The 68,479-nt window shown below is 39.5% G+C and overlaps 11 protein-coding genes and 1 pseudogene across 11 annotated transcripts in view; all 12 read right to left on the bottom strand.

Annotated features, from left to right (window-relative positions):
* Positions 1-4,352: 4,352 nt before the first annotated feature.
* Positions 4,353-6,029, bottom strand: LOC133114938 (interferon alpha-4-like). The gene is made up of 5 exons (XM_061224632.1): positions 5,904-6,029; positions 5,722-5,808; positions 5,455-5,604; positions 4,962-5,072; positions 4,353-4,457 (listed from the first exon to the last, which is right to left on the bottom strand). The coding sequence occupies exons 1-5, from the start codon at positions 6,027-6,029 to the stop codon at positions 4,353-4,355; spliced, it is 579 nt and encodes a 192-aa protein (XP_061080616.1).
* Positions 6,030-8,010: 1,981 nt separating this feature from the next.
* On the bottom strand, positions 8,011-9,300 carry LOC133115216 (interferon a3-like). Its single transcript, XM_061225012.1, has 5 exons — positions 9,166-9,300; positions 8,997-9,083; positions 8,492-8,641; positions 8,306-8,410; positions 8,011-8,106 (listed from the first exon to the last, which is right to left on the bottom strand). Exons 1-5 carry the CDS (start codon positions 9,298-9,300, stop codon positions 8,011-8,013), a joined length of 573 nt encoding a protein of 190 aa, XP_061080996.1.
* Positions 9,301-13,365: 4,065 nt separating this feature from the next.
* LOC133114939 (interferon alpha-4-like) lies at positions 13,366-15,306 on the bottom strand. Its single transcript, XM_061224633.1, has 5 exons — positions 15,181-15,306; positions 14,999-15,085; positions 14,732-14,881; positions 14,240-14,350; positions 13,366-13,470 (listed from the first exon to the last, which is right to left on the bottom strand). Exons 1-5 carry the CDS (start codon positions 15,304-15,306, stop codon positions 13,366-13,368), a joined length of 579 nt encoding a protein of 192 aa, XP_061080617.1.
* A 2,187-nt stretch (positions 15,307-17,493) lies between these two features.
* On the bottom strand, positions 17,494-18,881 carry LOC133115269 (interferon a3-like). Its single transcript, XM_061225095.1, has 5 exons — positions 18,747-18,881; positions 18,578-18,664; positions 18,066-18,215; positions 17,880-17,984; positions 17,494-17,589 (listed from the first exon to the last, which is right to left on the bottom strand). Exons 1-5 carry the CDS (start codon positions 18,879-18,881, stop codon positions 17,494-17,496), a joined length of 573 nt encoding a protein of 190 aa, XP_061081079.1.
* Positions 18,882-22,943: 4,062 nt separating this feature from the next.
* Positions 22,944-24,627, bottom strand: LOC133114940 (interferon alpha-4-like). The gene is made up of 5 exons (XM_061224634.1): positions 24,502-24,627; positions 24,320-24,406; positions 24,053-24,202; positions 23,559-23,669; positions 22,944-23,048 (listed from the first exon to the last, which is right to left on the bottom strand). The coding sequence occupies exons 1-5, from the start codon at positions 24,625-24,627 to the stop codon at positions 22,944-22,946; spliced, it is 579 nt and encodes a 192-aa protein (XP_061080618.1).
* An 8,903-nt stretch (positions 24,628-33,530) lies between these two features.
* LOC133114942 (interferon alpha-4-like) lies at positions 33,531-35,263 on the bottom strand. Its single transcript, XM_061224636.1, has 5 exons — positions 35,138-35,263; positions 34,953-35,042; positions 34,686-34,835; positions 34,191-34,301; positions 33,531-33,635 (listed from the first exon to the last, which is right to left on the bottom strand). Exons 1-5 carry the CDS (start codon positions 35,261-35,263, stop codon positions 33,531-33,533), a joined length of 582 nt encoding a protein of 193 aa, XP_061080620.1.
* A 1,686-nt stretch (positions 35,264-36,949) lies between these two features.
* Positions 36,950-38,266, bottom strand: LOC133114943 (interferon a3-like). The gene is made up of 5 exons (XM_061224637.1): positions 38,132-38,266; positions 37,963-38,049; positions 37,542-37,691; positions 37,356-37,460; positions 36,950-37,045 (listed from the first exon to the last, which is right to left on the bottom strand). Exons 1-5 carry the CDS (start codon positions 38,264-38,266, stop codon positions 36,950-36,952), a joined length of 573 nt encoding a protein of 190 aa, XP_061080621.1.
* Positions 38,267-45,547: 7,281 nt separating this feature from the next.
* LOC133114944 (interferon a3-like) lies at positions 45,548-46,800 on the bottom strand. Its single transcript, XM_061224638.1, has 5 exons — positions 46,666-46,800; positions 46,497-46,583; positions 46,029-46,178; positions 45,843-45,947; positions 45,548-45,643 (listed from the first exon to the last, which is right to left on the bottom strand). Exons 1-5 carry the CDS (start codon positions 46,798-46,800, stop codon positions 45,548-45,550), a joined length of 573 nt encoding a protein of 190 aa, XP_061080622.1.
* A 4,551-nt stretch (positions 46,801-51,351) lies between these two features.
* Positions 51,352-53,019, bottom strand: LOC133113935 (interferon alpha-4-like; annotated as a pseudogene).
* A 2,162-nt stretch (positions 53,020-55,181) lies between these two features.
* Positions 55,182-56,480, bottom strand: LOC133114945 (interferon a3-like). The gene is made up of 5 exons (XM_061224640.1): positions 56,346-56,480; positions 56,177-56,263; positions 55,667-55,816; positions 55,481-55,585; positions 55,182-55,277 (listed from the first exon to the last, which is right to left on the bottom strand). The coding sequence occupies exons 1-5, from the start codon at positions 56,478-56,480 to the stop codon at positions 55,182-55,184; spliced, it is 573 nt and encodes a 190-aa protein (XP_061080624.1).
* A 6,212-nt stretch (positions 56,481-62,692) lies between these two features.
* Positions 62,693-63,993, bottom strand: LOC133114946 (interferon a3-like). The gene is made up of 5 exons (XM_061224641.1): positions 63,859-63,993; positions 63,690-63,776; positions 63,178-63,327; positions 62,992-63,096; positions 62,693-62,788 (listed from the first exon to the last, which is right to left on the bottom strand). Exons 1-5 carry the CDS (start codon positions 63,991-63,993, stop codon positions 62,693-62,695), a joined length of 573 nt encoding a protein of 190 aa, XP_061080625.1.
* Positions 63,994-68,450: 4,457 nt separating this feature from the next.
* LOC133114947 (interferon alpha-4-like) overlaps positions 68,451-68,479 on the bottom strand; it is a 1,733-nt gene continuing 1,704 nt past the window's right edge. The window contains exon 5 of the mRNA XM_061224642.1: positions 68,451-68,479. This exon is cut by the window's right edge and continues 76 nt beyond it. Within this exon, the coding sequence (XP_061080626.1) occupies positions 68,451-68,479 (29 nt within the window).

The raw sequence follows: 68,479 nt of genomic DNA on the forward strand, positions 1-68,479 counted from the left end.
AGCTGTTTACTTCCTGTTTACACCATGATAAGAGGATGGCAGCATCAAACCTCTCAGAATCAAGATAGGGATAAGATTTTTGGTAGACATCATGATTGAGGTGTCTAGTATTGATATGTGTATTTTAATTTGCTCAATTTTGTTCAGTGTGGTCACAGAATGAGTACAAATGTCAACGGCAACAATAGTGACCGGTGGGATAACACAGTGTCTCTTGGTATACACATAATTATACATATACATACAGTAGTTATTGAGTTATTGTACTACCCAACTTTCTACTGTGTTCTTTCTCTTAGTTTAACTATGTCTGAAATCCTGGATTTGTTGGATTGAGAAAGATGCAGTCCTCAGTGATTGCGATAGTGATGGGTCAGATGGGGACTATGGGGGGGATGCAGGCCATTTGCCAGCCAGGCTGTTGAATGCGCATGCTGAAGTTATGCACACAGATCATGAGTGGAATAACATTGCCAATGAAGATGACCTCCCCTTCACCACACCCCCTACCCCTCACCCTCCCCCCTCCCCCACCCACCACCATTGCTCCCCTACCCTCCTCCATAACAATGAAGAACTACAAGTTTCTAGCCACCAGCGGGGCCAGCCAGAAGACCCAAGAGCCTCTAGCCGCCAGAAGGGCCAGCCAGAAGACCCAAGGGAAAAGCTAAAGGTGGGCAAAAATAAAGATAGAGTGTTCAAACGTTCAAAGAGGCCAACCACTGCTGTTATTCCAGAACACATAGTATACAGCCCGAATGCTGCAGAATGTGTAAAACAAAGCTGCCTCAACCCAATGGATGTTTTCCTACTAATGTACCCACCCACCCTAAGAGAAATGACCATTGAAATGTCCAATCTCTACTCAACCCAGACCAAGGGCAAGCAACTGAATCTGAGTATGGATGAGCTCCTTACCTTTTATGGGATCCTTATCACAAGTGGGTACAGCTGTGTTCCAAGAAGACACATGTACTGGTCAAGTGACAATGATGTGCACAATGAAAGCATTTCAGGTGCAATGCGGAGAAATCGCGTTGACGAAATAATGACCTCAATTCATGTGGTTGACAACACAAAGATCACTGATGACCCATTTTTCAAGGTTAGACCCATCTTCTCTGAACTGAATCAGTCATACAAAATCATGCCATTTCAGGAATGGCTGTCAGTGGATGAGAGCATGGTCCCATACTATGGCCGACATGGATGTAAGCAATTTATAAGAGGTAAACCAATCCGGTTTGGTTCCAAGCTATGGAGCCTCGCTTCATCTAGTGGTTACATGTATCACATGGAACCATATGGTGGATCCCACACTCTCCTCCCTGAAACAGAGCTGGATCAGGGACCCAGCGTTGTTCTTGGTCTTTCAGAGCAAGCTCAGGTGACAACCTCTTCACATCACTTGCACTCCTTGATGAGATGACAAAAATATGATATGGGAGCTCTGGCACAATGAGGCAGAATCGCCTGTTTGATGTCCCTTTCATGCCACAGAAGGACTTCATGAAGTTACCTTGGGGAACCGCTGAGGTTCTGACCCAAGGAGAGAAGCTGCTGGTCCGGTGGAAAGACAATAACATTGTCACAGTGGCAACAAACGTGGAGGAGAAATTCAGTGAGGTCACTGTCAAGAGATGGAACAAGGAGCGGCATGCCTTTGATAAAGTCCAACAACCAAAATCCATCCATCCATCCATCCATTATCTTAACCCGCTTATCCTGAACAGGGTCGCAGGGGGGCTGGAGCCTATCCCAGCATACATTGGGCGAATGGCAGGAATACACCCTGGACAGGTCGCCAGTCCATCGCAGGGCACACACACACTATTCACTCACACACTCATACCCACAGGCAATTTAGACTCTTCAATCAGCCTAACCTGCATGTCTTTGGACTGTGGGAGGAAACCCACGTGAACACCGGGAGAAAATGCAAACTCCACACAGAGAGGCCCCGGCCGACGGGGATTCGAACCCAGGACCTCCTTGTTGTGAGGCGGCAGTGCTACCCATTGCGCAAATTTTCAACCAATGAGTTTTAATTATTGTACTTATTTTTAAACCGGAATTTAAGCACAATAAACACAAGCAGAGGGTCAACATTTGTTGAGGAAATATTTTTTGTCTCTTTTCCTCCTCGTCCCTTTTACGTGGGTGAATTTGTATTGGCAACAATGATGTTGAAGAAATATTCAGAGTCAATATTTGCTCATTAAAAAATCTTTAGTTTAAAATAAAACAGATTAATCTGGGGAGTCTGTGTTCTCGGTGCAAGAACACCTGATTATGTGTCCTCTGCACTTTCATAAAACAAACTGTACTTTGCAGCTCAATGTTTTTTAACAGACACACAGTGAGGACTGACTTAATAATTTTAACATCATTAAAAATGATTCTTCAAACATTACGGTGTATCATTGTAGTACTAAACAGCATTTGAAATATAGTATATAGATATATTGTAACATTTAGGGAAAGGTATTTTTGCACATGATTCTATATTCTAACCATTTCACAGTTTTAATGAAAGTATTTAAATCAAACTTCATCATTCCTGCTTTTCAATAAGGGCATTTTGATCAAACTTCAACACATGCCAGTGAGCCTCTTTTTAAGTGATAGGAAGGGATTGGTCTTGTATCAATGTTTAACACAAATCATGCCTAAGGTGATATACTATTTCAATCTCATATATATCCTGCTTTTTCTTGATTGTTAAATGTTGTTTGATTCTTTCTAACTACTACTAATCTAGGTTTTGTACAGTACTAGTCCGATTAATACACTTACTGTCTGTCTAACTAACTAACTAACAATCACTTTTATTGGGTAGTTTAGAAATATTCACGAAACTAACTCACTAACGCTATCTCTTAGTATTTCTGCTCTGTTCTATAACTCCGCCTCCCTATGCTATCCCTGATGACTCGTTTAGTTTCAGCGAAGTGTTCGCACCTGTCTCTAACTATCACTACGTCTTCTAACTAAGCAAATGTCTACTCCCTAATCCGGAGCCGTATGTTTTGCATGTTTTGTTTCCTGCGTCCAGTCCGCGTTTTCGTCTACCTCCCGTTATTATGTCATTACTCTATTGTGTTTCCCCACCTGTTGTCCATTTGTTTAGCCCACCTTTTCCTCTGCCCCGCCTAGATTGTCACCTTCCCTCTTGTATTTAAACCTCAGTCTCAGTATGCTTCGTTGTCAGAACGTTGATCTTGATAAGTGCCGATTGTTTGTAAGCCTTGTTATAGAGATTCTTGGAAGACACCGCCTTGCCTTGCCTTGCCTTGCCTTGCCTTGCCTTGCCTTGCCTTGCCTTGCCTTGCCTTGCCTTGCCTTGCCTTGCCTTGCCTTGCCTTGCCTTGCCTCCGACTCCGACTCCGACTCCGCGTTTGCCCTGCTGTACCTTCGCCCTGTGATTTTCTGGATTTTGACCTCTCGCTTGTTTTTTCGACTATTCTTTTGCTTTTCGTTTTTGGCTGTGTTTTGGATCTCTTGGCTTGTGACTACTGGACATTAAAACTACTCTTTTGGATTATCCTGTGGTCTGCGTCTGGGTTCCCTGGACCGTACATAACAAATATTTGTGCATTGCTCTTGCGTTTCCCCCACGTGCTTTTTTAAAAGATATGGACAGAAGGTTTGCCCAAATTCAAGGAATCGGAGCGAGTTGACTCCCTCTTCGCAACTTCATGGAGAGTTGTGCGCGACAGCATCAATTTTCCCTATGGTTTTCATTCATATTTCCCCAAAAAGTATCTGCATTTGAAGTGACCCATCCTTTTCTGCAGAATCGAGGGTTCTCCGGCATAGAAGAGCAGATGGCAACTAAAATATGACGTGTGTAGCTTTGTTCCTGTAAGCTGTTCATCGTGCTGAAACTTAGCTCCCGTATGAAGAGACTTATGTTATTTCATTGATCTTTTTTTTTCTTTTTTCTATTATGAGTATCTGAAATGAATTATATGATGGAAAAATGAGTGACAATTTGAGAATGTCCTTCCGCTCTCAAAATGGCATCTCTAGGCTGTCATACAGGCATGAGCTCATGTTTCCGCTCTGCAGGCAACCGCACACCGTGAGAACAATGACAAAGCAGGCTCTTCACAATGAAATTCATGCACTTTATTAACTTTTGTAAATATAAAAGATTTTCCAAATAAATAAGAAATAAATTAATACAGTAGAAAACACGTTTTACATTAATGGAAATAAATATATGAATTCAGAAGAAAATATGTTTCGCGTGTTTGTACGAATAAATAAAATAATACATAAATCAATAAATAAATTCATGAATATTCAAATTAATACTGAAGGCACTGTCGATGTCAGATCCATGGAGCTCATGTTCTTTTCGGCCAAAGCAAGCTGTCTGACTTTTGTTCGAGGATGAAAAGCAGGGTGCGGACAAGCTCCTTCCGCACGACTTCCCACGCGCAGAAAGAGTTCTGAGGAGAGAGGAGAGACCGTTAATATTTTCTGTATCACTGAAAACTCGAATTGGACTCAACTTAGTTAAATTGAATCAAAATGAACGAGTATACGTACTTAAATGGAAGCTAGTTGTCTCGGATGAAAGATTTTAAATGTGGCCATTGAACACTCTCAAAATGCATTTTCCACACACTTGTTGTGTTACTATACTCTTCTGCTCCTTGAAACACATTTTGTGTTGAAGTTACTACTTGTATGATACAAATATACAATTCACGTGTTACAAATTGAATTTTTAACAGACTGTGTTGAAAGCAACAGAAAATGTGTTGTCCTTATGTCTAGACACGGACGTGTGTTCAAAAATCCCACGTTGATCTATTGAGTGAATTCGGTTTTTTCAAGTTGATCTAACGTCTCACTTTTTTCACTGTAACAAGAATGGTTTAATTGGAAATGAAGTCAAATGTTTGGTGAATGTATGATTTTGTGGTGTTCTCTTATTCTTTCGACCATACCTTCTCTTGTAAAACCGCTGCCAGTCTCTCAAAATAATTTCTGAGTGTCGCACTTCTGGCAGAGACGTCGGTGTCGTCAGAACCGGCACTCTCTGGCTTGCTTCGTCCCACCTGAAATAATCATCCATGACCCACCGAACACAATCATTATTATTTTTATCCTTATTTCATACAGATTACAGCAGACTTAAGTGCCTATTGTATTTTCACTATCAACCTTCAAATATAATCGTGGATCTGGACCCAGATAAATTATTAAAGATGGCAAATTTCCTATTGAACCTCAAACGAGGACTAAAAGTAAAATATATAGTATGATTGCATCCAAGAAACTTGTATTATGTATTTTTTTTCTCCTCCTGCATTGGTCTCAGGAGGTTAATGGCAATTTCACGAATGATCAAAATATGTGACGCCTACAGCTAAAAATGTAGCCTCAATATATACGGAATAGCTATAGTTAATACATTTCAGTATTTTAGTGGTCACTTACACATTTGTTTTTTTCAACCAGGCCGTTGATGATATTTTGGAAGTTGTTTAATTTAGATTCATCCCACTCCGTCGGTAAATCGTGGTTTTCAAACAGGGAGTTGATGCTGTGCAGAGTTTGATAAACGGCAGTCCGGACGCTGTCGTTCTGCTGTGGTGGGGAAAGGGATCAGCATGATGGAAGTGCGCGGTGCAGGCGGACTTAAATGCGACATGTTCGTTCCCTCAGCCTCAGGTGAAGGCCGCAGTTTTGAGAGCGCGCTCTTACCTCAGCGGTTCCATTGGACGCAAAAGCGGACCCTGGAAAAGTTATGAGGACATTCTCATTGATGCATTCTCCTGGGAAAGTGCCCCCCTAAAATAGAAAGATGGGGAAAGGATGACCAATAAGTCTTTCTTCATGTCAGCAAACTTCAGAGAGGATATGAAAATACATGTTTTAAAATGTACCATGTCTTTTAGAAGATTGTGGCAGGTCTGAATTCGGGTTCCATCCAGACGACAATTTATCGGCGCACTCAAAACCTGTGACACACAGAGCAGGGCGCACAGGCAGGCGATGTTCTCGGGTGTCATGTTCATGATGTGATGGATGACCTGTATCAAAAGAATATCGACACATTCAAATATTGGGCCCTGGAAAATGAAGCGCAATGACTATGAAGCATATTTAACAATAATTCGTTACCTTTGTGGTAGACGTCCTTGATCTTCCCGCAATGTGGTCTGACTCCCGAACTCATGTCCTCCTGCGGTTTTTATACTTTAAAGACACATGTGTATGAAAAGTGAAAATTACTAGCCAAAGATGTAACCAAAGTGAACGAATCAGGGAAAGTTAAGCAAAGAAGAAACCGCAGGGATTCCGTTTTCGAGTTTTTCAATTCCCCTTCTTGACTGTAAAACAGATAGAAGGTGCATCTGGTGCAGTTTACGTTTTATTTTTGGTAATTATTTTCGATTAAATATTTAATTCATAAAACGTTCTTGTGCTTCACTTAGCTGAGGGAAACCAGGCCGTCAACAACAGGAACCGTGGAAGCCCAGAAAAATCTCTCGAGTCGGAAATGAAGGGCCAAGGATACCACTAAAGAACTGGGAGAGGTGGAGATGCATCGGAGATGAAGTGCTACTGTTGGAGAGATGGGTGCCTATATCTAATGCCATGGCATGAAAATATAGGCCACAAACACCCATCTCTCCAACAGTAGCACTGATAAAGCCAGTATGCTGATAAAGCCAGTATGCTGATAAAGCTAGTTTTCTAATATCCGGTGAATATCATGAACCTTAAGAGAAGAAACGATATTCTCGATTCAGGAAAGATAAATTATCATTAGGCTGGACCTTTCGGCAATATGTCTGGTAACCGCATCATATATTCGTGTTTTCCAATGTCCACCTCTGTTTGCAGACTTGAACCTGATGAATGGTCGGGAGAGACTTGAATTGGAGAGCAGTGTGCAAGTGTACACCGAAAGATATAAATGGTCTTGGATGATGATGTTTAATGAAATGGTTCCTCTACGTAACCAGGCCGTCACCAACAGGAACCGTGGAAGCCCAGAAAAATCTATTGAGTCGGAAATGAAGGGCCAATGATACCAGTAAAGAACTGGGAGAGGTGGAGATGCATCGGAGATGAAGTGCTACTGTTGGAGAGATGGGTGATTGTGGCCTATATCTAATGCCATGGCATGTAAATATGAACTTGGTGGTATTGTCCCTTTGTCCTTTGTGGGACATTGCGATAGAATATGTATGCTGATGAAGCCAGTTTTCTCATAGCAGGTGAACATCATGAACCTTTAGAGAAGAAAAAATATTCTCGATTAAGGAAAGATAAATTATCATTAGGCTGGACCTTTCGGCAATATGTCTGGTAACCGCATCATTTATTCGTGTTTTCCAATGTCCACCTCTGTTTGCAGACTTGAACCTGATGAATGGTCGGGAGAGACTTGAATTGGAGAGCAGTGTGCAAGTGTACACCGAAGGATATAAATGGTCTTGGATGATTTGTGGAGGATTGATCAGTGCCTCCGATATGTTTTCCAGTCCCATTAAACACAACATAAGATGACCCCGTCGTGTTGTCGTTGCAAAGGGAGGATGCCCCAAGTACCATAACCAGGGTTGTGCATATCTGTGACATGTCTGGTAATATATTCATGACAAAGGTTCAATTTCTGTTCATTCTAGATAATCATTCACGTAGAATATTTCACATTCCACAGAGCGGAAATACAGCTCCGGACTTTCGTTGTTTTTTCTTACTTTTTGTCGAGGATGTGAATCATTTTGGAGGATACTATATACGCAGGAAATATGCGTTCGTGTATAATATGCAGCAAAATCCCACAGTTTGAAAAAGTATTCATAATTTATTTGCAAAACAGATTATATAAAATAATTTTCAAATAAATAACAAAATTAATTAATATAAATACATAAATAAATCAGTGATCAAATAATGTTTTCCCAAAACGAATTTTGTTCAGATGCAGTCCCATGTGTTCTGTGGATCAGTCCGTGGTTCTCCGGTGAGTAGCTTCGCTCACTGTTTCTTTCTTCTTTCCAAAAACTGTTGGAGCTTCTCCAAGCTGTGACGAACTTCCTTCCTCACAACCTCCCATGCGCATGCGCTCTGGCTCTAAGAAAAGTTTGATGAAAACAAGTCCAGCTTCAATATTAAAGCCTAATTGAATTTATTTTTCATGAAAATAAGATGGTATTGCGCATTGACAGTTATTAGTATATATGCGTAAATTTCCACAGGAACAGTTAAACAGGCCACATTTCTAGGATAATGCAGTTGACATTTGTATGTTAGGATGAACGTGTTTGGATACCTTTTCTTTTAAAAGCGTATTCAGTCTTTCAAAGTATGGCTTCAGCCTCCCGTTGTCGTCTGAGGGACGCGTTCCATCCCCGGTGGATGTCATCTTGCTTCCAACCTTAATGAGACAAAGAAGATAATGAAAGCAGGAAGGCGTGTAGGATGTGTATACAATACACCGTGAGGACCGCGTACTTACGCATTGCTCCAAGTTTTCAGTTTGACGGGACAGCAGATTTTTCAAGAGCTCAAGCTTTTCAGGATCCCAAGTTGTGGAAGACAGGTCATTGTGGAAGATCTTTTCCACGTCTCTCAGAGCATCATATGCTACTGATGCAGCATCAGAATTCTGGAAAACAAATGATGGATATGCGTAAAACAAATTACAGCTAACAGTTTCGACAGCGGTATAATTCTTCACACACTTTCAAAATAAAATAGCCTTTGTTGAAATAATAATTTTTCCTAACTGAAATTCAAATATACGTACTTAGAGTCTGTGCTCCTAAGTAGCTTCGCGAATTGTGTCATCGGAACGTTTTACGCGTTAAATATCATCAATATAAATGGTTGCCTTCTTGAATTTGTTTTTTGGCCTATTCGTCAAAGTTAAGGATGAGTGTTGATTGAATCCTGGCTTGCATCGGATCATATTCACATAATCATATATTGCATTTATTTAATTACTGAGATTGCCAAACTACCTGAGGCTCGCTCGTGGTGTCGTAGGCACCCTCTGGAAACATGAGTTTGACGTTTTCTTTCAGGCATTCGGGTGGAAAACTTCCGCCCTGTAAGGGAATTGTTTTCATTATAGGCACAGAAAAGCTCAGAGTTGACCATGAATACACAACAATATTAAATTGTCCTCACCATGTCGGTCAGAAGCTGAATGCATTCTGCATTTAGTTTCCCCAGTTTATACTGCGTCCATTTGCATTGCAGTGAGACGGAGTGGTCCAAGAAGAGCAGAACCGCGCAGATGCTCCAGAACTTCAGCAAACACATTTTCAGTGATTAAATGAGCGCCTTTGTGCAGTAGAGCAGATCAATGAAATGCGATCGTTTCTGTTGCAACTGATGCCTAGTGCTGATTGGCACCATATTTATCGAGCTCTTTTGGACTTTTTTAACCACTTTCTTTAATGTGGTTTAGTAGCTTACTGCGTAGGATCTTTGGGGTTAAAAGTGGAAAATTCTTAATTTTTAAAAAATGAATAGAGTAGTATTAATTATTTATTAAAACATTCCCGTGAGGAAATTACTTTCTCTTTTGTCTGCTATAATGGGATTCGAAGTAACGTTTGGTAACATTTGCTTAAGTGTCAGTTGATTAAAGTGGTTAGTTTCATTACGCGAGGATTCTGATGAAGTCCTGCCCAAAATATTGTGTTAAAATGCAGACCACGCGTTAGTGCTTTAGATGTCTGTTAAATCATGATATATTTTCGATGTTAAATTTGATGTTGGAAAACTGAACAGGCCCCATCTGCTATGAACTGCCATATGTAACTAATATGAATTTATGTTATCGACTTACCAATGGGAACACAATTTCTCATAACTTGTCAAATTAAGAGGTATATATTTTTTATGAGAATTTCTTTTGAATTTGTATTTAATGCAGGTATAGGACAACTCAGAAAGCTGTCTCTCCAGCAAAAACTGTGCAGTTCATCATTAATTATGTGAATAATATTTCTACTATATATGAATAGACACACGACGTTGAATTAATTTTTAAGAATCCCTTTGAATTCCTTCAATAAGGTCATTTAAATAATCATTTCTTTTCGACGTTAAATTAGATGTTGGAAAACTGAACAGGCCGGATCTTCTATGAATTCACAAATGTAACTCATATGTATGTACGTTATCGTCTTACGAATGAGAACACAATTTCTCATAACTTGTGTATGTCTGAGGTATATTTTTCTGAGATTTGTATTTAAAACAAGTATTGGACAACAATTCATACTATTTATACAGTTATTAAAATAAGAAAGGTTATTTATTCTGGTGGTGTAAATTAGAATGCAGAATATTTCTACTATTATTATTATATTTCTTTTTGCACAAATGGTTGCATTTGATATGCGGAATCAAAAAGTAAAAGTAAAGTAGTTTATTCTGGTGGTCTAAATTGGAATGCAGGTGTGCGAGGAAAATGTATTTTTCTATTGAAGAAGGAAAGTGCCCAACATGAGTAAATTCCCCCCAGGACATTTCTTTCTCTTTTGACTGCTATAATGGGATTCGAATTAACGTTAGGTTAAGTGTCAGTTGATTAAAGTGGTTAGTTTCATTACGCGAGGATTCTGATGAAGTCCTGCCCAAAATATTGTGCTAAAATGCGGACCACGCGTAAATGTTTAAACTTCTCTTGAGATTTCGTATTTTGCGATCATATCCTGTAATTTGAGTAATACTCTACCCGGATGACAACGGGCTTCCTTGACTGTCATTGGCACAACTCTGGCCCTCATTCTGACAATCTCCAATCACAGACTTCAATAACAATCAGAAGCCGAGAATCAAGGCTAGATACAGAAAGCGTTCTTATAACTGCACCAAGGAAGCTATTGAATTAACCGGACTAATCAGAAACGGCTGAGAAGCCAACTGTTCAACAATTACTTTTCGGCCTTTCAATGTATGAAAAAGGCATGTAATTCCCACACTTATCACCCGATATGGCTGTAAATACGCAGAAATTAAAGGTACAATTGGTAATTTCGGACATCCAATGGTAAAGAGAGGAATTGCAGTAGCAACAGCGCCCTCAGAAAACAACACTGATTATCCCTGCCCCTTCTCTATGAACGCGCTGACGTGCCACCCCATTGGCTGTGGCAATTAGAACCAATTTTCAACCATTCAGCCATTCATTCATTCATTCATTCATTCATTATCCTAACCGGCTTATCCTGAACAGGGTCGCAGGGGGGCTGGAGCCTATCCCAGCATACATTGGGCGAATGGCAGGAATACACCCTGGACAGGTCGCCTGTCCATCGCAGGGCACACACACACTATTCACTCACACACTCATACCCACAGGCAATTTAGACTCTTCAATCAGCCTAACCTGCATGTCTTTGGACTGTGGGAGGAAACCCACGTGAACACCGGGAGAAAATGCAAACTCCACTCAGAGAGGCCCCGGCCGACGGGGATTCGAACCCAGGACCTCCTTGCTGTGAGGCGGCAGTGCTACCCATTGCGCAAATTTTCAACCAATGAGTTTTAATTATTGTACTTATTTTTAAACCGGAATTTAAGCACAATAAACACAAGCAGAGGGTGAGTCAACATATGTTGAGGAAATATTTCTTGTCTCTTTTCCTCCTCGTCCCTTTCACGTGGGTGAATTTGTATTGGCAACAATGATGTTGAAGAAATATTCAGAGTCAATAGTTGCTCATTAAAAAATGTTTAGTTTAAAATAAAACAGATTAATCTGGGGAGTCTGTGTTCTCTGTGCAAGAACACCTGATTATGTGTCCTCTGCACTTTCATAAAACAAACTGTACTTTGCAGCTCAGTGTGTTTTAACAGACACACAGTGAGGACTGACTTAATCATTTTAACATCATTAAAAATGATTCTTCAAACATTATGGTGTATCATTGTAGTACTAAACAGCATTTGAAATATAGTATATAGATATATAGTAACATTTAGGAAAAGGTATTTTTGCACATGATTCTATATTCTAACCATTTCACAGTTTTAATGAAAGTATTTAAATCAAACTTCATCATTCCTGGTTTTCAATAAGGGCCTTTTGATCAAACTTCAACACATGCCAGTGAGCCTCTTTTTAAGTGATAGGAAGGGATTGGTCTTGGATCAATGTTTAACGCAAATCATGCCTATGGTGCGTTTAAAGGTGATAGACTATTTCAATCTCATATATTTTGTTTCATTTAAAATCAAATATGCTGGAGTACAGAGGCAAAACAGTAATTGTACCACTGTACAAATGCTGTCGGACTGGACAGTAGGTTGGTATGTTGTCGTAATATTGAACACCGCCATTATTAATCTCCTTGCAGTTTTTTTCTTGATTAAACGGAAGGGTTTAGCGCAGTCAGCTTTTTCCATTCAGAATTCGGCCACTCCGTGTTCGGAGGATAGAATTTGGAAACGGGAAACCAGAAGAGAAATAGAAACCGAAAGCGGAAATGTCACATACATTACGTTGTATGTGGCTTATTTGACTTCAAAATTAACATTTTTGATGACAACTCGATTCGTTGGCTACTTGTTCTCTAATTGCCATTTCATGTTTTGTAATTTGTTGCCGTGAAAAAATATTTGTGCATTGCTCTTTCGTTTCCCCCACGTGCTTTTTTAAAAGATATGGACAGAAGATTTACCCAAATTCAAGGAATCGGAGCGAGTTGACTCCCTCTTCGCAACTTCATGGAGAGTTGTGCGCGACAGCATCAATTTTTAGTCCTGATGGTTTTCATTCATATTTCCCCCAAAAATATTTGCATTTGAAGTGACCCATCCTTTTCTGCATATTCGAAGAATAGACGGCATCTAAAATGTATAGGTTTGTTCCTGTAAACTGTTCATCGTTCATCGTTCATCTGAAACTTAGCTCCCGTATGAAGAGACTTATGTTGTTTCATTGATCTTTTTTATCGACCGCTGATTATGAGTATCTGAAATGAATTATATGATGGAAAAATGAGTGATAATTTGAGAATGTCCTTCCGCTCTCAAAATGGCATCTCTAGGCTGTCATACAGGCATGAGCTCATGTTTCCGCTCTGCAGGCAACCGCACTCCGTGAGAACAATGACAAAGCAGGCTCTTCACAATGAAATTCATGCACTTTATTAACTTTTGTAAATATAAAAGATTTAGCAAATAAATAAGAAATAAATAAATACAGTAGAAAACTCGTTTTTCATTTATGTAAATACATATATGAATACAGAAGAAAATATATGTTTCGCCTGTTTGTACGAATAAATAAAATAATACATAAATCAATAAATAAATTCATAAATATTCAGATTAATACTGAAGGCACTGTCGATATCAGATCCATGGAGCTCATGTTCTTTTCGGCCAAAGCAAGCTGTCTGACTTGTGTTCGAGGATGAAAAGCAGGGTGCGGACAAGCTCCTTCCGCACGACTTCCCACGCGCAGAAAGAGTTCTGAGGAGAGAGGAGAGACCGTTAATATTTTCTGTATCACTGAAAAACCTGAAACGTTGGATTGACGTTATTTTTCGTGTGCTCACATCTAAAAACTCGAATTGGACTCAACTTAGTTAAACTGAATTTAAAAAATGAACGAGTATACGTACTTAAATGGAAGCTAGTTGTCTCGGATGAAAGATTTTAAATGTGGCCATTGAACACTCTCAAAATGCATTTTCTACACATTTGTTGTGTTACTATACTCTTCTGCTCCTTGAAACACATTTTGTGTTAAAGTTACTACTTGAATGATACGAATATACAATTCACGTGTTACAAATGGAATTTTTAACAGACTGTGTTGAAAGCAACAGAAAATGTGTTGTCCTTATGAATAGACACGGAGGTGTGTTACAAAATCCCACGTTGATCTGTTTTCAGAGTGAATTCGGTTTTTTCAAGTTGATCTAACGCAGGGGTCTCCAACCCTGGTCCTGGAGGGCTACTGGGTCTGCTGGTTTTTGTTTTCACCTTAAAATCAGCACCCTTTGACACCCAGGTAACCAGATGAGGTGAGTTAATTAATCCATTAGAGCAGTTGATCAGTTAAGTGCAGGGTAACAAGAAAAACCAGCAGACCCAGTAGCCCTCCAGGACCAGGGTTGGAGACCCCTGATCTAACGTCTCACTTTTTTCAGTGTAACAGACTGGTTTAATTGGAAATGAAGTCAAATCTTTGGTGAATGTATGATTTTGTGGTGTTCTCTTATTCTTTCGACCATACCTTCTCTTGTAAAACCGCTGCCAGTCTCTCAAAATAATTTCTGAGTGTCGCACTTCTGGCAGAGACGTCGGTGTCGTCAGAACCGTCACTCTCTGGCTTGCTTCGTCCCACCTGAAATAATCATCCATGACCCACCGAACACAATCATTATTATTTTTATCCTTATTTCATACAGCTTACAGCAGACTTAAGTGCCTATTGTATTTTCACTATCAACCTTCAAATACAATCGTGGATCTGACCCAGATAAATTATTAAAGATGGCAAATTTCCTATTGAACCTCAAACGAGGACTAAAAGTAAAATATATATTGTCATTGCATCCAAGAAACTCGTATTATGTATTTTTTTTTCCTCCTGCATTGGTCTCAGGATGTTAATGGCAATTTCACGAATGATGAAAATATGTGACGGCTACAGCTGACAAATGCAGCCTAAATATATACGGAATATCTATAGTTAAAACATTTCATTATTTTAGTGGTCACTTACACATTTGTTTTTTTCAACCAGGCCGTTGATGATATTTTGGAAGTTGTTTAACTTAGATTCATCCCACTCCGTCGGTAAGTCGTGGTTTTCAAACAGGGAGTTGATGCTGTGCAGAGTTTGATAAACGGCAGTCCGGACGCTGTCGTTCTGCTGTGGTGGGGAAAGGGATCATCATGATGGAAGAGCGCGGTGCAGGTGGACTTAAATGCGACAAGTTCGTTCCCTCAGCCTCAGGTGAAGGCCGCAGGTTTGAGAGCGCGCTCTTACCTCAGCGGTTCCATTGGACGCAAAAGCGGACCCTGGAAAAGTTATGAGGACATTCTCATTGATGCATTCTCCTGGGAAAGTGCCCCCCTAAAATAGAAAGATGGGGAAAGGATGACCAATAAGTCTTTCTTCATGTCAGCAAACTTCAGAGAGGATATGAAAATACATGTTTTAAAATGTACCATGTCTTTTAGAAGATTGTAGCAGGTCTGAATTCGGGTTCCATCCAGACGACAATTTATCGGCGCACTCAAAACCTGTGACACACAGAGCAGGGCGCACAGCCAGGCGCTGTTCTCGGGTGTCATGTTCATGGTGTGATGGATGACCTGTATCAAAAGAATATCGACACATTCAAATATTGGGCCCTGGAAAATGAAGCGCAATGACTATGAAGCATATTAAACAATAATTCGTTACCTTTGTGGTAGACTGTCCTTGATCTTCCCGCAATGTGGTCTGACTCCCGAATTCATGTCCTCCTGCGGTTTTTATACTTTAAAGATACATGTGTATGAAAAGTGAAAGAATTGAACACATATTTCATGAAAGTGAACGTAACTGGGAAGGTTCACCAAAGAAACCGCAGGGCATCCCTTTTCGAGTTGTTCAGTTCCCCTTCTTAACCTTAAAATAGATAGACGGTGCATCTGGTGCAGTTTGCTTTATTTTTGGTCATTATTTCCATGAAATATTTGATTGATAAAATGTTCTTGTGCTTCAGGTAGCGGAGGGAAACTTTGTTTCATTAACTGGTTCCTCTACGTAACCAGGCCGTCACTAACAGGAACCGTGTAAGCCCATGAACCGTTGGAGAAGATTTCTCGAGTCGAATTTGAAGGGCCAAGGATCCCATTAAAGAACTGGGAGAGGTGAAGATGCATCGGAGATGATATGCTACAGTTGGAGAGATGGGTGTTTGCGGCCTATATCTAATGTCATGGCATGTAAATATGAACTATAAATGTGGTATTCTCCTTGTTTGTGCGACATTGCGATTGAAGATGTATGCTGATAAAGTCCGTTCTCCAATATCCGATAAATACCATGAACCTTAAGAGAAGAAAAAACATTCTCGATTAAGGAAAGATAATTTATCATTAGACTGGACCTTTCAGCAATATGTCTGGTAGCGAATCTTACTCAACGAAAACCCGCATAATTAATTAGTGTTTTCCAATGTCTACCTCCGTTTGCGGACTTGCGGAAAATTACTAGCCAAAGATGTAACCAAAGTGAACGAATCAGGGAACGTTTACCAAAGAAGAAACCGCAGGGATTCCGTTTTCGAGTTTTTCAATTCCCCTTCTTAACCGTAAAACAGATAGAAGATGCATCTGGTGCAGTTTGTTTTATTTTTGGTAATTATTTACAAGAAATATTTAATTCATAAAACGTTCTTGTGCTTCACTTAGCGGAGGGAAAGTTTAATGAAATGGTTCCTCTACGTAACCAGGCCGTCACCAACAGAAACCGTGGAAGTCCAGAAAAATCTCTCGAGTCGGAAATGAAGGGCCAAGGATACGACTAAAGAACTGGGGGAGGTGGAGATGCATCGGAGATGAAGTGCTACTGTTGGAGAGATAGGTGTTTGTGGCCTATATCTAATGCCATGGCGTGAAAATATGAACTATACATGTGGTATTGTCCTTGTTTGTGGGACGTTGCGATTGAAAATGTTTGCTGATTAAGCCAGTTTTCTAATATCCGGTGAATATCATGAACCTTAAGAGAAAAATAATATTCTCGATTAAGGAAAGATAAATTATCATTAGACTGGACCTTTCAGCAATATGTCTGGTAGCGTATCTTACTCAACGAAAACCCGCATAATGAATTAGTGCTTTCCAATGTCTACCTCCGTTTGCGGACTTGAACCTGATGAATGGTCGGGAGAGACTTGAATTGGAGAGCAGTGTGCAAGTGTACACCCAAGGATATAAATGATCTTGGATGATGATGTGTGGAGGATTGATCAGTGCCTCCGATATGTTTTCCAGTCCCATTAAACACAACATAAGATGACCCCGTCGTGTTGTCGTTGCAAAGGGAGGAAGCCCCAAGTACCATAACCAGGGTTGTGCATATGTGTGACATGTCTGGTAATATATTCATGACAAAGGTTCAATTTCTGTTCATTCTAGATAATCATTCACGTAGAATATTTCACATTCCACAGAGCTGAAATACAGCTCCGTACTTTCGTGGTTTTTTCTTAGTTTTGTCGAGGATGTGAATCATTTTGGAGGATACTATATACGCAGGAAATATGCATTCCTGTATAACATGCAGCAAAATCCCACAGTTTGAAAAAGTATTGATAATTTATTTGCAAAACAGATATCAGAGAATTTTCACATAAATAAAAAAATAAATTAATATAAATACATAAATAAATCAGTGAGAAAATAATGTTTTCCCAAAACGAATTTTGTTCAGATGCAGTCCCATGTGTTCTGTGGATCAGTCCGTGGTTCTCCGGTGAGTAGCTTCGCTCACTGTTTCTTTCTTCTTTCCAAAAACTGTTGGAGCTTCTCCAAGCTGTGACGAACTTCCTTCCTCATAACCTCCCATGCGCATGCGCTCTGGCCCTAGGAAACGTTGGATGAAAACAAGTCCAGCTTCAATATTAATGCGTAATTGAATTCAGTCATTCAGTATCCTAACCCGCTTATCCTGAACAGGGTCGCAGGGGTTTAGACCACCATCCGTGCCGCCCGTAATTTAATTTTTTTCTCATTAAAATAATATGGTCTTGCGCATTGACAGTTATTGGTATAGTTACATACAAATTTGCACAAGAAGAGTTAAACATGCCTCATTTCAAGGATTTTGCAGTTGACATTTCGATTTGTGTGTCAGGCTGAACATGGTTGGATACCTTTTCTTTTAAAAGTGTATTCAGCCTTTCAAAGTATGACTTCAGCCTCCCGTTGTCGTCTGAGGGACGCGTTCCATCCCCGGAGGATGTAATCTTGCTTCCAACCTTAATGAGACAAAGAAGATAATGAAAGCAGGAAGGCGTGTAGGATGTGTATACAATACACCGTGAGGACCGCGTACTTACGCATTGCTCCAAGTTTTCAGTTTGACGGGACAGCAGATTTTTCAAGAGCTCAAGCTTTTCAGGATCCCAAGTTGTGGAAGACAGGTCATTGTGGAAGATCTTTTCCACGTCTCTCAGAGCATCATATGCTACTGATGCAACATCAGAATTCTAGAAAACAAATGATGGATATGCGTAAAACAAATGACAGTTAATAAACAGTTTCGACAGCGGTATAATTCTTCACGCACTTTCTAAATAAAATAGCCTAAGGCTTTGTTAAAATAATTTGTCCTAACTGACATACAAATATACGTACTTAGAGTCTGTGCTCCTAAGTAGCTTCGCGAATTGTGTCATCGGAACGTTTTACGCGTTAAATATCATCAATATAAATGGTTGCCTTCTTGAATTTGTTTTTTGGCCTATTCGTCAAAGTTAAGGATGAGTGTTGATTGAATCCTGGCTTGCATCGGATCATATTCACATAATCATATATTCCATTTATATAATTCCTGAGATTGCCAAACTACCTGAGGCTCGCTCGTGGTGTCGTAGGCACCCTCTGGAAACATGAGTTTGACGTTTTCTTTCAGGCATTCGGGTGGAAAACTTCCGCCCTGTAAGGGAATTGTTTTCATTATAGGCACAGAAAAGCTCAGAGTTGACCATGAATACACAACAATATTAAATTGTCCTCACCATGTCGGTCAGAAGCTGAATGCATTCTGCATTTAGTTTCCCCAGTTTATACTGCGTCCATTTGCATTGCAGTGAGACGGAGTGGTCCAAGAAGAGCAGAACCGCGCAGATGCTCCAGAACTTCAGCAAACACATTTTCAGTGATTAAATGAGCGCCTTTGTGCAGTAGAGCAGATCAATGAAATGCGATCGTTTCTGTTGCAACTGATGCCTAGTGCTGATTGGCACCATATTTATCGAGCTCTTTTGGACTTTTTTAACCACTTTCTTTAATGTGGTTTAGTAGCTTACTGCGTAGGATCTTTGGGGTTAAAAGTGGAAAATTCTTAATTTTTAAAAAATGAATAGAGTAGTATTAATTATTTATTAAAACATTCCCGTGAGGAAATTACTTTCTCTTTTGTCTGCTATAATGGGATTCGAAGTAACGTTTGGTAACATTTGCTTAAGTGTCAGTTGATTAAAGTGGTTAGTTTCATTACGCGAGGATTCTGATGAAGTCCTGCCCAAAATATTGTGTTAAAATGCAGACCACGCGTTAGTGCTTTAGATGTCTGTTAAATCATGATATATTTTCGATGTTAAATTTGATGTTGGAAAACTGAACAGGCCCCATCTGCTATGAACTGCCATATGTAACTAATATGAATTTATGTTATCGACTTACCAATGGGAACACAATTTCTCATAACTTGTCAAATTAAGAGGTATATATTTTTTATGAGAATTTCTTTTGAATTTGTATTTAATGCAGGTATAGGACAACTCAGAAAGCTGTCTCTCCAGCAAAAACTGTGCAGTTCATCATTAATTATGTGAATAATATTTCTACTATATATGAATAGACACACGACGTTGAATTAATTTTTAAGAATCCCTTTGAATTCCTTCAATAAGGTCATTTAAATAATCATTTCTTTTCGACGTTAAATTAGATGTTGGAAAACTGAACAGGCCGGATCTTCTATGAATTCACAAATGTAACTCATATGTATGTACGTTATCGTCTTACGAATGAGAACACAATTTCTCATAACTTGTGTATGTCTGAGGTATATTTTTCTGAGATTTGTATTTAAAACAAGTATTGGACAACAATTCATACTATTTATACAGTTATTAAAATAAGAAAGGTTATTTATTCTGGTGGTGTAAATTAGAATGCAGAATATTTCTACTATTATTATTATATTTCTTTTTGCACAAATGGTTGCATTTGATATGCGGAATCAAAAAGTAAAAGTAAAGTAGTTTATTCTGGTGGTCTAAATTGGAATGCAGGTGTGCGAGGAAAATGTATTTTTCTATTGAAGAAGGAAAGTGCCCAACATGAGTAAATTCCCCCCAGGACATTTCTTTCTCTTTTGACTGCTATAATGGGATTCGAATTAACGTTAGGTTAAGTGTCAGTTGATTAAAGTGGTTAGTTTCATTACGCGAGGATTCTGATGAAGTCCTGCCCAAAATATTGTGCTAAAATGCGGACCACGCGTAAATGTTTAAACTTCTCTTGAGATTTCGTATTTTGCGATCATATCCTGTAATTTGAGTAATACTCTACCCGGATGACAACGGGCTTCCTTGACTGTCATTGGCACAACTCTGGCCCTCATTCTGACAATCTCCAATCACAGACTTCAATAACAATCAGAAGCCGAGAATCAAGGCTAGATACAGAAAGCGTTCTTATAACTGCACCAAGGAAGCTATTGAATTAACCGGACTAATCAGAAACGGCTGAGAAGCCAACTGTTCAACAATTACTTTTCGGCCTTTCAATGTATGAAAAAGGCATGTAATTCCCACACTTATCACCCGATATGGCTGTAAATACGCAGAAATTAAAGGTACAATTGGTAATTTCGGACATCCAATGGTAAAGAGAGGAATTGCAGTAGCAACAGCGCCCTCAGAAAACAACACTGATTATCCCTGCCCCTTCTCTATGAACGCGCTGACGTGCCACCCCATTGGCTGTGGCAATTAGAACCAATTTTCAACCATTCAGCCATTCATTCATTCATTCATTCATTCATTATCCTAACCGGCTTATCCTGAACAGGGTCGCAGGGGGGCTGGAGCCTATCCCAGCATACATTGGGCGAATGGCAGGAATACACCCTGGACAGGTCGCCTGTCCATCGCAGGGCACACACACACTATTCACTCACACACTCATACCCACAGGCAATTTAGACTCTTCAATCAGCCTAACCTGCATGTCTTTGGACTGTGGGAGGAAACCCACGTGAACACCGGGAGAAAATGCAAACTCCACTCAGAGAGGCCCCGGCCGACGGGGATTCGAACCCAGGACCTCCTTGCTGTGAGGCGGCAGTGCTACCCATTGCGCAAATTTTCAACCAATGAGTTTTAATTATTGTACTTATTTTTAAACCGGAATTTAAGCACAATAAACACAAGCAGAGGGTGAGTCAACATATGTTGAGGAAATATTTCTTGTCTCTTTTCCTCCTCGTCCCTTTCACGTGGGTGAATTTGTATTGGCAACAATGATGTTGAAGAAATATTCAGAGTCAATAGTTGCTCATTAAAAAATGTTTAGTTTAAAATAAAACAGATTAATCTGGGGAGTCTGTGTTCTCTGTGCAAGAACACCTGATTATGTGTCCTCTGCACTTTCATAAAACAAACTGTACTTTGCAGCTCAGTGTGTTTTAACAGACACACAGTGAGGACTGACTTAATCATTTTAACATCATTAAAAATGATTCTTCAAACATTATGGTGTATCATTGTAGTACTAAACAGCATTTGAAATATAGTATATAGATATATAGTAACATTTAGGAAAAGGTATTTTTGCACATGATTCTATATTCTAACCATTTCACAGTTTTAATGAAAGTATTTAAATCAAACTTCATCATTCCTGGTTTTCAATAAGGGCCTTTTGATCAAACTTCAACACATGCCAGTGAGCCTCTTTTTAAGTGATAGGAAGGGATTGGTCTTGGATCAATGTTTAACGCAAATCATGCCTATGGTGCGTTTAAAGGTGATAGACTATTTCAATCTCATATATTTTGTTTCATTTAAAATCAAATATGCTGGAGTACAGAGGCAAAACAGTAATTGTACCACTGTACAAATGCTGTCGGACTGGACAGTAGGTTGGTATGTTGTCGTAATATTGAACACCGCCATTATTAATCTCCTTGCAGTTTTTTTCTTGATTAAACGGAAGGGTTTAGCGCAGTCAGCTTTTTCCATTCAGAATTCGGCCACTCCGTGTTCGGAGGATAGAATTTGGAAACGGGAAACCAGAAGAGAAATAGAAACCGAAAGCGGAAATGTCACATACATTACGTTGTATGTGGCTTATTTGACTTCAAAATTAACATTTTTGATGACAACTCGATTCGTTGGCTACTTGTTCTCTAATTGCCATTTCATGTTTTGTAATTTGTTGCCGTGAAAAAATATTTGTGCATTGCTCTTTCGTTTCCCCCACGTGCTTTTTTAAAAGATATGGACAGAAGATTTACCCAAATTCAAGGAATCGGAGCGAGTTGACTCCCTCTTCGCAACTTCATGGAGAGTTGTGCGCGACAGCATCAATTTTTAGTCCTGATGGTTTTCATTCATATTTCCCCCAAAAATATTTGCATTTGAAGTGACCCATCCTTTTCTGCATATTCGAAGAATAGACGGCATCTAAAATGTATAGGTTTGTTCCTGTAAACTGTTCATCGTTCATCGTTCATCTGAAACTTAGCTCCCGTACGAAGAGACTAATGTTATTTCATTGATCTTTTTTTTTTTTTTCTATTATGAGTATCTGAAATGAATTATATGATGGAAAAATGAGTGACAATTTGAGAATGTCCTTCCGCTCTCAAAATGGCATCTCTAGGCTGTCATACAGGCATGAGCTCATGTTTCCGCTCTGCAGGCAACCGCACACCGTGAGAACAATGACAAAGCAGGCTCTTCACAATGAAATTCATGCACTTTATTAACTTTTGTAAATATAAAAGATTTTCCAAATAAATAAGAAATAAATTAATACAGTAGAAAACACGTTTTACATTAATGGAAATAAATATATGAATTCAGAAGAAAATATGTTTCGCGTGTTTGTACGAATAAATAAAATAATACATAAATCAATAAATAAATTCATGAATATTCAAATTAATACTGAAGGCACTGTCGATGTCAGATCCATGGAGCTCATGTTCTTTTCGGCCAAAGCAAGCTGTCTGACTTTTTTTCGAGGATGAAAAGCAGGGTGCGGACAAGCTCCTTCCGCACGACTTCCCACGCGCAGAAAGAGTTCTGAGGAGAGAGGAGAGACCGTTAATATTTTCTGTATCACTGAAAACTCGAATTGGACTCAACTTAGTTAAATTGAATCAAAAAAATGAACGAGTATACGTACTTAAAGGGAACCTAGTTGTCTCGGATGAAAGATTTTAAATGTGGCCATTGAACACTCTCAAAATGCATTTTCTACACACTTGTTGTGTTACTATACTCTTCTGCTCCTTGAAACACATTTTGTGTTAAAGTTACTACTTATTTGTTACTACAAATATACAATTCACGTGTTACAAATTGAATTTTTAACAGACTGTGTTGAAAGCAACAGAAAATGTGTTGTCCTCATGTCTAGACACGGACGTGTGCTAAAAAATCCCACGTTAATCTGTTGAGTGAATTCGGTTTTTTCAAGTTGATCTAACGTCTCACTTTTTTCACTGTAACAAGAATGGTTTAATTGGAAATGAAGTCAAATGTTTGGTGAATGTATGATTTTGTGGTGTTCTCTTATTCTTTCGACCATACCTTCTCTTGTAAAACCGCTGCCAGTCTCTCAAAATAATCTCTGAGTGTCGCAGTTCTGGCAGAGACGTCGGTGTGGTCAGAACCGTCACTCTCTGGCTTGCTTCGTCCCACCTGAAATAATCATCCATGACCCACCGAACACAATCATTATTATTTTTATCCTTATTTCATACAGATTACAGCAGACTTAAGTGCCTATTGTATTTTCACTATCAACCTTCAAATACAATCGTGGATCTGGACCCAGATAAATTATTAAAGATGGCAAATTTCCTATTGAACCTCAAACGAGGATAAAAAGTAAAATATATATTATGATTGCATCCAAGAAACTTGTATTATGTATTTTTTTCCTCCTCCTGCATTGGTCTCAGGAGGTTAATGGCAATTTCAAGAATGATCAAAATATGTGACGCCTACAGCTAACAAATGTAGCCTCAATATATACGGAATAGCTATAGTTAATACATTTCAGTATTTTAGTGGTCACTTACACATTTGTTTTTTTCAACCAGGCCGTTGATGATATTTTGGAAGTTGTTTAACTTAGATTCATCCCACTCCGTCGGTAAGTCGTGGTTTTCAAACAGGGAGTTGATGCTGTGCAGAGTTTGATAAACGGCAGTCCGGACGCTGTCGTTCTGCTGTGGTGGGGAAAGGGATCATCATGATGGAAGAGCGCGGTGCAGGTGGACTTAAATGCGACATGTTCGTTCCCTCAGCCTCAGGTGAAGGCCGCAGGTTTGAGAGCGCGCTCTTACCTCAGCGGTTCCATTGGACGCAAAAGCGGACCCTGGAAAAGTTATGAGGACATTCTCATTGATGCATTCTCCTGGGAAAGTGCCCCCCTAAAATAGAAAGATGGGGAAAGGATGACCAATAAGTCTTTCTTCATGTCAGCAAACTTCAGAGAGGATATGAAAATACATGTTTTAAAATGTACCATGTCTTTTAGAAGATTGTGGCAGGTCTGAATTCGGGTTCCATCCAGACGACAATTTATCGGCGCACTCAAAACCTGTGACACACAGAGCAGGGCGCACAGCCAGGCGCTGTTCTCGGGTGTCATGTTCATGATGTGATGGATGACCTGTATCAAAAGAATATCGACACATTCAAATATTGGGCCCTGGAAAATGAAGCGTAATGACTATGAAGCATATTAAACAATAATTCGTTACCTTTGTGGTAGACGTCCTTGATCTTCCCGCAATGTGGTCTGACTCCCGAACTCATGTCCTCCTGCGGTTTTTATACTTTAAAGACACATGTGTATGAAAAGTGAAAATTACTAGCCAAAGATGTAACCAAAGTGAACGAATCAGGGAAAGTTAAGCAAAGAAGAAACCGCAGGGATTCCGTTTTCGAGTTTTTCAATTCCCCTTCTTAACTGTAAAACAGATAGAAGGTGCATCTGGTGCAGTTTACGTTTTATTTTTGGTAATTATTTTCGATTAAATATTTAATTCATAAAACGTTCTTGTGCTTCACTTAGCTGAGGGAAACCAGGCCGTCAACAACAGGAACCGTGGAAGCCCAGAAAAATCTCTCGAGTCGGAAATGAAGGGCCAAGGATACCACTAAAGAACTGGGAGAGGTGGAGATGCATCGGAGATGAAGTGCTACTGTTGGAGAGATGGGTGTTTGTGGCCTATATCTAATGCCATGGCATGACAATATAGGCCACAAACACCCATCTCTCCAACAGTAGCACTGATAAAGCCAGTATGCTGATAAAGCCAGTTTTCTAATATCCGGTGAATATCATGAACCTTAAGAGAAGAAACGATATTCTCGATTCAGGAAAGATAAATTATCATTAGGCTGGACCTTTCGGCAATATGTCTGGTAAGGGATTTTACTCAACGACAACCGCATCATTTATTCGTGTTTTCCAATGTCCTCCTCTGTTTGCAGACTTGAACCTGATGAATGGTCGGGAGAGACTTGAATTGGAGAGCAGTGTGCAAATGTACACCCAAGGATATAAATGGTCTTGGATGATGATGTGTGGAGGATTGATCAGTGCCTCCGATATGTTTTCCAGTCCCATTAAACACAACATAAGATGACCCCGTCGTGTTGTCGTTGCAAAGGGAGGATGCCCCAAGTACCATAACCAGGGTTGTGCATATGTGTGACATGTCTGGTAATATATTCATGACAAAAGTTTCATTTCTGTTCATTCTAGATAATCATTCACGTAGAATATTTCACATTCCACAGAGCTGAAATACAGCTCTGTACTTTCGTTGTTTTTTCTTACTTTTTGTCGAGGATGTGAATCATTTTGGAGGATACTATATACGCAGGAAATATGCGTTCGTGTATAATATGCAGCAAAATCCCACAGTTTGAAAAGTTATTCATAATTTATTTGCAAAACAGATTCTATTAGATAATTTTCACATAAATAACAAAATAAATTAATATAAATACATAAATAAATCAGTGATCAAATAATGTTTTCCCAAAACGAATTTTGTTCAGATGCAGTCCCATGTGTTCTGTGGATCAGTCCGTGGTTCTCCGGTGAGTAGCTTCGCTCACTGTTTCTTTCTTCTTTCCAAAAACTGTTGGAGCTTCTCCAAGCTGTGACGAACTTCCTTCCTCACAACCTCCCATGCGCATGCGCTCTGGCCCTAGGAAACGTTGGATGAAAACAGGTCCAGCTTCAATATTAATGCGTAATTGAATTCAGTCATTCAGTCATTCAGTATCCTAACCCGCTTATCCTGAACAGGGTCGCAGGGGGTTGGACCACCATCCGTGCCGCCCGTAAATGAATTTTTTTACATTACATTACATTACATTATTGGCATTTGGCAGACGCTCTTATCCAGAGCGACGTACAACAAAGTGCATACCCATAACCAGGGATAAGTTCGCTGAAAGACCCTAGAGGTAAGTACAATTTCAACTGCTACCTGTACAACAAAGGACAAGGGGCTTTTTTTTTTTTTTTTTTTTTTTTTTTAAACACACAAACAAACAAACAGAACAAAAGTCACCAAAGTTAACTATCCAAACACTGCTTACCTAGCCAACTAAAAATACCGATACACAAAGCAAGTCACAGAGACAACAATTAAGGTTCACAGGGAGGTAGGGAGGGATGGGGAGAGGTGCTGCTTGAAGAGGTGCATCTTCAGCTTGCGCTTGAAGGTGGGGAGAGATTCTATAGTTCTGACCTCAACGGGGAGTTCGTTCCACCACCGTGGAGCCAGAACAGACAGTAGTCGTGAGCATGAGGTGGAGGTTCTGAGAGGGGGAGGTGCCAAGCGGCCTGTGGAGGCTGAACGAAGAGGTCTGGCAGGGGTGTCGGGTCTGATGATTTTTTGCAGATAAGCTGGGGAAGACCCTTTAACTGCTTGGAAGGCTAGCACCAATGTTTTGAATTTGATGCGAGCCATGACAGGCAGCCAGTGGAGGGAAGTAAGCAGGGGGGTGACGTGTGAGTATTTGGGAAGGTTGAAGACCAGACGAGCTGCTGCATTCTGGATGAGTTGGAGGGGTCTGATGGCGGATGCTGGGAGGCCAGCCAAGAGGGAATTGCAGTAGTCCAGGCGGGACAGAACCATCGCTTGGACCAGGAGCTGGGTCGAGTAGGGGGTGAGAAAGGGGCGGATTCTCCGTATGTTGTATAGGAAGAACCTGCAAGACCGGGTCACCGCCGCAATGTTCTCGGAAAGGGACAGTCTGCTCTCTATCAGCACGCCGAGGTTCCTTGCACTGGGTGACGGCGTGAGTGTGGTATCCCCGAGGGAAATGGAGAGATCCAGGTGGGGAGAGGTATTAGCAGGGATGAATATCATTTCAGTTTTACCTGGGTTGAGCTTTAGATGGTGGTTGTCCATCCAGCTCTGGATGTCCCTCAGGCAAGCAGAGATACGGGCTGAAACCTGCGTATCAGACGGCGGGAACGAGACGAAGAGTTGGGTATCGTCCGCATAGCAGTGGTAGGATAGCCCATGTGCAGTGATCACAGGGCCAAGGGAGCGAGTGTAGAGAGAAAAAAGAAGTGGGCCAAGGACTGAGCCCTGGGGAACTCCTGTGGCGAGGGGCCGAGGTGTCGATACCGAACCAGCCCAGGCAACCTGGAAGGAGCGACCAGAGAGGTAGGACTCAATCCAGTCCAGGACTGTGCCACAGATGCCCGTTGCTGACAGGGCAGACAGGAGGATGGAGTGATCCACAGTGTCGAAGGCAGCAGAGAGATCTAGAAGAATGAGGATAGAGGAGAGGGAGGCTGCTCGTGCGGCATGAAGTGACTCACTGACGGAGAGGAGCGCAGTCTCTGTCGAGTGGCCCGATCTGAAGCCAGACTGATGGGGGTCTAGCAGGTTGTTGTTAGAAAAGAAGGAAGAAAGTTGAGTAGAAGCGGCTCGTTCTATAGTTTTAGAAAGGAAAGGAAGAAGAGATACCGGGCGGTAGTTCTGGATGATGGAGGGATCCAGGGTAGGCTTTTTTTAGCAGCGGAGTGATGTGGGCTCTCTTGGAGGATGCCGGAAAACAGCCGGAAGACGGGGAGGAGTTGACAAGGGAGGTGACAAATGGGAGAATGTCAGGTGTGATAGTTTGGAGAAGAGAAGAGGGGATAGGGTCAAGGGCACAGGTTGTAGGGCGGTGGCAGAGCAGGAGTTGAGAAACATCAGAGTCCGTAAGGGGGGAGAAAGTGGAAAAGGAAGGGATGGGCCTAGGGGGGGGAAGGGCACAGTGAGGGGGGCGGTGGTTGTAAAGGATCTGCGGATGACTGTGACCTTCTCATCGAAGAAATCAGCAAAGTCATCAGCAGCGAAGGAGGACTGAGGAGGAGGAGGCGGTGCGTTGAGGAGAGAGGAGAAAATGGAAAAAAGTTTCCGGGGGTTAGAAGCAGAGTTCTGAATTTGTGTTTGATAGTATTTTTCTCATTAAAATAATATGGTCTTGCGCATTGACAGTTATTGGTATAGTTACATACAAATTTGCATAAGAAGAGTTAAACATGCCTCAATTCAAGGATTTTACAGTTGACATTTCGAGTTGTGTGTCAGGCTGAACATGTTTGGATACCTTTTATTTTAAAAGCGTATTCAGTCTTTCAAAGTATGGCTTCAGCCTCCCGTTGTCGTCTGAGGGACGCGTTCCATCCCCGGTGGATGCCATCTTGCTTCCAACCTTCATGAAACAAAGAAGATAATGAATGCAGGAAGGCGTATAGAATGTGTACACAATACACCGTGAGAACCGCAAACTTACGCATTGCTCCAAGTTTTCAGTTTGACGGGACAGCAGATTTTAAGAGCTCAAGCTTTTCAGGATCCCAAGTTGTGGAAGACAGGTCATTGTGGAAGATCTTTTCCACGTCTCTCAGAGCATCATATGCTACTGATGCAGCATCAGAATTCTGGAAAACAAATGATGGATTTGCGTAAACCAAATTACAGCAATAAACAGTTTCGACAGTGGTATAATTCTTCACACACTTTCAAAATAAAATGGCCTAAGGCTTTGTTAAAATAATAATTGTCCCAACTGAAATACAAATATACGTACTTAGAGTCTGTGGTCCCAAGTAGCTTGGCGAATTGTGCCATTGCAACGTTTTACGCGTTAAACATCATCAATAAAAAATAGTTGCCTTCTTGAATTTCTTTTTTGGCCTATTCGTCAAAGTTAAGCATGAGTGTTGATTGAATCCTGGCTTGCATCGGATCATATTCACATAATCAAATATTCCATTTATATAATTACTGAGATTGCCAAACTACCTGAGGCTCGCTCGTGGTGTCGTAGGCACCCTCTGGAAACATGAGTTTGACGTTTTCTTTCAGGCACTCGGCTGGAAAACTTCCGCCCTGTAAGGGAATTGTTTTCATTATTGGCACAGAAAAGCTCAAAGTTGACCATGAATACACAACAATATTAAATTGTCCTCACCATGTCGGTCAGAAGCTGAATGCATTCTGCATTTAGTTTCCCCAGTTTATACTGCCCCATTTGCATTGCAGTGAGACGGAGTGGTCCAAGAAGAGCAGAACCGCGCAGATGCTCCAGAACTTCAGCAAACACATTTTCAGTGATTAAATGAGCGCTTGTGTGCAGTAGAGCAGATCAATGAAATGCGATCGTTTCTGTTGCAACTGATGCCTAGTGCTGATTGGCACCATATTTATCGAGCTCTTTTGGACTTTTTTTAACCACTTTCTTTAATGTGGTTTAGTAGCTTACTGCGTAGGAACTTTGGGGTTAAAAGTGGAAAATTCTTAATTTTTAAAAAATGAATAGAGTAGTATTAATTATTTATTAAAACATTCCCGTCAGGAAATTACCTCCTCTTTTGTCTGCTATAATGGGATTCGAATTAACGTTAGGTAACGTTTGCTTAAGTGTCAGTTGATTAAAAAACTGGTTAGTTTCATTACGTGAGGATTCTGATGAAGTCCTGCCCAAAATATTGTGGTAAAATGCATACCACGCGTTACTGCTTTAAATGTCTGTTAAATAATGATCTTTTTTCGATGTTAAATTTGATGTTGGAAAACTGAACAGGCCGGATCTGCTATGAACTGCCACATGTAACTAATATGAATTTATGTTATCGACTTACGAATGGGAACACAATTTCTCATAACTTGTCAAATTAAGAGGTATATATTTTTTATGAGAATTTCTTTTGAATTTGTATTTAATGCAGGTATAGGACAACTCAGAAAGCTGTCTCTCCAACAAAAACTGTGTAGTTTATCATTAATTCTGTTAATAATATTTCTACAATATATGAATAGACACACGACGTTGAATTAATTTTCAAGAATCCCTTTGAATTCCTTCAATAAGGTCATTTAAATAATCATTTCTTTTCGACGTTAAATTAGATGTTGGAAAACTGAACAGGCCGGATCTTCTATGAATTGCCAAATGTAACTCATATGAATGTAAGTTATCGTCTTACGAATGAGAACACAATTTCTCATAGCTTGTATATGTTGGAGGTATATTTTTTGAGATCTGTATTTAAAACAAGTATAGGACAACTATTCTATTGAAGAAGGAAAGTGCCCAACATTAGTAAATTCCCCCCAGGAAATTTCTTTCTCTTTTGACTGCTATAATTGGATTCAAATTAACTTTAGGTAACGTTTGATTCAGTGTCAGTTGATTGAAGTGGTTAGTTTCATTACGCGATGATTCTGATGAAGTCCTACCCAACATATTGTGGTAAAATGCAGACCACGCGTAAATGTTTAAACTTCTCTTGAGATTTCATATTTTGCGATCATATCCTGTAATTTGAGTAATACTCTACCCGGATGACAACGGGCTTCCTTGACTGTCATTGGCACAACTCTGGCCCTCATTCTGTCAATCTCCGATCACAGACCTCAAAGGCAATCAGAAGCCAAGAATCAAGGCTAGATACAGAAAGCATTCTTATGACTGCACCAAGGAAGTTATTGAATTCACCTGACTGATCAGAAACGGCTGAGAAGCCAACTGTTCAACAATTACTTTTCGGCCTTTCAATGTAAGAAAAAGGCATGTAATTCCCACACTGATCACGCGATATGGCTGTAAATACGCTGAAATTAAAGGTACAATTGGTAATTTCGGACATCCAATGGTAAAGAGAGGAATTGCAGTAGCAACAGCGCCCTCAAACAACAACACTGATTATCCCTGCCCTTCCCTATGAACGCGCTGACGTGCCACCCCATTGGCTGTGGCAATTAGAACCAATTTTCAACCATTCAACCATTCATTCATTAATTCATTCATTCATCATCCTAACCCGCTTATCCTGAACAGGGTCGCAGGGGTGCTGGAGCCTATCCCAGCATACATTGGGGGAATGGCAGGAATACACCCTGGACAGGTCGCCAGTCCATTGCAGGGCACACACACACACCATTCACTCACACACTCATACCCACGGGCAATTTAGACTCTCCAATCAGCCTAACCTGCATGTCTTTGGACTGTGGGAGGAAACCCACGTGAACACGGGGAGAACATGCAAACTGCACACAGAGAGGCCCCGGGCGACGGGGATTTGAACCCAGGACCTACTTGCTGTGAGGCGGCAGTGCTACCCACTGCGCAGATTTTCAACCAATGACTTTTAATTATTGTACTTATTTTTAAACCGGAATTTAAGGACAATAAACACAAGCAGAGGGTGAGTCAACATATGTTGAGGAAATATTTTTTGTCTCTTTTCCTCCTCGTCCCTTTTACGTGGGTGAATTTGTATTGGCAACAATGATGTTGAAGAAATATTCAGAGTCAATAGTTGCTCATTAAAAAAATCTTTAGTTTAAAATAAAACAGATTAATCTTGGGAGTCTGTGTTCTCTGTGCAAGAACACCTGATTATGTGTCCTCTGCACTTTCATAAAACAAACTGTACTTTGCAGCTCAATGTGTTTTAACAGACACACAGTGAGGACTGACTTAATCATTTTAACATCATTAAAAATGATTCTTCAAATATTATGGTGTATCATTGTAGTACTAAACAGCATTTGAAATATAGTATATAGATATATAGTAACATTTAGGAAAAGGAATTTTAGCACTTGATTCTATATTCTAACCATTTCACAGTTTTAATGAAAGTATTTAAATCAAACTTCATCATTCCTGGTTTTCAATAAGGGCCTTTTGATCAAACTTCAACACATGCCAGTGAGCCTCTTTTTAAGTGATAGGAAGGGATTGGTCTTGTGTCAATGTTTAACACAAATCATGCCTATGGTGCGTTTAAAGGTGATAGACTATTGCAATCTCATATATTTTGTTTAATTTAAAATCAAATATGCTGGAGTACAGAGGCAAAACAGTAATTGTACCACTGTACAAATGCTGTCGGACTGGACAGTAGGTTGGTATGTTGTCGTAATATTGAATTTTTTTTCTTGATTAAACGGAAGGGTTTAGCGCAGTCAGCTTTTTCCATTCAGAATTCGGCCACTCCGTGTTCGGAGTGTAGAATTTGGAAACGGGAAACCAGAAGAGAAATAGAAACCGAAAGCGAAAATGTCACATGCATTACGGTGTATGTGGCTTATTTGACTTCAAAATTAACATTTTTGACGGCAACACTCGATTCGTTGGCTACTTGTTCTCTCATTGCCATTTCATGTTTTGTAATTTGTTGCCGTGATGTATTTTGGAAAAAATATTTGTGCATTGCTCTTGCATTTCCCCCACGTGCCTTTTTCAAAGATATGGGCAGAAGGTTTACCCAAATTCAAGGAAACGGAGCGAGTTGACTCCCTCTTCGCAACTTCATGGAGAGTTGTGCGCGACAGCAACAATTTTCAGTCCTTATGGTTTTCATTCATATTTCCCCAAAAAATATCTGCATTTGAAGTCACCCATCCTATTCTGCAGATTCGAGGGTTCTCTATGCCAATCTTATTGCCATGGAGAAACCTCTGAGAATAGATGGCAGCTAAAATGGCAGCTAAAATATGACGTGTGTAGCTTTGTTCCTGTAAGCTGTTCATCGTGCTGGAACTTAGCTCCCGTATGAAGAGACTTATGTTATTTCATTGATCTTTTTTATCGACCGCTGATTATGAGTATCTGAAATGAATTGTATGATCATGACATTGAAAAAAATGAGTGACAATTTGAGAATGTCCTTCTGCTCTCAAAATGGCATCTCTAGGCTGAGCTCATGTTTCCGCTCTGCAGGCAACCGCACACCGTGAGAACAATGACAAAGCCGGCTCTTCACAATGAAATTCATGCACTTTATTAAGTTTAGTAAATATAAAAGATTTTAAATTAAATAATAAATAAATAAATAAATAAATAAATACAGTAGAAAACACGTTTTACATTCATGTAAAAAAATATATGAATACAGAAAAAATATGTTTCGCATGTTTGTACGAATAAATAAAATAATACATAAATCAATAAATAAATTCATAAATATTCAGATTAATACTGAAGGCACTGTCGATGTCAGATCCATGGAGCTCATGCTCTTTTCGGCCAAAGCAAGCTGTCTGACTTGTGTTCGAGGATGAAAAGCAGGGTGCGGACAAGCTCCTTCCGCACGACTTCCCACGCGCAGAAAGAGTTCTGAGGAGAGAGGAGAGACCGTTAATATTTTCTGTATCACTGAAAAACCTGAAACGTTGGATTGACGTTATTTTTCGTGTGCTCACATCTAAAAACTCGAATTGGACTCAACTTACTTAAATTCAATTTAAAAAATGAACGAGTATACGTACTTAAATGTATCCAAGTTGTCTCGGGTGAAAGATTTTAAATGTGGCCATTGAACTCAAATGCATTTTCGACACACTTGTGTTACTGTACTCTTCTGCTCCTTGAAACACATTTTGTGTTAAAGTTACTACGTGTATGATATAAATATACAATTAACGTGTTACCAATATAATTTTTAACAGACTGTGTTGAAAGCAACAGAAAATGTGTTGTCCTTATAACTAGACGTGGACGTGTGTTACAAAAATTACACACGCTGATCTGTTTTCAGAGTCAATACGTTTTTTTCAAGTTGATCTAACGTCTCACTTTTTTCAGTGTAACAAGACTGGTTTAATTGGAAATTATGTCAAATGTTTGGTGAATGTATGGTTTTGTGGTGTTTTTTTATTCTTTCGACCATACCTTCTCTTGTAAAACCGCTGTCAGTCTCTCAAAATAGTTTTTGAGTGTCGCAGTTCTGGCAGAGACGTCGGTGTGGTCAGAACCGTCACTCTCTGGCTTGCTTCGTTCCATCTGAAATAATCATCCATGACCCACCGAACAGACGCATTATTTTTTTTATCCTTATTTAATCCAGATTACAGCAGATTTATCTGCCAATTGTATTTTCACCATCTAACTTCAAATACAATCGTGGGTCTGACCCAGAAAAATTATTAAAGATGGCAAATTTCCTATTTTACCTCCAAAGAGGACTGAAAATAAAAAAATATATATGTTGACTGCATCCAAAACTTGTATTATGTAAAATACTCTTCTTTTTTTTTCCTCCTGCATTGGTCTCAGGAGGTTCATGGCAATTTCACGAATATGTGACGCCTACAGCTGACAAATGTAGCCTAAACATATACGGAATAGCTATAATTAATACATTTCAGTATTTTAGTGGGCACTTACACATTTGTTTTTCTCAACAAGGTCGTTGATGATATTTTGAAAGTCGTCTAACTTCATTTCATCCCACTCCGTCGGTAAATCGTGGTTTTCAAACAGGGAGTTGATGCTGTGCAGAGTCTGATAAACGGCAGTCCGGACGCTGTCGTTCTGCTGTGGTGGGGAAAGGGATCATCATGATGAAAGAGCGCGCTGCAGGTGGACTTAAATGCGACATGTTCGTTCCTTCAGCCTCAGGTGAAGGCCGCAGGTTTGAGAGCGCGCTCTTACCTCAGCGGTTCCATTGGACGACGCAAAAGCGGACCCTGGAAAAGTTATGAGGACATTCTCATTGATGCATTCTCGTGGGAAAGTGCCCCCCTAAAATAGAAAAATGGGGAAAGGATGACCAATAAGTCTTTCTTCACGTCAGCGTGGTTAAGAGAGGATATGAGAATACATGTTTTAAAATGTACCATGTCTTTTAGAAGATTGTAGCAGGTCTTAATACGGGTTCCATCCAGACGACAATTTATCGGCGCACTCAAAACCTGTGACACACAGAGCAGGGCGCACAGCCAGGCGCTGTTCTCGGGTGTCATGTTCATGGTGTGATGGATGACCTGTAGCAAAAGAATACTGACACATTCAAACATTTGTCCTTTGAAAAAAGCGCAATGAATATGAAGCGCATTAAACAATGATTCGTTACCTTTGTGATAGACTGTCCTTGATCTTCCCGCAATGTGGTCTGACTCCCGAACTCATGTCCTCCTGCGGTTTTTATACGATAAAGATGCATGTGTATGAAAAGTGAAAATTATTCGCCAAATAGGTACGAATCTGGGAAAGTTCACCAGAGAAGAAACCACAGGGATTCCGTTTTCGAGTCCCCCTCCACATCCTTTTGATATATACAAGACGCATCTGAGGGAGTTTTTTTTTAATTAATTAATTTTCTCGGTACTTCCATAGAATAATTAATTGATGAAATGCCCTCGTGCTTCATAATAAGCAGACCAGAACGGAGAGAGAGATGCATCGTCGATGCTATGTACTCCACTTGGAGAGATTTGTGTCGACATATCCAATGCAATGGAATTTTAATATGAACTGAATGTGGTATTGACTTTGTTTCTGGAACACTTGGAACAAACGAACAGGAATACTCCATTAAGAACAGTGCAACTGGAGATCCAGAAACTGATACGGCCCTCCTTGCCCACGCTTGACTTGAGCCCTCAGATTTAAGCCCTCGGTGAGGAAGGCCTCTCCTTTTGGGCCCATGCCATGATATCCCCAACCAGGGTTATTGCCGCTTGAAGACCGGCAGGTTAAATCCACAGACTGCGATGAACGCCGCGCTTCGGAACTCACTTTCATGTCATTGTCATTTGGACGCCTCTGGTTGTCTCATGCATATTTCGCTAGCAACGTGTGAAAGTAAACATCAGTAGAGTCTCCCTGTACCAATGGACACCAGTGTTGAAATATGGTACTGGAGCCTTGATTTGATCCCATGGGTGTATTGGCACCGATTGATCCTGGCACTTGCAATTGCACTCTTGGAAAGAGTTGGACCTTTCACCAACATGTCTTAGACTCAACGAAGACCGCGTCATTCATTCCTGTTTTCCAATGTCCACCTCTGTTTGCGGACTTGAACCTGATGAGAAGTCTGCAGAGACTTGAATTGGAGAGCAGTGTACAAGTGTACACCGAAGGTTATAAATGATCTTGGATGATGATGTGTGGAGGATTGATCAGTGCCTCCGATATGTTTTCCAGTCCCATTAAACACAACATAAGATGACCCCGTCGTGTTGTCGTTGCAAAGGGAGGATGCCCCAAGTACCATAACCAGGGTTGTGCATATGTGTGACATGTCTGGTAATATATTCATGACAAAAGTTCAATTTCTGTTCATTCTAGATAATCATTCACGTAGAATAGTTCACATTCCACAGAGCTGAAATACAGCTCCGTACTTTTGTTGTTTTTTCTTCGTTTCTGTCGAGGATGTGAATCATTTTGGAGGATACTATATACACAGGAAATATGCATTACTTTATAATATGCAGCAAAATCCCACAGTTAGAAAAAAGTATTCAAAATTTATTTGCAAAATGAGTTGTATAAGAGCATTTTCACATAAATAACAAAATAAATTTATATAAATACATAAATAAATCAGTGATCAAATAATGTTTTCCCAAAACGGATTTTGTTCAGATGCAGTCCCATGTGTTCTGTGGATCAGTCCATGGTTCTCCGGTGAGTAGCTTCGCTCACTGTTTCTTTCTTCTTTCCAAAAACTGTTGGAGCTTCTCCAAGCTGTGACGAACTTCCTTCCTCACAACCTCCCATGCGCATGCGCTCTGGCCCTAGGGAACGTTGGATGAAAACAAGTCCAGCTTCAATATTAATGCGTAATTGAATTTATTCATTCACTCATTCATTCATTCATTCATTTTCCGAACCCGCTTATCCTGAACAGGGTCGCAGGGGGTTGGACCACCATCCGTGCCGCCCGTAAATGAATTTTTTTCTCATTAAAATAATATGGTCTTGCGCATTGACAGTTATTGGTATAGTTGCATACAAATTTGCATAAGAAGAGTTAAACATGCCTCATTTCAAGGATTTTACAGTTGACATTTCGAGTTGTGTGTCAGGCTGAACATGGTTGGATACCTTTTCTTTTAAAAGCGTATTCAGCCTTTCAAAGTATGACTTCAGCCTCCCGTTGTCGTCTGAGGGACGCGTTCCATCCCCGGATGATGTAATCTTGCTTCCAACCTTCATGAAACAAAGAAGATAATGAAAGCAGGAAGGCGTGTAGGATGTGTATACAATACACCGTGAGGACCGCGTACTTACGCATTGCTCCAAGTTTTCAGTTTGACGGGACAGCAGATTTTTCAAGAGCTCAAGCTTTTCAGGATCCCAAGTTGTGGAAGACAGGTCATTGTAGAAGATCTTTTCCACGTCTCTCAGAGCATCATATGCTACTGATGCAGCATCAGAATTCTGGAAAACAAATGATGGATATGCGTAAAACAAATGACAGCTAATAAACAGTTTCGACAGCGGTCTGTGCTCCTAAGTAGCTTAGCGAATGGTGCCATCGGAACGTTTTACGCGTTAAACATCATCAATATAAATGGTTGCCTTCTTGAATTAGTTTATTGGCCTATTCGTCAAAGTTAAGGATGAGTGTTGATTGAATCCTGGCTTGCATCGGATCATATTCACATAATCATATATTGCATTTATTTAATTCCTGAGATTGCCAAACTACCTGAGGCTCGCTCGTGGTGTCGTAGGCACCCTCTGGAAACATGAGTTTGACGTTTTCTTTCAGGCACTCGGCTGGAAAACTTCCGCCCTGTAAGGGAATTGTGTCCATTATAGGCACAGAAAAGCTCAGAGAAGTCCATTGAGACAATAGAATATTAAATTGTCCTCACCATGTCGGTCAGAAGCTGAATGCATTCTGCATTTAGTTTCCCCAGTTTATACTGCGTCCATTTGCATTGCAGTGAGACGGAGTGGTCCAAGAAGAGCAGAACCGCGCAGATGCTCCAGAACTTCAGCATACACATTTTCAGTGATTAAATGAGCGCTTGTGTGTATCTGTTGCAACTGATGCCTAGTGCTGATTGGCACCATATTTATCGAGCTCTTTTGGACTTTTTTAAACCACTTTCTTTAATGTGGTTTAGTAGCTTACTGCGTGGGATCTTTGGGGTTAAAAGTGGAAAATACTTTTTTTATTTTTTATGAATAGAGTCGTATTAATTATTTATTAAAACATTCCCCTGAGGAAATTACTTTCTCTTTTGTCTGCTACAATGGGATTCGAATTAACGTTAGGTAACGTTTGTTTAAGTGTCAGTTGATTAAAGTGGTTAGTTTCATTACGCGAGGATTCTGATGAAGTCCTGCCCAAAATATTGTGTTAAAATGCAGACCACGCGTTAGTGCTTTAAATGTCTGTTAAATCATGATATATTTTCGATGTTAAATTTGATGTTGGAAAACTGAAGAGGCCGGATCTGCTATGAACTGCCATATGTAACTAATATGAATTTATGTTATCGACTTACCAATGGGAACACAATTTCTCATAACTTGTCAATTTAAGAGGTATATATTTTTTATGAGAATTTCTTTTGAATTTGTATTTAATGCAGGTATAGGACAACTCAGAAAGCTGTCTCTCCAACAAAAACTGTGCAGTTCATCATTAATTATGTTAATAATATTTCTACTATATATGACTGGACACCCGACGTTGAATTAATTTTTAAGAATCCCTTTGAATTCCTTCAATAAGGTCATTTAAATAATCATTTCTTTTCGACGTTAAATTAGATGTTGGAAAACTGAACAGGCCGGATCTTCTATGAGTTCACAAATGTAACTCATTTGTATGTAAGTTATCGTCTTACGAATGAGAACACAATTTCTCATAACTTGTGTATGTCTGAGGTATATTTTTCTGAGATTTGTATTTAAAACAAGTATTGGACAACTCCGAAAGCTTTTTCCCCAGCAGACATTGTGCAGGTTATCATGATATTGTCATTATATTAAAAATATTCATACTATTTATACAGTTATTAAAATAAGAAAGGTTATTTATTCTGGTGGTGTAAATTAGAATGCAGAATATTTCTACTATTATTATTATATTTCATTTTGCACAAATGGTTGCATTTGATATGCGGAATCAAAAAGTAAAAGTAAAGTAGTTTATTCTGGTGGTCTAAATTGGAATGCAGGTGTGCGAGGAAAATGTATTTTTCTATTGAAGAAGGAAAGTGCCCAACATGAGTAAATTCCCCCCAGGACATTTCTTTCTCTTTTGACTGCTATAATGGGATTCGAATTAACGTTAGGTTAAGTGTCTGTTGATTAAAGTGGTTAGTTTCATTACGCGAGGATTCTGATGAAGTCCTGCCCAAAATATTGTGCTAAAATGCGGACCACGCGTAAATGTTTAAACTTCTCTTGAGATTTCATATTTTGCGATCATATCCTGTAATTTGAGTAATACTCTACCCGGATGACAACGGGCTTCCTTGACTGTCATTGGCACAACTCTGGCCCTCATTCTGACAATCTCCAATCACAGACCTCAAAGACAATCAGAAGCCGAGAATCAAGGCTAGATACAGAAAGCGTTCTTATAACTGCACCAAGGAAGCTCTTGAATTCACCGGACTAATCAGAAACGGCTGAGAAGCCAACTGTTCAACAATTACTTTTCGGCCTTTCAATGTATGAAAAAGGCATGTAATTCCCACACTGATCACCCGATATGGCTGTAAATACGCTCAAATTAAAGGTACAATTGGTAATTTCGGACATCCAATGGTAAAGAGAGGAATTGCAGTAGCAACAGCGCCCTCAGAAAACAACACTGATTATCCCTGCCCTTCTCTATGAACGCGCTGACGTGCCACCCCATTGGCTGTGGCAATTAGAACCAATTTTCAACCATTCAGCCATTCATTCATTCATTCATTCATTATCCTAACCGGCTTATCCTGAACAGGGTCGCAGGGGGGCTGGAGCCTATCCCAGCATACATTGGGCGAATGGCAGGAATACACCCTGGACAGGTCGCCAGTCCATCGCAGGGCACACACACACTATTCACTCACACACTCATACCCACAGGCAATTTAGACTCTCCAATCAGCCTAACCTGCATGTCTTTGGACTGTGGGAGGAAACCCACGTGAACACCGGGAGAAAATGCAAACTCCACACAGAGAGGCCCCGGCCGACGGGGATTCGAACCCACGACCTCCTTGCTGTGAGGCGGCAGTGCTACCCATTGCGCAAATTTTCAACCAATGAGTTTTAATTATTGTACTTATTTTTAAACCGGAATTTAAGCACAATAAACACAAGCAGAGGGTGAGTCAACATATGTTGAGGAAATATTTTTTGTCTCTTTTCCTCCTCGTCCCTTTTACGTGGGTGAATTTGTATTGGCAACAATGATGTTGAAGAAATATTCAGAGTCAATAGTTGCTCATTAAAAAATCTTTAGTTTAAAATAAAACAGATTAATCTGGGGAGTCTGTGTTCTCTGTGCAAGAACACCTGATTATGTGTCCTCTGCACTTTCATAAAACAAACTGTACTTTGCAGCTCAATGTGTTTTAACAGACACACAGTGAGGACTGACTTAATCATTTTAACATCATTAAAAATGATTCTTCAAACATTACGGTGTATCATTGTAGTACTAAACAGCATTTGAAATATAGTATATAGACATATAGTAACATTTAGGAAAAGGTATTTTTGCACATGATTCTATATTCTAACCATTTCACAGTTTTAATGAAAGTATTTAAATCAAACTTCATCATTCCTGGTTTTCAATAAGGGCCTTTTGATCAAACTTCAACACATGCCAGTGAGCCTCTTTTTAAGTGATAGGAAGGGATTGGTCTTGTATCAATGTTTAACGCAAATCATGCCTATGGTGCCTTTAAAGGTGATAGACTATTTCAATCTCATATATTTTGTTTCATTTAAAATCAAATATGCTGGAGTACAGAGGCAAAACAGTAATTGTACCACTGTACAAATGCTGTCGGACTGGACAGTAGGTTGGTATGTTGTCGTAATATTGAACACCGCCACTATTAATCTCCTTGCAGTTTTTTTCTTGATTAAACGGAAGGGTTTAGCGCAGTCAGCTTTTTCCATTCAGAATTCGGTCACTCTGTGTTCGGAGGGTAGAATTTGGAAACGGGAAACCAGAAGAGAAATAGAAACCGAAAGCGGAAATGTCACATGCATTACGGTGTATGTGGCTTATTTGACTTCAAAATTAACATTTTTGACGGCAACACTCGATTCGTTGGCTACTTGTTCTCTAATTGCCATTTCATGTTTTGTAATTTGTTGCCGTGATGTATTTTGGAGAAAATATTTGTGCATTGCTCTTGCGTTTCCCCCACGTGCTTTTTTAAAAGATATGGACAGAAGATTTACCCAAATTCAAAGAATCGGAGCGAGTTGACTCCCTCTTCGCAACTTCATGGAGAGTTGTGCGCGACAGCATCAATTTTCAGTCCTTATGGTTTTCATTCATATTTCCCCAAAAAGTATCTGCATTTGAAGTGACCCATCCTTTTCTGCAGAATCGAGGGTTCTCCGGCATAGAAGAGTAGACGGCAACTAAAATATGACGTGTGTAGCTTTGTTCCTGTAAACTGTTCATCGTGCTGAAACTTAGCTCCCGTACGAAGAGACTTATGTTACTTCATTGATTTTTTTTTTTTTTTTTCTATTATGAGTATCTGAAATGAATTATATGATGGAAAAATGAGTGACAATTTGAGAATGTCCTTCCGCTCTCAAAATGGCATCTCTAGGCTGTCATACAGGCATGAGCTCATGTTTCCGCTCTGCAGGCAACCGCACACCGTGAGAACAATGACAAAGCAGGCTCTTCACAATGAAATTCATGCACTTTATTAACTTTTGTAAATATAAAAGATTTTGCAAATAAATAAGAAATAAATAAATACAGTAGAAAACACGTTTTACATTAATGGAAATAAATATATGAATTCAGAAGAAAATATGTTTCGCGTGTTTGTACGAATAAATAAAAGAATACATAAATCAATAAATAAATTCATGAATATTCAAATTAATACTGAAGGCACTGTCGATGTCAGATCCATGGAGCTCATGTTCTTTTCGGCCAAAGCAAGCTGTCTGACTTGTGTTCGAGGATGAAAAGCAGGGTGCGGACAAGCTCCTTCCGCACGACTTCCCACGCGCAGAAAGAGTTCTGAGGAGAGAGGAGAGACCGTTAATATTTTCTGTGTCACTGAAAACTCGAATTGGACTAAACTTAGTTAAATTGAATCAAAAAAATGAACGAGTATACGTACTTAAATGGAAGCTAGTTGTCTCGGTTGAAAGATTTTAAATGTGGCCATTGAACACTCTCAAAATGCATTTTCTACACACTTGTTGTGTTACTCTTCTGCTCCTTGAAACACATTTTGTGTTAAAGTTACTACTTGTATGATACAAATATACAATTCACGTGTTACAAATTGAATTTTTAACAGACTGTGTTGAAAGCAACAGAAAATGTGTTGTCCCTATGTCTAGACACGGACGTGTGTTAAAAAATCCCACGTTGATCTGTTGAGTGAATTCGGTTTTTTCAAGTTGATCTAACGTCTCACTTTTTTCACTGTAACAAGAATGGTTTAATTGGAAATGAAGTCAAATGTTTGGTGAATGTATGATTTTGTGGTGTTCTCTTATTCTTTCGACCATACCTTCTCTTGTAAAACCGCTGCCAGTCTCTCAAAATAATCTCTGAGTGTCGCAGTTCTGGCAGAGACGTCGGTGTGGTCAGAACCGTCACTCTCTGGCTTGCTTCGTCCCACCTGAAATAATCATCCATGACCCACCGAACACAATCATTATTATTTTTATCCTTATTTCATACAGATTACAGCAGACTTAAGTGCCTATTGTATTTTCACTATCAACCTTCAAATACAATCGTGGATCTGGACCCAGATAAATTATTAAAGATGGCAAATTTCCTATTGAACCTCAAACGAGGACTAAAAGTAAAATATATAGTATGATTGCATCCAAGAAACTTGTATTATGTATTTTTTTCTCCTCCTGCATTGGTCTCAGGAGGTTAATGGCAATTTCACGAATAATGAAAATATGTGACGCCTACAGCTAACAAATGTAGCCTCAATATATACGGAATAGCTATAGTTAATACATTTCAGTATTTTAGTGGTCACTTACACATTTGTTTTTTTCAACCAGGCCGTTGATGATATTTTGGAAGTTGTTTAACTTAGATTCATCCCACTCCGTCGTGGTTTTCAAACAGGGAGTTGATGCTGTGCAGAGTTTGATAAACGGCAGTCCGGACGCTGTCGTTCTGCTGTGGTGGGGAAAGGGATCATCATGATGGAAGAGCGCGGTGCAGGTGGACTTAAATGCGACATGTTCGTTCCCTCAGCCTCAGGTGAAGGCCGCAGGTTTCAGAGCGCGCTCTTACCTCAGCGGTTCCATTGGACGCAAAAGCGGACCCTGGAAAAGTTATGAGGACATTCTCATTGATGCATTCTCCTGGGAAAGTGCCCCCCTAAAATAGAAAGATGGGGAAAGGATGACCAAACTGTCAGCAAACTTCAGAGAGGATATGAAAATATATGTTTTAAAATGTACCATGTCTTTTAGAAGATTGTGGCAGGTCTGAATTCGGGTTCCATCCAGACGACAATTTATCGGCGCACTCAAAACCTGTGACACACAGAGCAGGGCGCACAGGCAGCCGATGTTCTCGGGTGTCATGTTCATGATGTGATGGAAGACCTGTATCAAAAGAATATCGACACATTCAAATATTGGGCCTTGGAAAATGAAGCGCAATGACTATGAAGCATATTAAACAATAATTCGTTACCTTTGTGGTAGACTGTCCTTGATCTTCCCGCAATGTGGTCTGACTCCCGAACTCATGTCCTCCTGCGGGTTTTATACTTTAAAGATACATGTGGATGAAAAGTGAAAGAATTGAACACATATTTCATGAAAGTGAACGTAACTGGGAAGGTTCACCAAAGAAACCGCAGGGCATCCCTTTTCGAGTTGTTCTGTTCCTCTTCTTAAGCTTAAAATAGATAGAAGGTGCATCTGGTGCAGTTTATGTTTTATTTTTGGTCATTATTTCCATGAAATATTTGATTGATAAAACGTTCTTGTGCTTCACGTAGCGGAGGGAAACTTTATTTCATTAACTGGTTCCTCTACGTAACCAGGCCGTCACTAACAGGAACCGTGTAAGCCCATGAACCGTTGGAGAAGGTTTCTCGAGTCGAATTTGAAGGGCCAAGGATCCCATGAAAGAACTGGGAGAGGTGAAGATGCACCGGAGATGATATGCTACAGTTGGAGAGATGGGTGTTTGTGGCCTATATCTAATGTCATGGCATGTAAATATGAACTATAAATGTGGTATTGTCCTTGTTTGTGCGACATTGCGATTGAAGATGTATGCTGATAAAGTCCGTTCTCCAATATCCGATACATATCATGAACCTTAAGAGAAGAAAAAACATTCTCTATTAAGGAAAGATAAATTATAATTAGACTGGACCTTTCAGCAATATGTCTGGTAGCGTATCTTACTCAACGAAAACCGAATAATTAATTAGTGTTCGTGTCCACCTCCGTTTGCGGACTTTAACCTGATGATTTGGAGAGCAGTGTGCAAGTGTACACCGAAGGATATAAATGGTCTTTAATGATGATGAGTGTGGAGGATTGATCAGTTCCTCCGATATGTTTTCCAGTCCCATTAAACACAATATAAGATGACCCCGTCGTGTTGTCTTTGCAAAAGGAGGATGCCCCAAGTACCATAACCAGGGTTGTGCAAATCTGTGACATGTCCGGTATTATATTCATGACTTGAGAAGAGTTCAATTTCTGTTCATTCTACATAATCATTCACGTAGAATATTTCACATTCCACAGAGCTGAAATACAGCTCCGTACTTTCATTGTTTTTTCTTACTTTTTGTCGAGGATGTGAATCATTTTGGAGGATACAATAGAAGCAGGAAATATGCATTAGTGTATAATATGCAGCAAAATCCCACAGTTTGAAAAAGTATTCAAAATTTATTAGCAAAATAGATTATATAAGATAATTTTCAAATAAATAACAAAATTAATTAATATAAATACATAAATAAATCAGTGATCAAATAATGTTTTCCCAAAACGAATTTTGTTCAGATGCAGTCCCATGTGTTCTGTGGATCAGTCCGTGGTTCTCCGGTGAGTAGCTTCGCTCACTGTTTCTTTCTTCTTTCCAAAAACTGTTGGAGCTTCTCCAAGCTGTGACGAACTTCCTTCCTCACAACCTCCCATGCGCATGCGCTCTGGCTCTAAGAAAAGTTTGATGAAAACAGGTCCAGCTTCAATATTAAAGCCTAATTGAATTTATTTTTCATGAAAATAAAATGGTATTGCGCATTGACAGTTATTAGTATATATGCGTGAATTTCCACAGGAACAGTTAAACAGGCCACATTTCTAGGATAATGCAGTTGACATTTGTCTGTTAGGATGAACGTGTTTGGATACCTTTTCTTTTAAAAGCGTATTCAGTCTTTCAAAGTATGGCTTCAGCCTCCCGTTGTCGTCTGAGGGACGCGTTCCATCCCCGGTGGATGTCATCTTGCTTCCAACCTTAATGAGACAAAGAAGATAATGAAAGCAGGAAGGCGTGTAGGATGTGTATACAATACACCGTGAGAACCGCGTACTTACGCATTGCTCCAAGTTTTCTGTTTGACGCGACAGCAGATTTTTCAAGAGCTCAAGCTTTTCAGGATCCCAAGTTGTGGAAGACAGGTCATTGTAGAAGATCTTTTCCACGTCTCTCAGAGCATCATATGCTACTGATGCAGCATCAGAATTCTGGAAAACAAATGATGGATATGCGTAAAACAAATTACAGCTAACAGTTTCGACAGCGGTATAATTCTTCACGCACTTTCACAATAAAATAGCCTAAGGCTTTGTTAAAATAATTTGTCCTAAGTAGCTTAGCGAATGGTGCCATCGGAACGTTTTACGCGTTAAACATCATCAATATAAATGGTTGCCTTCTTGAATTTGTTTATTGGCCTATTCGTCAAAGTTAAGGATGAGTGTTGATTGAATCCTGGCTTGCATCGGATCATATTCACATAATCATATATTCCATTTATATAATTACTGAGATTGCCAAACTACCTGAGGCTCGCTCGTGGTGTCGTAGGCACCCTCTGGAAACATGAGTTTGACGTTTTCTTTCAGGCACTCGGCTGGAAAACTTCCGCCCTGTAAGGGAATTGTGTCCATTATAGGCACAGAAAAGCTCAGAGAAGTCCATTGAGACAATAGAATATTAAATTGTCCTCACCATGTCGGTCAGAAGCTGAATGCATTCTGCATTTAGTTTCCCCAGTTTATACTGCGTCCATTTGCATTGCAGTGAGAGGGAGTGGTCCAAGAAGAGCAGAACCGCGCAGATGCTCCAGAACTTCAGCATACACATTTTCAGTGATTAAATTAGCGCTTGTGTGCAGTTGAGCAGATCAATGAAATGCGATTGTATCTGTTGCAACTGATGCCTATGCCTAGTGCTTGGCACCATATTTATCGAGCTCTTTTGGACTTTTTTAACCACTTTCTTTAATGTGGTTTAGTAGCTTACTGCGTGGGATCTTTGGGGTTAAAAGTGGAAAATACTTTTTTTATTTTTTATGAATAGAGTAGTATTAATTATTAATTAAAACATTCCCGTGAGGAAATTACTTTCTCTTTTGTCTGCTATAATGGGATTCGAATTAACGTTAGGTAACGTTTGCTTAAGTGTCAGTTGATTAAAGTGGTTAGTTTCATTACGCGAGGATTCTGATGAAGTCCTGCCCAAAATATTGTGTTAAAATGCAGACCACGCGTTAGTGCTTTAAATGTCTGTTAAATCATGATATATTTTCGATGTTAAATTTGATGTTGGAAAACTGAACAGGCCCCATCTGCTATGAACTGCCATATGTAACTAATATGAATTTATGTTATCGACTTACCAATGGGAACACAATTTCTCATAACTTGTCAAATTAAGAGGTATATTTTTTTATGAGAATTTCTTTTGAATTTGTATTTAATGCAGGTATAGGACAACTCAGAAAGCTGTCTCTCCAGCAAAAACTGTGCAGTTCATCATTAATTATGTGAATAATATTTCTACTATATATGAATAGACACCCGACGTTGAATTAATTTTTAAGAATCCCTTTGAATTCCTTCAATAAGGTCATTTAAACAATCATTTCTTTTCGACGTTAAATTAGATGTTGGAAAACTGAACAGGCCGGATCTTCTATGAATTCACAAATGTAACTCATATGTATGTAAGTTATCGTCTTACGAATGAGAACACAATTTCTCATAACTTGTGTATTTCTGAGGTATATTTTTCTGAGATTTGTATTTAAAACAAGTATTGGACAACTCCGAAAGCTTTTTCCCCAGCAGACATTGTGCAGGTTATCATGATATTGTCATTATATTAAAAATATTCATACTATTTATACAGTTATTAAAATAAGAAAAGTTATTTATTCTGGTGGTGTAAATTAGAATGCAGAATATTTCTACTATTATTATTATATTTCTTTTTGCACAAATGGTTGCATTTGATATGCGGAATCAAAAAGTAAAAGTAAAGTAGTTTATTCTGGTGGTCTAAATTGGAATGCAGGTGTGCGAGGAAAATGTATTTTTCTATTGAAGAAGGAAAGTGCCCAACATGAGTAAATTCCCCCCAGGACATTTCTTTCTCTTTTGACTGCTATAATGGGATTCGAATTAACGTTAGGTTAAGTGTCAGTTGATTAAAGTGGTTAGTTTCATTACGCGAGGATTCTGATGAAGTCCTGCCCAAAATATTGTGGTAAAATGCGGACCACGCGTAAATGTTTAAACTTCTCTTGAGATTTCGTATTTTGCGATCATATCCTGTAGTTTGAGTAATACTCTACCCGGATGACAACGGGCTTCCTTGACTGTCATTGGCACAACTCTGGCCCTCATTCTGACAATCTCCAATCACAGACCTCAAAGACAATCAGAAGCCGAGAATCAAGGCTAGATACAGAAAGCGTTCTTATAACTGCACCAAGGAAGCTATTGAATTCACCTGACTAATCAGAAACGGCTGAGAAGCCAACTGTTCAACAATTACTTTTCGGCCTTTCAATGTATGAAAAAGGCATGTAATTCCCACATTGATCACCCGATATGGCTGTAAATACGCTCAAATTAAAGGTACAATTGGTAATTTCGGACATCCAATGTTAAAGAGAGGAATTGCAGTAGCAACAGCGCCCTCAGAAAACAACACACATTATCCCTGCCCCTTCTCTATGAACGCGCTGACGTGCCACCCCATTGGCTGTGGCAATTAGAACCAATTTCCAACCATTCAACCATTCATTCATTCATTCATTCATTCATTCATTCATTATCCTAACCGGCTTATCCTGAACAGGGTCGCAGGGGGGCTGGAGCCTATCCCAGCATACATTGGGCGAATGGCAGGAATACACCCTGGACAGGTCGCCAGTCCATCGCAGGGCACACACACACTATTCACTCACACACTCATACCCACAGGCAATTTAGACTCTTCAATCAGCCTAACCTGCATGTCTTTGGACTGTGGGAGGAAACCCACGTGAACACCGGGAGAAAATGCAAACTCCACACAGAGAGGCCCCGGCCGACGGGGATTCGAACCCAGGACCTCCTTGTTGTGAGGCGGCAGTGCTACCCATTGCGCAAATTTTCAACCAATGAGTTTTAATTATTGTACTTATTTTTAAACCGGAATTTAAGCACAATAAACACAAGCAGAGGGTCAACATATGTTGAGGAAATATTTTTTGTCTCTTTTCCTCCTCGTCCCTTTTACGTGGGTGAATTTGTATTGGCAACAATGATGTTGAAGAAATATTCAGAGTCAATATTTGCTCATTAAAAAATCTTTAGTTTAAAATAAAACAGATTAATCTGGGGAGTCTGTGTTCTCCTGATTATGTGTCCTCTGCACTTTCATAAAACAAACTGTACTTTGCAGCTCAATGTGTTTTAACAGACACACAGTGAGGACTGACTTAATAATTTTAACATCATTAAAAATGATTCTTCAAACATTACGGTGTATCATTGTAGTACTAAACAGCATTTGAAATATAGTATATAGATATATAGTAACATTTAGGGAAAGGTATTTTTGCACATGATTCTATATTCTAACCATTTCACAGTTTTAATGAAAGTATTTAAATCAAACTTCATCATTCCTGGTTTTCAATAAGGGCATTTTGATCAAACTTCAACACATGCCAGTGAGCCTCTTTTTAAGTGATAGGAAGGGATTGGTCTTGTATCAATGTTTAACACAAATCATGCCTAAGGTGATATACTATTTCAATCTCATATATATCCTGCTTTTTCTTGATAGTTAATGTTGTTTGATTCTTACTAACTACTACTAATCTAGGTTTTGTACAGTACTAGTCCGATTAATACACTTACTGTCTGTCTAACTAACTAACTAACTAACTAACAATCACTTTTATTGGGTAGTTTAGAAATATTCACGAAACTAACTCACTAACGCTATCTCTTAGTATTTCTGCTCTGTTCTATAACTCCGCCTCCCTATGCTATCCCTGATGACTCGTTTAGTTTCAGCGAAGTGTTCGCACCTGTCTCTAACTATCACTACGTCTTCTAACTAAGCAAATGTCTACTCCCTAATCCGGAGCCGTATGTTTTGCATGTTTTGTTTCGTGCGTCCAGTCCGCGTTTTCGTCTACCTCCCGTTATTATGTCATTACCCTATTGTGTTTCCCCACCTGTTGTCCATTTGTTTAGCCCACCTTTTCCTCTGCCCCGCCTAGATTGTCACCTTCCCTCTTGTATTTAAACCTCAGTCTCAGTGTGCTTCGTTTTCAGAACGTTGATCTTGATAAGTGCCGATTGTTTGTAAGCCTTGTTATAGAGATTCTTGAAAGACACCGCTTTGCCTTGCCTTGCCTTGACTTGCCTTGACTTGCCTTGACTTCGACTTTGCGTTTGCCCTGCTGTACCTTCGCCCTGTGATTTTCTGGATTTTGACCTCTCGCTTGTCTTTTCGACTATTCTTTTGCTTTTCGTTTTTGGCTGTGTTTTGGATCTCTTGGCTTGTGACTACTGGACATTAAAACTACTCTTTTGGATTATCCTGTGGTCTGCGTCTGGGTTCCCTGGACCGTACATAACAAATATTTGTGCATTGCTCTTGCGTTTCCCCCACGTGCTTTTTTAAAAGATATGGAGAGAAGGTTTGCCCAAATTCAAGGAATCGGAGCGAGTTGACTCCCTCTTCGCAACTTCATGGAGAGTTGTGCGCGACAGCATCAATTTTCCCTATGGTTTTCATTCATATTTCCCCAAAAAGTATCTGCATTTGAAGTGACCCATCCTTTTCTGCAGAATCGAGGGTTCTGCGGCATAGAAGAGTAGATGGCAACTAAAATATGACGTGTGTAGCTTTGTTCCTGTAAACTGTTCATCGTGCTGAAACTTAGCTCCCGTACGAAGACACTTATGTTATTTCATTGATCTTTTTTTTTTTTTTCTATTATGAGTATCTGAAATGAATTATATGATGGAAAAATGAGTGACAATTTGAGAATGTCCTTCCGCTCTCAAAATGGCATCTCTAGGCTGTCATACAGGCATGAGCTCATGTTTCCGCTCTGCAGGCAACCGCACACCGTGAGAACAATGACAAAGCAGGCTCTTCACAATGAAATTCATGCACTTTATTAACTTTTGTAAACATAAAAGATTTTGCAAATAAATAAGAAATAAATAAATACAGTAGAAAACACGTTTTACATTAATGGAAATAAATATATGAATTCAGAAGAAAATATGTTTCGCGTGTTTGTACGAATAAATAAAATAATACATAAATCAATAAATAAATTCATGAATATTCAAATTAATACTGAAGGCACTGTCGATGTCAGATCCATGGAGCTCATGTTCATTTCGGCCAAAGCAAGCTGTCTGACTTTTGTTCGAGGATGAAAAGCAGGGTGCGGACAAGCTCCTTCCGCACGACTTCCCACGCGCAGAAAGAGTTCTGAGGAGAGAGGAGAGACCGTTAATATTTTCTGTATCACTGAAAACTCGAATTGGACTCAACTTAGTTAAATTGAATCAAAATGAACGAGTATACGTACTTAAATGGAACCTAGTTGTCTCGGATGAAAGATTTTAAATGTGGCCATTGAACACTCTCAAAATGCATTTTCCACACACTTGTTGTGTTACTATACTCTTCTGCTCCTTGAAACACATTTTGTGTTGAAGTTACTACTTGTATGATACAAATATACAATTCACGTGTTACAAATTGAATTTTTAACAGACTGTGTTGAAAGCAACAGAAAATGTGTTGTCCTTATGTCTAGACACGGACGTGTGTTCAAAAATCCCACGTTGATCTGTTGAGTGAATTCGGTTTTTTCAAGTTGATCTAACGTCTCACTTTTTTCACTGTAACAAGACTGGTTTAATTGGGAATGAAGTCAAATGTTTGGTGAATGTATGATTTTGTGGTGGTTTCTTATTCTTTCGACCATACCTTCTCTTGTAAAACCGCTGCCAGTCTCTCAAAATAATCTCTGAGTGTCGCAGTTCTGGCAGAGACGTCGGTGTGGTCAGAACCGTCACTCTCTGGCTTGCTTCGTCCCACCTGAAATAATCATCCATGACCCACCGAACACAATCATTATTATTTTTATCCTTATTTCATACAGATTACAGCAGACTTAAGTGCCTATTGTATTTTCACTATCAACCTTCAAATACAATCGTGGATCTGGACCCAGATAAATTATTAAAGATGGCAAATTTCCTATTGAACCTCAAACGAGGACTAAAAGTAAAATATATATTATGATTGCATCCAAGATACTTGTATTATGTATTTTTTTCCTCCTCCTGCATTGGTCTCAGGAGGTTAATGGCAATTTCACGAATGATCAAAATATGTGACGCCTACAGCTAACAAATGTAGCCTCAATATATACGGAATAGCTATAGTTAATACATTTCAGTATTTTAGTGGTCACTTACGCATTTGTTTTTTTCAACCAGGCCGTTGATGATATTTTGGAAGTTGTTTAACTTAGATTCATCCCACTCCGTCGGTAAGTCGTGGTTTTCAAACAGGGAGTTGATGCTGTGCAGAGTTAAACGGCAGTCCGGACGTTGTCGTTCTGCTGTGGTGGGGAAAGGGATCATCATGATGGAAGAGCGCGGTGCAGGTGGACTTAAATGCGACATGTTCGTTCCCTCAGCCTCAGGTGAAGGCCGCAGGTTTGAGAGCGCGCTCTTACCTCAGCGGTTCCATTGGACGCAAAAGCGGACCCTGGAAAAGTTATGAGGACATTCTCATTGATGCATTCTCCTGGGAAAGTGCCCCCCTAAAATAGAAAGACGGGGAAAGGAGGACCAATAAGTCTTTCTTCATGTCAGCAAACTTCAGAGAGGATATGAAAATACATGTTTTAAAATGTACCATGTCTTTTAGAAGATTGTAGCAGGTCTGAATTCGGGTTCCATCCAGACGACAATTTATCGGCGCACTCAAAACCTGTGACACACAGAGCAGGGCGCATAGCCAGGCGCTGTTCTCGGGTGTCATGTTCATGATGTGATGGATGACCTGTATCAAACGAATATCGTCACATTCAAATATTGGGCCCTGGAAAATGAAGCGCAATGACTATGAAGCATATTAAACAATAATTCGTTACCTTTGTGGTAGACTGTCCTTGATCTTCCCGCAATGTGGTCTGACTCCCGAATTCATGTCCTCCTGCGGTTTTTATACTTTAAAGATACATGTGTATGAAAAGTGAAAGAATTGAACACATATTTCATGAAAGTGAACGTAACTGGGAAGGTTCACCAAAGAAACCGCAGGGCATCCCTTTTCGAGTTGTTCAGTTCCCCTTCTTAACCTTAAAATAGATAGAAGGTGCATCTGGTGCAGTTTGCTTTATTTTTGGTCATTATTTCCATGAAATATTTTATTGATAAAACGTTCTTGTGCTTCAGGTAGCGGAGGGAAACTTTGTTTCATTAAATGGTTCCTCTACGTAACCAGGCCGTCACTAACAGGAACCGTGTAAGCCCATGAACCGTTGGAGAAGATTTCTCGAGTCGAATTTGAAGGGCCAAGGATCCCATTAAAGAACTGGGAGAGGTGAAGATGCATCGGAGATGATATGCTACAGTTGGAGAGATGGGTGTTTGTGGCCTATATCTAATGTCATGGCATGTAAATATGAACTATAAATGTGGTATTGTCCTTGTTTGTGCGAAACTGCGATTGAAGATGTATGCTGATGAAGCCCGTTCTCCAATATCCGATAAATACCATGAACCTTAAGAGAAGAAAAAACATTCTCGATTAAGGAAAGATAATTTATCATTAGACTGGACCTTTCAGCAATATGTCTCGTAGCGAATCTTACTCAACGAAAACCCGCATAATTAATTAGTGTTTTCCAATGTCTACCTCCGTTTGCGGACTTGCGGAAAATTACTAGCCTAAGATGTAACCAAAGTGAGCGAATCAGGGAAAGTAAAGCGAAGAAGAAACCGCAGGGATTCCGTTTTCGAGTTTTTCAACTGAACTTCTTAACCGTAAAACAGATAGAAGGTGCATCTGGTGCAGTTTGTTTTATTTTTGGCAATTATTTCTACGAAATATTTAATTCATAAAACGTTCTTGTGCTTCACTTAGCGGAGGGAAAGTTTAATGAAATGGTTCCTCTACGTAACCAGGCCGTCACCAACAGGAACCGTGGAAGCCCAGAAAATCTATTGATTCGGAAATGAAGGGCCAAGGATACCACTAAAGAAGTGGGAGAGGTGGAGATGCATCGGAGATGAAGTGCTACTGTTGGAGAGATGGGTGTTTGTGGCCTATATCTAATGCCATGGCAAGAAAATATAGGCCACAAACACTCATCTCTCCAACAGTAGCACTGATAAAGCCAGTATGCTGATATAGCCAGTTTTCTAATATCCGGTGAATATCATGAACCTTTAGAGAAGAAACGATATTCTCGATTCAGGAAAGATAAATTATCATTAGGTTGGACCTTTCGGCAATGTCTGGTAACCGCATCATTTATTCGTGTTTTCCAATGTCCACCTCTGTTTGCGGACTTGAACCTGATGAATCGTCGGGAGAGACTTGAATTGGAGAGCAGTGTGCAAGTGTACACCCAAGGATATAAATGATCTTGGATGATGATGTGTGGAGGATTGATCAGTGCCTCCGATATGATTTCCAGTCCCATTAAACACAACATAAGATGACCCCGTCGTGTTGTCGTTGCAAAGGGAGGATGCCCCAAGTACCATAACCAGGGTTGTGCATATGTGTGACATGTCTGGTAATATATTCATGACAAAAGTTTCATTTCTGTTCATTCTAGATAATCATTCACGTAGAATATTTCACATTCCACAGAGCGGAAATACAGCTCCGGAATTTCGTGTTTTTTTCTTAGTTTTTGTCGAGGATGTGAATCATTTTGGAGGATACTATATACGCAGGAAATATGCATTCGTGTATAATATGCAGCAAAATCCCACAGTTTGAAAAAGTATTCAAAATTTATTAGCAAAATAGATTATATAAGATAATTTTCAAATAAATAACAAAATAAATTAATATAAATACATAAATAAATCAGTGATCACATAATGTTTTCCCAAAACGAATTTTGTTCAGATGCAGTCCCATGTGTTCTGTGGATCAGTCCGTGGTTCTCCGGTGAGTAGCTTCGCTCACTGTTTCTTTCTTCTTTCCAAAAACTGTTGGAGCTTCTCCAAGCTGTGACGAACTTCCTTCCTCACAACCTCCCATGCGCATGCGCTCTGGCCCTAGGAAACGTTGGATGAAAACAGGTCCAGCTTCAATATTAATGCGTAATTCAATTCATTTTTCATGAAAATAAAATGGTATTGCGCATTGACAGTTATTAGTATATATATTTGGGCAAATTTCCACAGGAACAGTTAAACAGGCCACATTTCTAGGATAATGCAGTTGACATTTGTATGTTAGGATGAACATGTTTGGATACCTTTTCTTTTAAAAGCGTATTCAGTCTTTCAAAGTATGGCTTCAGCCTCCCGTTGTCGTCTGAGGGACGCGTTCCATCCCCGGTGGATGCCATCTTGCTTCCAACCTTAATGAAACAAAGAAGATAATGAAAGCAGGAAGGCGTGTAGGATGTGTATACAATACACCGTGAGGACCGCGTACTTACGCATTGCTCCAAGTTTTCAGTTTGACGAGACAGCAGATTTTTCAAGAGCTCAAGCTTTTCAGGATCCCAAGATGTGGAAGACAGGTCATTGTAGAAGATCTTTTCCACGTCTCTCAGAGCATCATATGCTACTGATGCAACATCAGAATTCTGGAAAATAAATGATGGATATGCGTAAAACAAATGACAGCTAATAAACAGTTTCGACAGCGGTATAATTCTTCACGCACTTTCAAAATAAAATATCCTAAGGCTTTGTTGAAATAATAATTTCTCCTAACAGAAATACAAATAAACGTACTTGGACTCTGTGCTCCTAAGTCGCTGATTGTGGCATCGGAACGTTTTACGCGTTACACATCATCAATATAAATGGTTGCCTTCTTGAATTTGTTTTTTGGCCTATTCGTCAAAGGTAAGGATGAGTGTTGATTGAATCCTGGCTTGCATCGGATCATATTCACATAATCAAATATTGCATTTATATAATTCCTGAGATTGCCAAACTACCTGAGGCTCGCTCGTGGTGTCGTAGGCACCCTCTGGAAACATGAGTTTGACGTTTTCTTTCAGGCACTCGGCTGGAAAACTTCCGCCCTGTAAGGGAATTGTGTCCATTATAGGCACAAAAAAGCTCAGAGAAGTCCATTGAGACAATAGAATATTAAATTGTCCTCACCATGTCGGTCAGAAGCTGAATGCACTCTGCATTTAGTTTCCCCAGTTTATACTGCGTCCATTTGCATTGCAGTGAGAGGGAGTGGTCCAAGAAGAGCAGAACCGCGCAGATGCTCCAGAACTTCAGCATGCACATTTTCAGTGATTAAATGAGCGCTTGTGTGCAGTAGAGCAGATCAATGAAATGCGATTGTTTCTGTTGCAACTGATGCCTAGTGCTGATTGGCACCATATTTATCGAGCTCTTTTGGACTTTTTTAACCACTTTCTTTAATGTGGTTTAGTAGCTTACTGCATAGGAACTTTGGGCTTAAAAGTGGGTTTTTATTTTATTTTTTTGAATAGAGTAGTATTAATTCTTTATGAAAACATTCCCGTCAGGAAATTACCTCCTCTTTTGTCTGCTATAATGGGATTCGAATTAACGTTAGGTAACGTTTGCTTAAGTGTCAGTTGATTAAAGTGGTTAGTTTCATTACGGGAGGATTCTGATGAAGTCTTGCCCAAAATATTGTGGTAAAATGCAGACCACGCGTTAATGCTTTAAATGTCTGTTAAATAATGATCTATTTTCGATGTTAAATTTGATGTTGGAAAACTGAACAGGCCGGAACTGCTATGAACTGCCACATGTTACACATATGAATTTATGTTATCGACTTACGAATGACAACACAATTTCTTATAACTTGTCAAATGAAGAGGTATATTTTTTATGAGAATTTCTTTTGAATATGTATTTAATGCAGGTATAGGACAACTCAGAAAGCTGTCTCTCCAACAAAAACTGTGCAGTTCATCATTAATTATGTTAATAATATTTCTACAATTATTATTATTGTATTTTTTTGCACTAATGGTTGTATTTGATAAGCGGAATCAAAAAACGTAGAGTCGTTTATTCTGGTGGTCTAAATTGGAATGCAGAATATTTCTACTATTATTATTATATTTCTTTTTGCACAAATGGTTGCATTTGATATGCGGAATCAAAAAGTAAAAGTAAAGTAGTTTATTCTGGTGGTCTAAATTGGAATGCAGGTGTGCGAGGAAAATGTATTTTTCTTTTGAAGGAGGAAAGTGCCCAACATGAGTAAATTCCCCCCAGGACATTTCTTTCTCTTTTGTCTGTTATAATGGAATTCGAATTAACGGTAGGTTAAGTGTCAGTTGATGAAAGTGGTTAGTTTCATTTCGTGAGCATTCTGATGAAGTCCTGCCCAAAATATTGTGGTAAAATGCAGACCACACGTAAATGTTTAAACTTCTCTTGAGATTTCATATTTTGCGATCATATCCTGTAATTTCAGTAATACTCTACCCGGATGACAACTGTCATTGGCGCAACTCTGGCCCTCATTCTGACAATCTCCGATCACAGACTTCAAAGACAATCAGAAGCCAAGAATCAAGAATAGATACAGAAAGCGTTCTTATACCTGCACCAAGAAAGCTATTGAATTCACCTAATGAGAAACGGCTGAGAAGCCAACTGTCCAATTACTTTTCGTCCCTTCAATGTATAAAAAGGCATTCCCAAACCGATCACCCGATATGACTGTAAATACTCTCAAATTAAAGGTACGATAGGTAATTTCGGACATCCAAAGGTAGAGAGAGGAATTGCAGTTGCAACAGCGCCCTCATAAAACAACACTGTTTATCCCTCCCCCTTCTCTGTGAACGCGCTGACGTGTGGCAATTGACTGTGACAATTATAATTGACTGTGGCAATTATAACGAATTTTCAACCAATGAGTTTTAATTATTGTACATATTTTTAAACCGGAATTTAAGGACAGTTCACACAGGCTCTGAGTCATGTCAGTGAGCTTCTTTTTCAATGATAAGAAGGGATTTACAATGGTATTGTATCAATGTTTAACACATATTGCGTATGGTACCTTTAAAGGTAAAAGACTCTATTTCAATCTCATGTACTTTTTTTCATTTAAAATCTAATATGCTGGAGTACAGAGGCAATGCAGTAATTGTACCACTGTACAAATGCTTTCGGACTGGACTGTAGGTTGGTATGTTGTCATAATATTGAACACCGCGACTTTTAATCTCCTAGCAGTTTTATTATTTTTAAAAATCATTTTATTATTATTTTTTTCTTGATTAAACGTAAGGGTTTAGCGCAGTCAGCTTTTTCCATTCAGAATTCGGCCACTCTGTGTCTGGAGTGTAGAATTTGTAAACAGGAAACCAGAAGAGAAATGGAAACCGAAAGCGGAAATGTCACATGCATTACGTTGTATGCGGGTTATTTCACTTAAAAATGAAAAATTTTGATGGCAACACTCAATTCGTTGGCTACTTCTTCTCTAATTGCCATTTCTTGTTTTGTAATGAGTTGCCGTGAAATGTTTTGGAAAAAAAAAATGTGGGTATTGCTCTTGCGTTTCCCCCACGTGCTTTTTTAAAAGATATGGACAGAAGATTTACCCAAATTCACGGAAACGAGGCGAGTTGACTCCCTCTTCGCAACTTCATGGAGAGTTGTGCGCGACAGCATCAATTTTCAGTCTTTATGGTTTTCAATCATATTTCCCCCAAAGGTATCTGCATTTGAAGTGACCCATCCTATTCTGCAGATTCAAGGGTTCTATTTTTACGCATGGCAATAAGATTTACCGTCAAATGGGAGCTAAAATATGACTTGTGTTTTGTTCTAGAGGACTGTTCATAGTGCTGAACCTAATAGGTCACGTACAGACTTATATTATTTCATGGTTATTTTCTATCGACCCCTGATAAATATCTGAAATTAATTATGTGATCATGCCATTGGAAAAATGAGTGACAATTTGAGAATGTGCTTCCGCTCTCAAAATGTTATCTCTAGCCTGTACTCCAAGCCTGAGCTCATGTTTCCGCTCTGCAGTAAACCGCACACCGTGAGAACAATGACAAAGCAGGCTCTTCACAATGAAATTCATGCACTTTATTAAGTTTAGTAAATATAAAAGATTTTGCAAATAAATAAGAAATAAATAAATACAGTAGAAAACACGTTTTACATTTATGTAAATAAATACAAGAAAACTGAAGAAAATATATGTTTCGCATGTTTGTACGAATAAATAAAAGAATACATAAATCAATAAATAAATTCATAAATATTCAAATTAATACTGAAGGCACTGTCGATGTCAGATCCATGGAGCTCATGTTCTTTTCGGCCAAAGCAAGCTGTCTGACTTGTGTTCGAGGATGAAAAGCAGGGTGCGGACAAGCTCGTTCCGCACGACTTCCCACGCGCAGAAAGAGTTCTGAGGAGAGAGGAGAGACCGTTAATATTTTCTGTATCACTGAAAAACCTCAAACGTTGGATTGACGTTATTTTTCGTGTGCTCACATCTAAAAACTCGAATTGGACTCAACTTAGTTAAATTGAATTAAAAAAATGAACGAGTATACGTACTTAAATGTATCCAAGTTGTCTCGGGTGAAAGATTTTAAATGTGGCCATTGAACTCTCTCAAAATGCATTTTCGACACTCTTGTGTTACTGTACTCTTCTGCTCCTTGAAACACATTTTGTGTTAAAGTTACTCCGTGTATGATATAAATATACAATTAACGTGTTACCAATATAATTTTTAACAGACTGTGTTGAAAGCAACAGAAAATGTGTTGTCCTTATAACTAGACGTGGACGTGTGTTAGAAAAATTACACACGCTGATCTGTTTTCAGAGTGTTTACGTTTTTTTCAAGGTGATCTAACGTCTCACTTTTTTCAGTGTAACAAGACTGGTTTAATTGGAAATGATGTCAAATGTTTGGTGAATGTATGATTTTGAGCATACCTTCTCTTGTAAAACCGCTGTCAGTCTCTCAAAATAGTTTTTGAGTGTCGCAGTTCTGGCAGAGACGTCGGTGTGGTCAGAACCGTCACTCTCTGGCTTGCTTCGTTCCAGCTGAAATTAGCATCCACGACCCACCGAACAGACGCATTATTTTTTTTATCCTTATTTAATTCAGATAACAGCAGACTTTACTGCCTATTGTATTTTCACCACCAAACTTCAACTACAATCGTGGATCTGACCCAGATAAATTATTAAAGATGGCAAATTTCCTATTTAACCTCAAATGAAAACTGCAAAAAAAATATATATATATATATGTTGACTGCATTCAAAAACTTGTATTATGTAAAATACTCTTTTTTTTTCTCTCCTGCATGGGTCTCAGGAGGTTCATGGCAATTTCACGAATATGTGACGCCTACAGCTGACAAATGTAGCCTAAACATATACGGAATAGCTATAGTTAATACATTTCAGTATTTTAGTGGTCACTTACACATTTGTTTTTTTCAACCAGGCCGTTGATGATATTTTGGAAGTTGTTTAACTTAGATTCATCCCACTCCGTCGGTAAGTCGTGGTTTTCAAACAGGGAGTTGATGCTGTGCACAGTTTGATAAACGGCAGTCCGGACGCTGTCGTTCTGCTGTGGTGGGGAAAGGGATCATCATGATGGAAGAGCGCGGTGCAGGTGGACTTAAATGCGACATGTTCGTTCCCTCAGCCTCAGGTGAAGGCCGCAGGTTTGAGAGCGCGCTCTTACCTCAGCGGTTCCATTGGACGCAAAAGCGGACCCTGGAAAAGTTATGAGGACATTCTCATTGATGCATTCTCCTGGGAAAGTGCCCCCCTAAAATGGAAAGATGGGGAAAGGATGACCAATAAGTCTTTCTTCCTGTCAGCAAACTTCAGAGAGGATATGAAAATACATGTTTTAAAATGTACCATGTCTTTTAGAAGATTGTGGCAGGTCTGAATTCGGGTTCCATCCAGACGACAATTTATCGGCGCACTCAAAACCTGTGACACACAGAGCAGGGCGCACAGGCAGGCGATGTTCTCGGGTGTCATGTTCATGATGTGATGGATGACCTGTCTCAAAAGAATATCGACACATTCAAATATTTGGCCCTGGAAAATGAAGTGCAATGACTACGAAGCATATTAAACAATAATTCGTTACCTTTGTGGTAGACTGTCCTTGATCTTCCCGCAATGTGGTCTGACTCCCGAACTCATGTCCTCCTGCGGTTTTTATACGATAAAGGTACATGTGTATGAAAAGTGAAAATTACTAGCCAAAGATGTAACCAAAGTGAACGAATCAGGGAAAGTTTATCAAAGAAGAAACCGCAGGGATTCCGTTTTCGAGTTTTTCCAATTCCCCTTCTTAACCGTAAAACAGATAGAAGATGCATCTGGTGCAGTTTGTTTTATTTTTGGTAATTATTTCCATGAAATATTTAATTCATAAAACGTTCTTGTGCTTCACTTAGCGGAGGGAAAGTTTAATGAAATGGTCCCTCTACGTAACCAGGCCGTCACCAACAGGAACCGTGGAAGCCCAGAAAAATCTCTCGAGTCGGAAATGAAGGGCCAAGGATACCACTAAAGTGGGAGAGGTGGAGATGCATCGGAGATGAAGTGCTACTGTTGGAGAGATGGGTGTTTGTGGCCTATATCTAATGCCATGGCATGAAAATATAGGCCACAAACACCCATCTCTCCAACAGTAGCACTGATAAAGCCAGTATGCTGATAAAGCCAGTTTTCTAATATCCGGTGAATATCATGAACCTTAAGAGAAGAAACGATATTCTCGATTCAGGAAAGATAAATTATCATTAGGCTGGACCTTTCGGCAATATGTCTGGTAAGGGATTTTACTCAACGAAAACCGCATCATTTATTCGTGTTTTCCAATGTCCACCTCTGTTTGCGGACTTGAACCTGATGAATGGTCGGGAGAGACTTGAATTGGAGAGCAGTGTGCAAGTGTACACCCAAGGATATAAATGGTCTTGGATGATGATGTGTGGAGGATTGATCAGTGCCTCCGATATGTTTTCCAGTCCCATTAAACACAACATAAGATGACCCCGTCGTGTTGTCGTTGCAAAGGGAGGATGCCCCAAGTACCATAACCAGGGTTGTGCATATGTGTGACATGTCTGCTAATATATTCATGACAAAATTTCTGTTCATTCTAGATAATCATTCACGTAGAATATTTCACATTCCACAGAGCTGAAATACAGCTCCGTACTTTCGTTTGGAGGATACTATATAGGCAGGAAATATGCGTTCGTGTATAATATGCAGCAAAATCCCACAGTTTGAAAAAGTATTCATAATTTATTTGCAAAACAGATTATATAAGATAATTTTCACATAAATAACAAAATACATTAATATAAATACATAAATAAATCAGTGATCAAATAATGTTTTCCCAAAACGGATTTTGTTCAGTTGCAGTCCCATGTGTTCTGTGGATCAGTCCGTGGTTCTCCGGTGAGTAGCTTCGCTCACTGTTTCTTTCTTCTTTCCAAAAACTGTTGGAGCTTCTCCAAGCTGTGACGAACTTCCTTCCTCACAACCTCCCATGCGCATGCGCTCTGGCTCTAGGAAACGTTGGATGAAAACAGGTCCAGCTTCAATATTAATGCGTAATTGAATTCATTTTTCATGAAAATAAAATGGTATTGCGCACTGACAGTTATTAGTATATATATTTGCGTAAATTTCCACAGGAACAGTTAAACAGGCCACATTTCTAGGATAGTGCAGTTGACATTTGTATGTTAGGATGAACATGTTTGGATACCTTTTCTTTTAAAAGCGTATTCAGTCTTTCAAAGTATGGCTTCAGCCTCCCGTTGTCGTCTGAGGGAGGCGTTCCATCCCCGGTGGATGCCATCTTGCTTCCAACCTTAATGAAACAAAGAAGATAATGAAAGCAGGAAGGCGTGTAGGATGTGTATACAATACACCGTGAGGACCGCGTACTTACGCATTGCTCCAAGTTTTCAGTTTGACGGGACAGCAGATTTTTCAAGAGCTCAAGCTTTTCAGGATCCCAAGTTGTGGAAGACAGGTCATTGTAGAAGATCTTTTCCACGTCTCTCAGAGCATCATATGCTACTGATGCAACATCAGAATTCTGGAAAACAAATGATGGATATGCGTAAAACAAATGACAGCTAATAAACAGTTTCGACAGCGGTATTATTCTTCACGCACTTTCAAAATAAAATAGCCTAAGGCTTTGTTAAAATAATTTGTCCTAACTGAAATACAAATATACGTACTTAGAGTCTGTGCTCCTAAGTAGCTTAGCGAATGGTGCCATCGGAACGTTTTACGCGTTAAACATCATCAATATAAATGGATGCCTTCTTGAATGAGTTTTTTGGCCGATTCGTCAAAGTTAAGGATGAGTGTTGATTGAATCCTGGCTTGCATCGGATCATATTCACATAATCATATATTGCATTTATATAATTCCTGAGATTGCCAAACTACCTGAGGCTCGCTCGTGGTGTCGTAGGCACCCTCTGGAAACATGAGTTTGACGTTTTCTTTCAGGCACTCGGCTGGAAAACTTCCGCCCTGTAAGGGAATTGTGTCCATTATAGGCACAGAAAAGCTCAGAGAAGTCCATTGAGACAATAGAATATTAAATTGTCCTCACCATGTCGGTCAGAAGCTGAATGCACTCTGCATTTAGTTTCCCCAGTTTATACTGCGTCCATTTGCATTGCAGTGAGAGGGAGTGGTCCAAGAAGAGCAGAACCGCGCAGATGCTCCAGAACTTCAGCAAACACATTTTCAGTGATTAAATGAGCGCTTGTGTGCAGTAGAGCAGATCAATGAAATGCGATTGTATCTGTTGCAACTGATGCCTAGTGCTGATTGGCACCATATTTATCGAGCTCTTTTGGACTTTTTTAAACCACTTTCTTTAATGTGGTTTAGTAGCTTACTGCGTGGGATCTTTGGGGTTAAAAGTCGAAAATACTTTTTTTATTTTTTATGAATAGAGTAGTATTAATTATTTATTAAAACATTCCCGTGAGGAAATTACTTTCTCTTTGGTCTGCTATAATGGGATTCGAATTAACGTCAGGTAACGTTTGCTTAAGTGTCAGTTGATTAAAGTGGTTAGTTTCATCACACGAGGATTCTGATGAAGTCCTGCCCAAAATATTGTGTTAAAATGCAGACCTCGCGTTAGTGCTTTAAATGTCTGTTAAATCATGATATATTTTCGATGTTAAATTTGATGTTGGAAAACTGAACAGGCCCCATCTGCTATGAACTGCCATATGTAACTAATATGAATTTATGTTATCGACTTACCAATGGGAACACAATTTCTCATAACTTGTCAAATTAAGAGGTATATATTTTTTATGAGAATTTCTTTTGAATTTGTATTTAATGCAGGTATAGGACAACTCAAAGCTGTCTCTCCAACAAAAACTGTGCAGTTCATCATTAATTATGTGAATAATATTTCTACTATATATGAATATACACCCGACGTTGAATTAATTTTTAAGAATCCCTTTGAATTCCTTCAATAAGGTCATTTAAATAATAATTTCTTTTCGACGTTAAATTAGATGTTGGAAAACTGAACAGGCCGGATCTTCTATGAATTAACAAATGTAACTCATATGTATGTAAGTTATCGTCTTACGAATGAGAATACAATTTCTCATAGCTTGTATATGTTTGAGGTATATTTGTCTGAGATTTGTATTTAAAACAAGTACTGGACAACTCCGAAAGCTTTTTCCCCAGCAGACATTGTGCAGGTTATCATGATATTGTCATTTTATTAAAAATATTCATACTATTTATACAGTTATTATAATAAGAAAAGTTATTTATTCTGGTGGTCTAAATTAGAATGCAAATTCCCCCCAGGAAATTACTTTCTCTTTTGACTGCTATAATGGGATTCGAATTAACGTTAGGTAACGTTTGATTAAGTGTTAGTTGATTAAACTTGTTACTTTCATTACGCGAGCATTCTGATGAAGTCCTGCTCCAAATATTGTGGTAAAATGCAGACCACGCGTAAATGTTTAAACTTCTCTTGAGATTTCATATTTTGCGATCATATCCTGTAATTTGAGTAATACTCTACCCGGATGACAACGGGCTTCCTTGACTGTCATTGGCACAACTCTGGCCCTCATTCTGACAATCTCCAATCACAGACCTCAAAGACAATCAGAAGCCGAGAATCAAGGCTAGATACAGAAAGAGTTCTTATAACTGCACCAAGGAAGTTATTGAATTCACCTGACTAATCAGAAACAGCTGAGAAGCCAACTGTCCAATTACTTTTCTTCCTTTCAGTTTATAAAAAGGCATGTAATTCCCACACGGATCACCCGATATGGCTGTAAATACGCTCAAATTAAAGGTACAATTGGTAAATTCGGACATCCAATGGTAAAGAGAGGAATTACAGTAGCAACAGCGCCCTCAAACAACAACACTGATTATCCCTGCCCCATCTCTATGAACGCGCTGACATGCCACCCCATTGGCTGTGGCAATTAGAACCAATTTTCAACCATTAATTAATCAATTAATTAATTAATTAATTATCCTAACCGGCTTATCCTGAACAGGGTCGCAGGGGGGCTGGAGCCTATCCCAGCATACATTGGGCGAATGGCAGGAATACACCCTGGACAGGTCGCCAGTCCATTGCAGGGCACACACACACACACACACACACACACACACACACACACACACACACACACACACACACACACACACACACACACACACACACACACACACACACACACACACACACACACACACACACACACACACACAGGCAATTTAGACTCTCCAATCAGCCTAACCTGCATGTCTTTGGACTGTGAGAGGAAACCCACGTGAACACGCGGAGAAAATGCAAACTCCACACAGAGAGGCCCCGGCCGACGGGGATTCAAACCCAGGACCTCCTTGCTGTGAGGCGGCAGTGCTACCCACTGCACCATCCGTGCCGCCAGTTATTATAATAAGAAAAGTTATTTATTCTGGTGGTGAAGATTACAATGCAGATGTGCGAGGAAAAGGCTGCTTTCTATTGAAGAAGGAAAGTGCCTAACATGAGTAAATACCCCCCAGGAAATTACTTTCTCTTTTGACTGCTATAATGGGATTCGAATAGGTAACGTTTGAGTAAGTATCAGTTGATTAAACTAATAGGTTTTATTACCCTAGAGTTCTGATGAAGTTCTGCCCAAAATATTGTGGTACAATGCAGACCACACGAAAATGTTTAAACTTTTCTCGAGATTTCATATTTTGCGATCATATCACCGATCATAGATTTCAAAGACAATCAGACGCCAAGAATCAAGGCTAGATACAGAATGCGTTCTTATACATGCACCAAGGAAGCTATTGAATTCACCTGACTAATCAGAAACGGCTGAGAAGCCAACTGTCCAATTACTTTTCGTTACGTTATTGGCATTTGGCAGACGCTCTTATCCAGAGCGACGTACAGTTGATTAGACTAAGCAGGAGACAATCCTCCCCTGGAGCAATGCAGGGTTAAGGGCCTTGCTCAAGGGCCAAACGGCTGTGCAGATATTATTGTGGCTACACCGGGATTAGAACCACCGACCTTGAGTGTCCCAGTCATTTACCTTAACCACTACGCTTTCAATGTATGAATAAGTAATGTAATTCCCACACGGATCACCCGATATGGCTGTAAGTACGCTCGAATTAAAGGTACAATTGGTAATTTCGAACATCCAATGGTAAAGAGAGGAATTGCAGTAGCAACAGCGCCCTCAAACAACAACACTGTTTATCCCTCCCCCTTCTCTGTGAACGCGCTGACGTGCCACCCCATTGTCTGTGGCAATTAGAACCAATTTTCAACCAATGAATTTTAATTATTGTACATATTTTTAAACCGGAATTTAAGGACAATATACACAAGCAGAGGATGAGTCAACATGCCAGTGAGCCTCTTTTTCAATGATAGGAAGGGATTGGTCTTGTATCAATGTTTTACACAAATCTTGCCTCTGGTGCCTTTAAAGGTGATAGACTCTATTGCAATCTCATATACTTTGTTTCACTTCAAATCTAATATGTTGGAGTACAGAGGCAAGACAGTAATTGTACCACTGTACAAATGCTGTCGGACTGGACAGTAGGTTGGTATGTTGTCGTAATATTGGACATCGCGACTATTAATCTCCTTTTCGTTTTTTTCTTGATTAAACGGAAGGGTTTAGCGCAGTCAGCTTTTTCTGTTCAGAATTCGGTCACTCAGTGTTCGGAGTGTAGAATTTAGAAACGGGAAACCAGAAGAGAAATAGAAACCGAAAGCGGAAATGTCACAGGCATTACGTTGTATGTGGCTTATTTGACTTCAAAATTAACATTTTTGATGGCAACACTCGATTCGTTGGCTACTTGTTCTCTAATTGCCATTTCATGTTTTGTCATTTGTTGCCGTGAAAAAATATTTGTGCATTGCTCTTTCGTTTCCCCCAAGTGCTTTTTTAAAAGATATGGACAGAAGATTTACCCAAATTCAAGGAATCGGAGCGAGTTGACTCCCTCTTCGCAACTTCATGGAGAGTTGTGCGCGACAGCATCAATTTTCAGTCCTTATGGTTTTCATTCATATTTCCCCAAAAAGTATCTGCATTTGAATATCTGCAGATATTCTCGAGGGTTCTCCGGCATAGAAGAGTAGATGGCAACTAAAATATGACGTGTGTAGCTTTGTTCCTGTAAACTGTTCATCGTGCTGAAACTTAGCTCCCGTACGAAGAGACTTATGTTATTTCATTGATCTTTTTTTTTTTTCTATTATGAGTATCTGAAATGAATTATATGATGGAAAAATGAGTGACAATTTGAGAATGTCCTTCCGCTCTCAAAATGGCATCTCTAGGCTGTCATACAGGCATGAGCTCATGTTTCCGCTCTGCAGGCAACCGCACACCGTGAGAACAATGACAAAGCAGGCTCTTCACAATGAAATTCATGCACTTTATTCACTTTTGTAAACATAAAAGATTTTGCAAATAAATAAGAAATAAATAAATACAGTAGAAAACACGTTTTACATTAATGGAAATAAATATATGAATTCAGAAGAAAATATGTTTCGCGTGTTTGTTCGAATAAATAAAATAATACATAAATCAATAAATAAATTCATGAATATTCAAATTAATACTGAAGGCACTGTCGATGTCAGATCCATGGAGCTCATGTTCTTTTCGGCCAAAGCAAGCTGT

This window comes from Conger conger, chromosome 16, assembly GCF_963514075.1.
Source record: "Conger conger chromosome 16, fConCon1.1, whole genome shotgun sequence".
Taxonomy (NCBI): Eukaryota; Metazoa; Chordata; class Actinopteri; order Anguilliformes; family Congridae; genus Conger; species Conger conger.

Bases quoted from the DNA above. Each gene is read 5' to 3' on its own strand.
- LOC133114940 (XM_061224634.1), bottom strand. From the start codon at position 24,627: ATGACACCCGAGAACAGCGCCTGGCTGTGCGCCCTGCTCTGTGTGTCA. The intron at 24,407-24,501 runs GTACATTTTAAA...TTTCTATTTTAG, and splicing joins ACAATCTTCTAAAAGACATG to GGGGGCACTTTCCCAGGAGA. The intron at 23,049-23,558 runs GTATGGTCGAAA...CTCTCTCCTCAG, and splicing joins CAGCGGTTTTACAAGAGAAG to AACTCTTTCTGCGCGTGGGA.
- LOC133114943 (XM_061224637.1), bottom strand. From the start codon at position 38,266: ATGTGTATGCTGAAGTTCTGGAGCATCTGCGCGGTTCTGCTCTTCTTG. The intron at 38,050-38,131 runs GTGAGGACAATT...ATTCCCTTACAG, and splicing joins TTCAGCTTCTGACCGACATG to GGCGGAAGTTTTCCAGCCGA. The intron at 37,046-37,355 runs GTATCCAACCAT...AACGTTCCCTAG, and splicing joins ATACGCTTTTAAAAGAAAAG to GGCCAGAGCGCATGCGCATG.
- LOC133114944 (XM_061224638.1), bottom strand. From the start codon at position 46,800: ATGTGTATGCTGAAGTTCTGGAGCATCTGCGCGGTTCTGCTCTTCTTG. The intron at 46,179-46,496 runs GTAGTTTGGCAA...TTTGTTTTCCAG, and splicing joins ACACCACGAGCGAGCCTCAG to AATTCTGATGCTGCATCAGT. The intron at 45,644-45,842 runs GTATCCAAACAC...AACTTTTCTTAG, and splicing joins ATACGCTTTTAAAAGAAAAG to AGCCAGAGCGCATGCGCATG.
- LOC133114945 (XM_061224640.1), bottom strand. From the start codon at position 56,480: ATGTGCATGCTGAAGTTCTGGAGCATCTGCGCGGTTCTGCTCTTCTTG. The intron at 55,817-56,176 runs GTAGTTTGGCAA...TTTATTTTCCAG, and splicing joins ACACCACGAGCGAGCCTCAG to AATTCTGATGTTGCATCAGT. The intron at 55,278-55,480 runs GTATCCAAACAT...AACGTTTCCTAG, and splicing joins ATACGCTTTTAAAAGAAAAG to GGCCAGAGCGCATGCGCATG.
- LOC133114942 (XM_061224636.1), bottom strand. From the start codon at position 35,263: ATGACACCCGAGAACAGCGCCTGGCTGTGCGCCCTGCTCTGTGTGTCA. The intron at 35,043-35,137 runs GTACATTTTAAA...TTTCTATTTTAG, and splicing joins ACAATCTTCTAAAAGACATG to GGGGGCACTTTCCCACGAGA. The intron at 34,302-34,685 runs GTAAGTGCCCAC...TGATTATTTCAG, and splicing joins TTGTTGAGAAAAACAAATGT to ATGGAACGAAGCAAGCCAGA.
- LOC133114938 (XM_061224632.1), bottom strand. From the start codon at position 6,029: ATGACACCCGAGAACATCGCCTGCCTGTGCGCCCTGCTCTGTGTGTCA. The intron at 5,605-5,721 runs GTAAGAGCGCGC...TCCCCACCACAG, and splicing joins CGTCCAATGGAACCGCTGAG to CAGAACGACAGCGTCCGGAC. The intron at 4,458-4,961 runs GTATGGTCGAAA...CTCTCTCCTCAG, and splicing joins CAGCGGTTTTACAAGAGAAG to AACTCTTTCTGCGCGTGGGA.
- LOC133115216 (XM_061225012.1), bottom strand. From the start codon at position 9,300: ATGTGTTTGCTGAAGTTCTGGAGCATCTGCGCGGTTCTGCTCTTCTTG. The intron at 9,084-9,165 runs GTGAGGACAATT...ATTCCCTTACAG, and splicing joins TTCAGCTTCTGACCGACATG to GGCGGAAGTTTTCCACCCGA. The intron at 8,411-8,491 runs GTAAGTACGCGG...TGTCTCATTAAG, and splicing joins CTGAAAACTTGGAGCAATGC to GTTGGAAGCAAGATGACATC.
- LOC133114946 (XM_061224641.1), bottom strand. From the start codon at position 63,993: ATGTGTTTGCTGAAGTTCTGGAGCATCTGCGCGGTTCTGCTCTTCTTG. The intron at 63,777-63,858 runs GTGAGGACAATT...ATTCCCTTACAG, and splicing joins TTCAGCTTCTGACCGACATG to GGCGGAAGTTTTCCAGCCGA. The intron at 63,328-63,689 runs GTAGTTTGGCAA...TTTGTTTTCCAG, and splicing joins ACACCACGAGCGAGCCTCAG to AATTCTGATGTTGCATCAGT.
- LOC133114939 (XM_061224633.1), bottom strand. From the start codon at position 15,306: ATGACACCCGAGAACAGCGCCTGGCTGTGCGCCCTGCTCTGTGTGTCA. The intron at 15,086-15,180 runs GTACATTTTAAA...TTTCTATTTTAG, and splicing joins ACAATCTTCTAAAAGACATG to GGGGGCACTTTCCCAGGAGA. The intron at 14,351-14,731 runs GTAAGTGACCAC...TGATTATTTCAG, and splicing joins TGGTTGAAAAAAACAAATGT to GTGGGACGAAGCAAGCCAGA.
- LOC133115269 (XM_061225095.1), bottom strand. From the start codon at position 18,881: ATGTGTTTGCTGAAGTTCTGGAGCATCTGCGCGGTTCTGCTCTTCTTG. The intron at 18,216-18,577 runs GTAGTTTGGCAA...TTTGTTTTCTAG, and splicing joins ACACCACGAGCGAGCCTCAG to AATTCTGATGTTGCATCAGT. The intron at 17,985-18,065 runs GTAAGTACGCGG...TGTCTCATTAAG, and splicing joins CTGAAAACTTGGAGCAATGC to GTTGGAAGCAAGATTACATC.